The following is a 72,089-nucleotide window of genomic DNA, read 5'->3' as shown; positions in this document are numbered from 1 at the left end:
ATATCGGGTCCTGAAAGTTGTCTTAAGAATATTCGAATTCCGAATTTTGAATCTTCAACTGGTGATACTCTGACCTCAAATCAAACTTGGAGAACACCCTGGCTCCCCGAAGCTGGTCAAATAGATCATCAATACGTGGCAAAGGATACTTGTTCTTGACTGTGACCTTATTCAACTCCCTGTAATCAATGCACATCCTCATAGTACCATCCTTCTTCTTTACAAATAGAACCGGTGTACCCCAAGGTGACACGCTAGGCCGAATAAACCCCTTATCAAGGAGTTCCTGAAGTTGTTCCTTCAACTCCGCCGGTGCCATACGATACGGTGGAATAGAAATGGGCTGAGTGCCCGACACCAAATCAATACCCAAGTCAATGTCCCTATCAGGAGGCATGCCCGGTAGGTCTACACAAAACACATCCGAGAAATCACACTCCATAGGAACAGAATCAATAGCAGGGTCCTCTGCACTAACATCCCTCACAAAAGCCAAATAGGATAGACAACCCTTCTCAATCATCCGCTGAGTCTTCAAGTATGAAATCACTCTACTGGGAACATAGTCTGTAGAACTGCTCCACTCAACTCTCGGCAACCCCGACATCGCTAACATCACGGTCTTAGCGTGATAATCTAAAACAGCATGACATGGAGACAACCAATCCATACCCAATATCATATCAAAATCGACCATACTAAGCAACAAAATATCTACTCTGATCTCCAGACCCCTAATAGTCACCACACATGACCGATATACATGTTCCACAATAATAGTATCGTTCACCGGCATAGACACATGAACATGTGAAACTAGAGACTCACAGGGCATATCCAGAAATGAGCGAAATACGAGGACACATATGAATAAGTGGAACCAGGGTCAAATAATACAGAGGCATCTCTATGGCAAACTAAGACAATACTTATAATCACAGCATCCGAAGCAATGGTATCTGGTATGGCAGGAAGAGCATAGAAACGGGCCTGGTCGCCCCCTGATCGGCCTCCCCCTCTCGGGGCGGCCCCTAGCTGACTGGGCTCCACTCCGATCTGGTTGAGCGGGTGGTAAAGAAACTGGTACTGATGTCATAGACTGGCTCCTCTGCTGAGCTGGAACTCCCACTAGGCGGGGACACTACCTCCTCAAGTGACCAAAATCTCCACACTCATAGCAACTCCCCGGTACTGGTGCTGGGGACTGAAGGGAGCCCCGAGCACCGGGATAACTGGTAGAAGGACCTGATATAGACGAGCCCTGACTCGATGGAGCACGGGACGAACTCAGAGCTAGTAGAGCATTGAGATATGAATGGCCCTATTGATAGATGTGTGAACTATGGCCAGATGATGCACCACGGTGAACTGGGCAAGCCGTCTGAACATGTCTGAAAGGGAGACCTTTACCGTGGTGGAACTGACCCCCAAAAAGAACACCGCTGAATCCACCTTGACCACGAGGCCTCTTGGCCTCCCTCTCGACCTGCTCCTAGTTGCGAACCATCTCAATCTGACAAGCAATGTCGACAACCTCATCAAAAGTAGCACCAGACACTCTCTCTCTAGTCATAAGTAATCGCAACTGAAAAGTGAGGCCATCTATGAAACTCCTGATCCCCTCCCTATCTGTGGGAACCAACCAGATAGCATGACGGGCCAACTCAGAAAAACTCATCTCATACTGCATCACGGACATATCACCCTGACGAAGCTGCTCGAACTACCTATGCAGTTCCTCTTTGCAGGACTGAGGCACGAACTTCTCCAGGAATAGACCGGAGAAGTGCTGCTAGGTAAGGGGTGTTGCGTCGACCGGCCTACGTCTCTCGTAAGCCTCCCACCAACTGAAGAAAGCCCCAAAAAACTAAAAAGTAGTGAACGAGACCCCACTGACCTCTAGAATACCTGTTGTACAGAGTATCCTCTGATACCTGTCTAACAAGCCTGTGCATCCTCTCCCTCGCCACCACTGAAAGATGGAGGCTGGAGTCTCCCAAACCTCTCCAATCGACGTTGCTTATCATCAGGCATGACAGGAACCATATAGTCCTGAGCAGCTGCAACCGGTTGGGCTGGTGGTGCCCCCGGTGTCTGGAATCCTTGTACCACCTGCTCTGATGTGCGGGCGGCGGGAGTCTGAGCACCTCTCCCGGCCTGAGAAGTGGTTGTTGTGGCCGGAACAAAGACCGCCTGAGCAAGACTGGTACACGCAGTCAAGATCTGATCTAAGGCCTCCTGAAGGCCTGGTATCACAATAGGCATAGGTGGTGCCTGAGCTGGTCCTCTAGGCTCGTCCACCACTGGAGTCTACTCCTGAGGTGGGGCAACTGGTGGACCTGCAGGTGCTGGCCTAGCTGCGGTACGAGCTGCACCTCTGCCCCTACTGCGGTCTCTCGCGGCCCTGACTGGTGGTATTAGTGGTTGTCCATCTTGCCCTGTAGTACACATCCTCACCATCTGTGAGAGAATTAGAATAACATAAATTTAGTTACCAGAATCAAAAGATTCGCATGACAAGAATTCAAGAAGGTGAAGTTTTCTAAGGGTTCGGCAGCCTCTCGAAGATAAGTACAAACGTCTCTGTACCGATCCGCAAGACTCTATTAAACTTGCTCATGACTAGCGAGACATATGTAACCTAGGCTATGATACCAACTTGTCACGACCCAAAACCTGACCCGTCGTGATGGTGCCTATCGTGATACTAAGTAAGCCGACATTTTTAAAACACTTTCAACATTTAACAGAAATGAATTAAGACATTTAAAATGATCAGAGTTTTTCATAAAAATAGGGTAAAACCCAATAGCATAAGTGCGGAAAAATAGCCCGACATCGGGGTGTCACTGAGTGCATGAGCATCTATACCAGGAGTAATCTAATACAACATCTAAGGAATAAGAACTGAAATAAGAATAAGATAATGAAGGAGAGCCAAGGCCTGCGAATGCCATGCAGCTACCTCGATAGTTCTCCGGAATCAACTGCTCAAATATTAACACCCGCTACGATCGGGAACACCTGAAGCTGCACACGAAGTGTAGGGTGTAGCGTGAGTACAACCAACTCAGTAAGTAACAAAAATAAATAAGGAACTGAGAAGGTAGTGACGAGCTATACAAATACAGTTCGTTTTCAATAATTCCAGCAAAGAATAGACATGATTTCAAATCCGGCACTTTAAGTCAAATCAGTTTTATACAGTTAAAGTGCAGGTAATCCGGATACAGAATCTTTCAGAAATTTCACAACAATGACAGATAGCAACTAAGTGCATCAACAAATGAAAAACAAGTACAGCCTCTCAAGGCAACAGTCACTCAACTCGTCACAACAGCTCAATCACTTAGCTCTTAGCCCTCAGTACTCACACTTAATAGGTACCTACGCTCACTGAGGGTGTGCAGACTCCGGAGGGACTCCTTTCAGCCCAAGCACTATATCGCTACGACGTGCAGCCCGACCCAATCATATAAGTAGCCATAAGGCTCCTTACGGCGTGCAACCCGATCCATATACCCTCGCATAGCTCACACCTCGGCACTCAGGCCTTATCTCAGTCACTAACCTCTGCGGCCCTCTTGGGCTTTCAGAAATCATACAAATCAGCCAAAAGAGATAATAACAAGTGTCAACAAGTACTAGACCGTTGCGAGTCCCAATCTGGTCTAGAAGCCAAAGGGAACATGTAATTAAAAATAAGCTATTCGACTTTACAGTCTCATGGGACAGACCAAGTCCCAATCCTTCATGGTGCACGCCCACACGTCTGTCACCTAGCATGTGCGTCACCTGCAAAATAATCACATTATACCAACATCCGAGGTTTCATACCCTCACGACTAGATTTAAAACTGTTACTTACCTCAAACCGCGCAAAATTCTACTCCGCAATGCCTTTGCCCCTCGAGTTAATCTCTAAATGCTCCGAATCTAGCCACAAACAATACGAGATAATCAATATAGGCTAAAGGGATCAATTTCACAAGAAAACTACTAAAAAATAACCCAATTCTGAAATCGGCTCAAACCCGGCCCCCGGGCCCATGTCTCGAAATCCAAAAAAAGTCACAAAACCCGAAAGCCCATTCACTCACGAGTCTAACCATACTAAATTCATCAAAATCTGACATCATTTGGTCCTCCAAAATCCCCAAAACCCACTCTCTAGTTCTCAAGCCCTAACCCCCCAAATTTCACTTTAAAATCTCACTAATTAGTTGGGGAAATCAGTGGGGAATCAAGATTTATGATAAAAAAAACGAGTACAAGAAGCTTACCTCAATAATCCCCTCAAAAATCTTCTCCAAAATCGCCTAAGTCCGAGTCTCAAATGGTGAAATGAGACTAAAATCGCGAACCCTTGCTTTTAAACCTTCTGCCCAGACTTTTTGCATCTGCGGACCCACTGTCGCACCTGCGATGCAGCACCTGCGAAAAATCCACCGCAGGTGCGGATTCCACTTAAAATTCCAGATTTCGCTCTTGCGGATACAAGACCGCATCTGCGCCTATCGCAGGTGCGGAAACCCATCGCACCTTCGGCTAAAACTCGCACTTGCGCCCAGCTGCCCGCTTTTGCGACCATCGCAGGTGCGGAAAAATCTTCGCACCTGCGGCTTGTGCACAACTCATCCTTTGTTGCTTCTGCGGTCCCATCCCCGCTTCTGCGAGGTCGCATCAGCGGTCCCCACTCCGCATGTGCGATTACACCAGCAACAATATCATTTTAGCTGCCCCTTTTAAATCAGAAACCAAGTCCGTTAACTACCCGAAATCAACCCGATGCCCCCAGGACTTCAACCAAACATACCAACTAGTCATATAACCCAATACGAACTTAGTCGAATCTTCAAATAACCAAAAACAACATCAAAACACATATTACACCCGGATTCAAGCCTAAAGAACTTCTAAACTTTCAAATTCCACAAACGACGCCGAAACCTATCAAACCACATCCGATTGACCTCAAAATTTTCACACAAGTCCTAAATGACACCACGAACCTACTCCAATTCACGTAAATCAAATCCGACCGTGATATCAAAATTTCCATTGCAGGCCAAAATCACCAAAATTTCAACTTTCGCCAATTCAAGCCTAATTCTACTACAGACCTCCAAATCACAGTCCAGACACGCTCATAAGTTCAAAATTACCCAACGGAGCTAACAAAACCGTCAGAACTCCATTCCGGAATCGTCTTCACACAATTTCGACTACGGTCAAACTCCTAAGACTTAAGCTTCCGTTTTAGGGACTAAGTGTCCCAAAACACTCTGAAACCAAAAACAAGACCTCCCAACAAGTCACATAAGCAGAAAAAGATACGGGAAAAATACTAAATAGGGAATCGGGGTTAATACACTCAAAATGATCGGCCAAGTCATTATATCCTCCACCTCTTAAAATAATCGTTCGTCCTCGAACGAGCATAAAGACATACCTGAAGTGGTGAAAAGATGAGGATAACGGCTGCGCATATCATGCTCGGCCTCCCAAGTCGCATCCTCGACCGGATGGCCCCTCCACTGAACCTTCACATAAGCAATATTATTTGACCTCAACTTTTGAACCTGCCTATCCAAGATCGCCACCGGCTCCTCAACATAAGATAAATCTTTGTCCAACTGGACTGAGCTGAAATCCAACACGTGAGACGGATCGCCGTGATACTTCCGGAGCATAGAAACATGGAAAACTGGATGAACTCTTTTTAGACTGGGAGGCAAGGCGAGCTCATAAGCAACCTCCCCAACACGTCGCAATACCTCAAATGGACCGATAAACCTCGGGCCCAGCTTGCCCTTCTTTCCGAACCTCATAACACCCTTCATGGGTGACACCCGAGCAAGACCCGCTCTCCAACCATAAATGCAACATCGCGAACCTTCCGATCCGCATAACTTTTCTGTCTGGACTGGGCTGTGCGTAGTCTATCCTGAATCACCTTAACCTTCTCCAGAGCATCCTGAACCAAGTCTGTACCCAATAAATTCATTGACTAAGGTTGTAGTCATATAACCTATGTTAGTTATATCGTTGCGATTCATAGTTATATTGATCGTTTATGTAATAGCCAATATATAATTTCATTCATTAAGGTCATACGTATCGGCCATTAATTATTCATAGTAACAATATAAGTCCATTGACTAAGGTTGTAGTCATATACTACACTAATGTTAATTACATCGTTGCGATTCATAGTTATATTGATCGTTTATGTAATAGCCAATATATAATTTCATTCATTAAGGTCATACGTATCGACCATTAGTTATTCATAGTCCATGTGTAGTGTTCATTTTGACCTCAATTGTTAAATTATTTAATTCAAACCATAATAATAAGTAGATATTAATAGTAACATATAAATCCATTGACTAAGGTTGTAGTCATATAACCTATATTAATTACATCATTGCGATTCATAGTTATATCGATCGCTTATATAATAGCCAATATATAATTTTATTCGTTAATGTCATACGTATCGGCCATTAGTTATTCATAACAACAATATAAGTCCATTGACTAAGGTTGTAGTCATATACTACGATAATGTTAATTACATCGTTGCGATTCATATTTATATTGATATTCGTTGTTGAAGTGCTAGGAACATTTAATGCTTAGCTTTTTCGATTTTTTCATTAAGGTCATGTAGTGACTGTGTTCTACCCTTGTCATTAAAATGTTTGTGGATTAATATGATTTTCTTATAATATTGTCTGTTATTCTTCCTTGTATTATTGTTATACTTATTTTTCCTTGTATTATTGATAAGGAGGAAGTATTGAATCACTATTGATACTACTAAATCTGGTGAATTCAAATTTTCTTCCTCCTACTAAATCGTATATCGTATTTTTTAAAAAAGAAAATACAATAATTTGCTATACACATAAAATACAATGGAAATACAATATGATGTAAAGATTTTTCAGCTTCATCCTTATGTGAACATGAATGATTTCAGGCAGCTCAATGTTGGGAATAGGAAGAGCCTCTCCATATTTAATTTTCTGTTTTGGAGGAAAAATTGTAGGATTAAATAATTAGGAGGTCGTTGATGTAATTTCACCCGTGTGGCCACTGTTGGGCCACATTAGTGTGGTCGTTTAGCACCTCTCATTCTAAAAATAGCCGAAAGGAAGTCAAATTGCAATTTGTTTCTTAGTTGTACTGGTACATGCATGCCATCTCTTCGATAAAGAAATCTAACAATTCTTCACGTGTTGGGAAATGTTTTCTGACTTTTGAGCAATTATACTTTTGAATTTAATCAGTGAAAAAAGGTGGTAGTTGAGAAAATTTTGACTATGTAGAAATTGAATTAGTTGATGCAAAGTGCATTAAATCCAAATCTAATGTGTATAATTTTATTTTTCAATTTATAGGGAATCGGGGAAGGGAAAGAAAAAAAGTATGTGCCGTTAAAATCAAACTTAACCATATTGTGTATAATAAAAACTTATAATGAATAAAATTTTACGTCACCAAATTTGTACTCCATATTTAATATGTGTATATAATTACTTTAAATTCAAATTTAGCATGTGTATTACTTACTTTAAAATCGAGATTGACTACAACTCTAATATGCATCAATATAGTCTTTTATTTCTCTACCTATTATTCATGATCTCTAATTTCACCTAGAAAGAAAAAGAGGAAAATAATTTAAAACTATTTTACTTTATGATTAGTAGTTTATTCTTCACTAGGTGAGATGAACGTTTGATAACCACCAAACTAAACCCTTTTTAATTTAACTTTGCCTATCATATTTCCCTGCCTAGAAGCTGTTAAAATTATATAGTAAACAAAACTCGACAAAAAATAAAAATAAAAATAGTAGCTCGACCTTCTAGATAAAATTCTGACATTTAGTCGTTGACATTTTTTTGCAATGTAATCATATTTCGAGAATCTGTTTAATGTTTAAGTATCTCATTATGGCGTAAAATGCATGTTTTGAGTGTGTTCTTAATTTTTGTGTGAGTTGCGGGATTTCACACAATTTTTGAAGTGAAAATATGCAAATTACGTGTTTCTTATGTGCAGGAACAAACTTATGTGGAAAAGGATCAAATAGCAGAAAAATTAGGGAAAAAGACCGGAAGAGAAAAGTCTCGGACAATGAAGCGAGGTTCACTTCGCCAAACCGAGATCGGAGCAAAAGAAACCGGAAAAGTCCCGGACAGTGAAGCGAGGTTCATTTCGCCAGACCAAGACCGGAGTAGAAAAAATCAGCTTTTCCAATCCGAATTAGGAGAAGGGAAATTCACCCCATACAAACCCTAGTCACTATAAATACATCCTAAAACGTGCTTTTAAGAGAAAACCACTATTTTGGAGAGAGAAGAATTTAGGAGGCAAGAACACACTTGGAGCAAGGAGAAGGATTCAACTTCATGTTTTTCCATCTTTCTTCCTCTATTTTCATTATTAGTTATGAATTCTAGTATTGTAGTTTTGCATACTATTATGAATAGCTAATTTGTTATCTAGAGTTTTGATGTAACCTTTTGTAGGATGAATTCTTGTTATATTTTAATATAATTGAGCTGTTGGATTTCTCTACTTGTTTAACTACGTGTTTGTTGCTGTTGATTTAATGACCATCAATTGAATGTGTCTATTTCGTGTGTACTGCTCGAGAGAGAGAGAGAGAGAGAGAGAGAGAGAGAAAGAGAGAGAGAGTACGCATTTAGATAGTTGTTGAACAACATCACTCCTAAAGTATGTGATAAATCAATACAGAGGGTTTAAAGGCGGGATTAGAGATAACAAAACCTTGGTGCGATCGTAGTGAGCGGTGAACTAGTGCCAGCTAGTGTAGTTCGAGAGAATACATCTAGTAAATTGTAGTAGTTGCTCGAGAGAGAATTACGACAACCAAAGTACTCACGATCGGTAAAGAATACTTAGGCGAAATTGTAGGAGGCATAGCGGGAAGGATTCCGACAATTGGAGAAATCATAACTCTAGGCCTCTTTTATCTTGTCTCCAACTTTATCCTCGTTAGCTGATAATTTTACTACTTTCTAGTATTTGTTAATTAATTAATTTAAAAATAAAAAATTATAATTTTTATAACTAGAAAATTATTTAAACTTGTATTTCTTAGCAATATTGAACAATTGTAGCTAAGCCTTAGTTCTCTGTGGGATTCAACTCCGGACTTTTAGACCGGATTATATTTGCAACAATCAATTATTATTTTAGGACTAGAGTTGGACGTGATTAGTATCTTTCTTGAAATTTACTATAAACATTAAATGTACATTAAAAAGATCATGGTTGAGATCGAATATGTAAATTTAATTACAGAACTCTTTAAGTATTCTCATTTAATTGGCTACTAGACAATAGAAGTTCGGCATTGACATTCACCATTCTGTCATTTCAAACTTAATTCTAATTTGGATAAAGAAGAAAATTGAAAAAAGAAAAGGTTAAAAAATACTCGCCCACACTATATTTTCTTAGGATGAAAGTTTGAGATAAATAGTCTTTAAATAGTATTCCAAATATTCGAAATCTTATTCATGGCCAAAAGGCTTGAGTGTGACACCGGTGGCTCCAGTATTGAGTAATTAATATATTTCGTTGAAAATTATACTGTATATATAAATAAATTATTTTATATATATATATATATATATACAATAAGTTATTTTTTTTAACTTTTTCGTATATTTACTTTTTTATATTTTAGTTACATCTAGCAAATTTTTTGTTTCGCCACTAGATGACACAAACAACTATTTAATCCATGGTTAAAGTTAAATTACTTTTTCCTTGTATATAACTAATTAAGATGCATGACGTGAACGGAGTCTAGCCATTGATAGATAATAATACAGCAACGTTATACATAACAACAACGTAGTTCAGAAAATTAGAACACTTTATTCCTTTGAAAATGACGTAATACCAAATTTATTCAAAAAGAAAATAACACCCATAAATATGTATTAATCTATTTTCTCCCATATGAAAAAAAAAACCTCCAATATTTATTTTTTCCTTTTTTATATTTCCATTAAACTACTACACCCGAACTTTCTTTTACACACAATTTTGAAATTTGTATTAAACCTTTTTATTTTGTGGAGGCGAACCATGCAATTGAATAAAGTTCAACAATTTTATCAGTGAATTGTCACTTAATTCTTAATACTAAATAAGTGTTACATATCCCACCATTAAATGTTTAATAGTAAAAGTTCTATATTTGGACTTTTAAAAGCACTTGTTTTATTACATGTTATTATATTGTTGATCACCAAAAAAGAAAAGAAAACAAGGAACAATTAGAATTAAAAAAATAAAGGGCCATCATTATTTCTGGCAAGAAAACAATATCAGTATTAAAATAATAATAAAAAAGAGCTGACAATTTTGAATGCGGGCACATTATCACTTGCTCTTTGACGAATTGATTGGTTCGAATTGTTAGGAGAATTTTCTGTCATAATTATATTCAGTGCTTCAGTTTTAAGAAACAAGTGGATACCTATTTATTATGAAAATTGTGGTAATCCATTTTTTTGTTAGGTAGCATTTAAGGCCTGTTATGTTTTATAATCAAGTTTTTTTTCTCTTTTTGTGACCATGTTGACCCACTTACCCACATAGTATTCGAACATCCGGAGAGAATAGTGTGTACGCAGATCTTAACCCTACTCATACTTCAAGAAGGTAGAGAGACGGTTTTCGATAAATCATCGGCTAAAAAAATATTTCTTAACAGGTTTAAAAAAGAAAAATAATAGTGAAGAAGGCATGTTAAGAGTAATAAAGACAAAAATAGTGACAATAATAAAACAACAAAGCAATAAGAAAATCGAAGCAAGGAAAACAATATGTAGTAATAAAGCATGAAAAATAAGATTATATGGGAATGATAACGATCATAGTAATATGAAAAATACGTGACAAATATGGTATCTCAAGCTCGACTACCTACTAATATTTTATCCTAATCCTTGCCCTCCATATCTTATATTTAGGGTCATATTTTCGATAAACTGGAAATATATTATCATGTCTAATCACTTATTCTCAATATTTTTTTGGAGTACCTTTTCCTCTGGTATATAAACTTTAATGATATGCATTAATTCTTTTATATGTAACTAAGGTGTTGGAAGGTGTAAGTAAATATTTATCCTTTTCCTCCCCCAATCAAAATAAAAAAGAAAAAAGAAATAAAGAAAAAGATAGTTAAGTGCTTCCTAAGTTATGTTATGAAAGTTAATGATAGCATTATATAATGTCAGAGGAAGTATCACTACTAGGTGATATGTATTACACATGCAAGTGGTTAAGGATATTATTGGTCAATATTTTGGTAATTTTTATCTTCTTTTTTGGTCAATATTTTGGGATTCTTTTATCTTCTTTTGAAGTCAAACTCAATCTCTTTCAGTTAGGTAAAAGTGAAGTGCCACTTTGGATTCTTGTTTCCTTGGGAAATTAACTTTAACATTTAGAAAGTTGTTTGTAATATTCTCAATAATGAGTTAATCTTATATTGATTCAATTTCTTTTAAAGTACTATCATATAAATCAAAATAAGTTTCTTGACCCTGAAAAAATGTTAAAAAGGCAAAAGATTTGTGCAATTGACTCATCATTTAGAAGTTTGAAAAAAGACATATCCAAATTTTAGTTTCTTTTACAACTTTGGAATTTGTAGTTCTATAGTGCAGTGCCTAATACTTTAACAAAAAGGTTTTATGCTTTAATGCAACTTGAAATTCTATTATAGTTGACTCAAACTTTTTCATATTCTAAAAGTAGAATTTTATTCTTTACTTCATAATACCTTAATTAACAACAAAAAGATTTTCATAAAAACTTTGGATTCCCCCCTTAACAACAATTTTTTTTTCACCTTTCCTGAATTAGAAGAATTTTTTATTAATAATTAGAATAAGGGGACCCCTCCACAAAGAATTTTTTTTCCAGTAAATTATTTTTTTTAATCATGTGATATTTCAAAATTCATTGATTTAACTAATTCAAATTTACATTGAGTAAGCTCAATAAGAAGTGAATTTAAAAAAAATATTTTTTTATGTTTCAAACCCGAAAATTATAAGGGTAGAAATATTCTACCATTGCACCAAACCAATAATGTCTCTGTCTCACACTCTCACTGTGAAACACCAAAGACCTTTCCATTTGTTAATTCCTTCTTCACTATTACTACCATTTACCAGTAAAAGGAAGTGGGGTCCACTTCCAGTTAGCCACCAAGGGGGTGGGGGGGGAGGGGGAGGGGGAGGGGGGTGAAAAGGGGGCGGGGAACTAAGAGAGACTGTTGGGAGAGACAGAAGAGAAGACTAATAATAATTGCAGAGACCATATGCAGATATAAGCTTTCTTTAATATTGAAGCCAAAAAAGAAGCTTTCTTTTAAGTTCTTTTACATTAACAACTTCATTTACAGCACAAGAAAGAGTGAATAAAAGGAACCCCCCTCCCCCCCCCCAAAAAAAAACAAAAAAAAAAGGGAAAAGAAAGAGAAGAGCTGCTTTTCTTAGTATTGCTTTTTTTTATTCTCTACAAGATTTGATTTTGGTGAAACAAATTTTCCCTTTTTTGTAATAATCCAAAGTAAAGTTTCAATATTGGTTCAAACTCTGCTATTTCATTCACCCTTTGTTCATTCACAGCTCAAAAGTCTGGTGCTTGTTTAAAGGTACTTAACTTACCCATCTCATATTCATGTTTTGGTCTTTTTTCCATATTCTGTTAATTCATTTTATTTGCTTAGTATGTTAAAAATGGTAGTTTGAAGCTTTAGATATGGTGGGTTTATGATTTTGACTTGGATTAATGAAGTTAAAAAAGTGAACTTTTTTAGCTTGTGAGAAGTGGAATTGGAAAATATATTTCTTGATGGATTTTGTGAAGTTGAGGATGTGGGGTTCCTTTTTTGGTGTGGTGTAGTTTTTGGAATAAAAAGGGTGGATTTGTTTACATTTTTGGTTTTTTCTGATGCATATGGTGAAAGGAGAAGAAGGTAAATTTAAATTTTTAACCATAGGCAAGAGACAATGTAAAAAGACAGAAACTTGGACTTTTGTAGAGTGGTTAACTTGGATTTTGGTGAGTCTGGTTAAATTTTAGGAATTCTTATGGTTGGAAAAGGTGATTTGATTATTTACATGGTCATTTTTATCTACAACCTTTCTTGTTTCATTTGTTGGAGATTTTCTTTTGTTATGGTTCATTACTCACTTTCTGTACTTGAGGAAATGAGGGAGTTATTTAGCAGGTTTGTTATTGCTGCATTTCATGAATTTCTTGTGGTCCCATATCCGATAGACAATCGAGGAACTACTGGCGTTTGGTCTTTATTCAGGAAAGAAAAGGATAGGTCCGTTAACTGTTGAAATTTGTGAATCAATTATTTTAACTGTTGAAATTTGTGAATCAATTATTTTAACTGTTGAAATTTGTGAATTAATTGTTCTTTTGGGATGGTTGGCATTATTGGTAGAGCTGAAGAATTGTTTGAAAGGAAATGACAAGTGTTCAATTGTTCTTTCAACTCTTGATAACTTTACGATTCTTCAATACTGCTACAGTTTGCTCTTAAGGGATTTTCAGTTAAAAGTATGTGTTTTGTAGTGGTTACATGTTATGTACATTATTCTACAAGTTTTGTTGATAGATGGGCATTAATGTAGTGCTGTAACTATGCTTTTTATTTGATTGATCTATATCATTGACTGCTATTTTATTCTTCTCCGTCTAGGGCCGGATATCTTTTTTCCATATTTCTTTATGCTTAGCTGTTGCCCTTGAGGGTATACTAATTTTGCTCTTATTAATCTTTCTAATATATTTTTCAGAACCACCACCTGTTCATATACCAAAGAAGATGGTGTGTTGTGTCACAGTGATGAAAGGCAACAAATTTACTTGATCTATGGAATTGAACCTCATCCGCAATATGGAGCTGTTCTTAGCAGTTTTGACATTATCGTCTCTCTATTCATTTGTCGCACCAGATGCCCAGGGTATACACTTCTTCCTTTTTCTACTTTATCAAATTACCAAAGAGATCGCCCTCTGCTGTATTCTTTTCATTCTGGTACTCTTTTAACCATTCAAATGTATAAGGAAAATTTAGATTATCTTTTCATTCTTTCTGCATTCATAATATCTACATTATGCTTCTTATGATTAAATGTTGTATCTGTTCTGCTAGTAAAGAAGGGTGACATTCTGTTATTTTGTAATCTCTGACCTTGTTTTAGGAGATGCACTGTTTGCATTGAAGAGTTCACTAAATGCTTCGAGGGATCAACTTTCTGATTGGAACCAGAATCAAGTTAACCCATGCACTTGGTCAAAAATCACTTGTGACGACAACAGCAATGTCATCATGGTGTAAGTTTGAAGCTATTCCGAGAGCCATTTTGATCACGTTGTACATTATACGATTATGTCGCAGTTTGCATCCCCAACACTTAAGCTTTTGTCGGTCAACTACCATTCTGAAACGTGATTTTTTATGGTGTCCGAGCTTTGTTTGCAGGTCATTGTCAAACATGGGGTTCGCTGGCACTTTAACTCCAAGATTAGGTGTTCTAAAGAATCTTAATACTCTGTACGTATAGAGAACTTGTTGAATATTGTTCGATTGAATGCTAATGTGTATTTACAATATACTTATATTGGTTTCTTGGAATTTCATTACTCTACACTCCTTTTAGTCTTTGGATTTTGAGTCAAAGGGCACATTTTAATCCTGACGTCTGTATATAAATCACTCTACTTAAAATTATGGTGTTATTTATGGACGAGGTGAAATATTTTGCATCTGGCATTTCACGAGTCTTTGCATCGTCATTTCTTATCAGTTATCACATTATTCTCGTAGTGCCTCTGATGAACACTATAATGTGATAACTCTCAACTTTTGCTGAGAAGATCCTTATAAATAAAGCTTTCTTCCTTGTTAGAGGAAGTTCTACATTAATTAGATTTCTGAACTCATATCACTTTTCATGTCTTTAGTTATGTTGTGTACTGAACTGACTGGGTTGTCAACATCCTGGCAGTTCCTTGCAAGGAAATGGAATAACTGGTAAAATTCCTGAACAGCTAGGAAATTTAACCGGCTTGACCATGTTGGATCTGGAAAATAACCGTTTGTCTGGAGAAATACCTGCTTCCCTGGGCAATCTGAAAAAGCTTCAGTTTCTGTAAGTAATGGAGTATTATTTCATTGATTATTGCTTTTCTATAACTGAGCTTTATTTTGGGTTGTTAGGCTAAGGAGTCAACTTCAATGTTTCTTTGAGCAGGTTTTTGAGTCAAAACAATCTGACTGGGACAATCCCTGAGTCGCTTTCAGGCCTTACCAACTTGATTAATCTGTAAGTGAATCATTTAGTCTGATTTTTGATGTGTTTATAGTCTGTACCATGTTATATTAACCTGATTCAGTGGTTTCTCTTTGACAGTCAGCTTGCTTTAAATGATCTTACTGGCAAAGTTCCCGATAGTTTGTTCCAAGTCCCAAAATACAAGTATGCAGATATCGATTCTTGCAATGCTCAATTGAAAATAATTTGAACATTATTTTATAATAGTTCCAGCCTCCTTCGCATGAGGTGTGACTGTTGATATTAGTTTAACTCAGTTTGCTTATTAGTTTTTCAGATAACCATTTGAATTGTGGCTTAAACTTCAGTCATCGTTGTGTGTCTGACAATGAAGGTAATTCAACGAGCAAATACTACATGTTTGAACTACAATTACTTAATGTGGACGTTAGGGTTTGCTGGAGATGTTTGGTATTAAGATAATTTATTGTCCCTGGCCAATTCTAAAAGTTGAAATCTTGGCAGGTTCTCCAAGTAAATCAAAAACTGGGCTCGTAATTGGTATTGTTGGTGGATTTCTTGGAATTATCCTTCTTGGGGGATTTATGCTATTTTTCTGGCGGGGGAGGAACAAAGGCTACAAACGTGAAATCTTTGTTGATGTTCCAGGTCCGTAACAACTGTTTTTCACAATATTAACTTCAATTTGTGTTGTTTGCTCTCAAAAAAAGAAAAAGGCTAAAGCTGTTATCCGTTGTTACATCTCGTAGTTCCATCTTGTGTTGGAGATGAGTTGTTTAATCAGCATTACTTTAATTGTGTGCACTATAAGATGTTGTAGGTCCATTGAGTATGTTGTGACATTTTCCTGGTGTTTGTTTGGTGTGCTCAGGTGAGGTTGACAGGCGAATTCCATTTGGTCAATTGAGGAGATTTGCATGGAGGGAGTTGCAACTTGCTACTGATAACTTTAGTGAAAAGAATGTTCTTGGACAGGGAGGTTTTGGCAAGGTTTATAAAGGAGTGCTCAATGACAGCACTAAAGTTGCTGTGAAAAGATTAACCGACTATGAGAGTCCTGGGGGAGATGCTGCATTTCAGCGTGAAGTTGAGATGATCAGTGTGGCTGTTCATAGGAATCTTTTGCGGCTTATAGGATTTTGCACCACACCGACTGAACGCTTGCTAGTATACCCATATATGCAGAACCTAAGTGTTGCCTATCGTCTACGAGGTATTTAATTTTTCACAGTAGAGCCTATATCCATGTTTTGAAGTTGGCTTTCTCTTGTATATCTCAATTTCAAATTGTCGAGGATCATCTTTTTTCTAGTGTTACTATTACTCTTTTAAACAAACTCAGCTAAATTTCTACAGAAGTTATATAAACTGAGATGTTGTTGGAGATGTGAAAGATAGTTGGGAGGTGCGAAGGTTTAAGGAAGGGGAACATTCTCTCTTGTGCAGTGTTTTTGAGAGCGAGAAACGCAAAAAAGCGACAGGGGCTCGCCTCGCTTCAAAAGCGAAGCGCGAAACGAAGCGCACGCTTCATTGAATTGAAGCGCAATTCTTAAAGAACATAAAGTAAACCTTGCAAAGAGACAAACATAATGAAATAAACTGAAAATATAACATATATATATATAACTGAAATCAGCAACACCTTAATTAAATTAAATTTAACAACTGAAATCAGTAACATTTCAAATAAAAAGGAAAAAAATTGGATTTTTTTTATAATTATGTTTAAAATACTAAAATCAGCAAAGCAGCAACATTTCAAAATATAATAATTAAGTTTATAAACTGAAATACACACAAAAATTAATAAATAAAGGCTAAATAAGAAGAATAAAAGGGAAAAAAAAGGATCGCTGCCTGCCCTAGCACTTAGCAGCAGTCGACGGGAAGAGTAAGAAAGAAGAGAGAAAAAAAGGAGAAGAAAAAAGGAGAAGAAGAAAGAAGAAAAAAAGAAGAAGAAATTACCTGGAGGCTGGACGGACTTCTAGAACCCTAGCAGCAGAAACGATGCTCGATGGAATAGAAGAAGAGAAGAAATGTCTTCACTTTGGGGTCTATGTTTTGTATAATATAGAAAAGACCCAATCTTTTATTTTAAAAAAAAAATTGACCCCTTTTGACTGAAGCGGTCGCTTTTTCGCTTCTCGCTTCTGCGTCGCTTCTCGCTTCAGGTGTTGAAGCGATCGCTTTTGATGGTCGAGTCGCCTCAGCTTCATAAAAGCGACGAGTTGTCGCTTCGCTTCGCTTCTCGCTTAAAGCGACGAAGCGATCGCTTTTTTAAACATTGCTCTTGTGGCAGCTAAATTTCTACAAAAGTCTGAAATTTTTTATTGTCAAGAGTCTTAAGTGTCCTTTACATATGATACCGAGTAACTTTGACAGATGGGAAGAAATCACGTAGTGTTTGTCTTCCCTGGGATTTGAACCTGGGATATGGTTCTCAATCCACTTAATTAACCACTAGGCCACACCTTTGGGTGCGTGCTTGTAGTGTTAGATTATATGTTGATCATAGGAGGACAGATTTTCACTCAAGTTCCTTTCTCATGTTTTATTTCTTGATTCTTTTTGTTTAGACTTGTGAATAGTCACTAGAAGTTTAAATGGCCTTTGCTAGATAACCATGAGTAAAATTCCGGGTGCTTCCTGCTTTTTCCCAGGGAAAATTAGACTTAGACAAGTTCGAGCAGATAATAAAGGGGTATTGCATAGGTGCTCAATATTCTTAATATTTTGTAGAAGCATTTAGTTCTCTTTAGTCTTCAAGAGCCATATTGAATTATACCTCATCAAAAGGGAACTCTGCAACATGAATTGAGGTCGATTTCTATAATGAGAGGTTAATTGAGTTCATGAATCCATTCTTGTGCATTCATCATTTCCCTGAAAAGCTGAGTTTTTGAAAACCTTGCATGAATTGAAGATAACGCGTGCAGTAGTCAGTCAAGCTTTAAAGTTCAGCATATTTCTCGCAGAATTGATGAGATTGTGGGGGTTTCTTATTTGTAGTATTTTATCAAATGCAGAAATTAAACCTGGAGAGACTGTTTTAGATTGGGCAACCAGGAAGCGTGTGGCACTGGGCACTGCACGTGGACTTGAGTACTTGCACGAACACTGTAATCCAAAAATTATTCACCGTGATGTTAAAGCAGCTAATGTTTTACTAGATGAAGATTTTGAAGCTGTAGTTGGTGATTTTGGCTTGGCAAAGTTAGTTGATGTTAGGAAAACCAATGTGACAACTCAAGTTCGTGGTACAATGGGCCATATAGCTCCTGAATACTTGTCCACAGGGAAATCATCAGAAAAAACTGATGTTTTTGGATATGGAATCATGCTTTTGGAGATTGTAACTGGTCAACGCGCAATAGACTTCTCACGCCTAGAAGAAGAAGATGATGTCTTGTTACTTGACCATGTAAGTGTACCTAACTCAATGACCGATACTAACTCTGATTCAATTGATCTGCATATAGTTCCTAATGGCTATTGCATAACCGATACTAACTCTGATTCAATTGATCTGCATATAGTTCCTAATGGCTATTGCATATTTACTTTTATTGTGACATCTAAAACAATTCAGTTTCTTTTAAGTTTTATTTTATTATCTTACCTTTGCTGATTATACTTCCACTCTTCTTTAAGTTGCATGGTTTTGCGGGCTCATTGTCCATTACAAGACATAAATTGTATAATTCTGTTTTTTTTTTGCTTTCTTGATTTATATAATCTTGATATTCAGCTTGTAGGACCAAAAAGAAGTGTCATTTTCCACATAGCATTATTATGCAAACGCTTTGCATGTCAGACATACGTCTAAATACTTGAGCCTCTTTTATCGGACACCCTTTTTAGGAGTAAGATAAACTAGTGGAAAATTAAAGTGAAATTAACAATGAGAAGACGCTAAATTTTCTTGCAGGCGTGGGCCCTGAACCTAGGTTTTTAATTTGCTTGATAAGCTCTCTGCAATCTTCGCTTTTATAGGACCTTTTTTGTAGTATCGGTTACTGAAATTACTGCATGTGCCATCTTAAAGGTCAAAAAACTGCAAAGGGAGAAAAGGCTAGATGCTATTGTTGACCGCAATCTGCACAAAAACTATAACATGGATGAAGTAGAGATGATGATTCAAGTTGCATTGCTTTGCACTCAAGGATCGCCAGAGGACCGTCCAGCAATGTCAGAGGTAGTACGAATGCTGGAAGGAGAAGGGCTTGCTGAGCGGTGGGAAGAATGGCAGCATGTCGAAGTTACGCGTAGGCAAGAATACGAGAGACTACAACGTCGATTTGATTGGGGCGAAGATTCAATCTATAATCAAGATGCCGTTGAGTTATCTGGTGGAAGATGACAAATCTGTATTTCCAAACAAGTACATAATTTCCTGTAATAGTCTCTTTGATGCATAGAGCTGGCTGCTAAATGGCATGCAATTGATGTTTTAATATTGCTTGTGCCATATCTTGATTGTATCTTTTTTCACGTGCTTCTCTTATTTAATCAATTATTTTTCCTGTATGCTTGGCCTGTGCAGCGACATAACGTATCAACCATTTTCTTTTTGTTTCTTTTGTTTTTTTCCCTTCTTTCTCAAGATCTGCAAATTGTAACATTAATCCTTGTTATAGAGATTCGTTTTGCTCAACCTGAAGGTCTCTAGTCAAGCATTCTTGTTTATTGTACGTTTGCATCAGATGCAATAATCCCAAAAATGGAACTGACCAGTAAAATATTTCTTTGACAGGTCTTTGTTGATATCTGCAGGGAAAAGGTTACATTTTTTGCTATGTTTAAGTGACTATCTAATATGCAATATTTATGTTCCTACTTCACATATTCATTGTTTCTTAATAAGGTAGAGGTAAGTACTGCGTACATACTACCCTCCCCAGATCCCACTTGTGGAAATACACCGGGTATGTTGTTGTTGTTGTTGCTCACATAGTCATTGTGAAGAGGTTATGCTTTCCTGGAATTCACATACTTTGGTAGTGGATTACATCACAAGGAAAGCTAATCCTCTTGTGTAGCTAGGTTACATAAAAGTAATATGTACGATTTTCTTGTCCGAGACTAGATACTGGTTTTACATTTGCAGATACTGTTGCCTCGGCTTGAACATTGTTGTTTGCCTTTCGCCATGCATGTCCTCTTGACCATTGGCTGTGACGGCGATTTCCTCCCTCACTTTCATCAGCAAGAAGATGCTGTGGTGTCCTTTCCGAGTTCCTCTGCTCCATATCTTCTAAGTGAACGTTGCACTTATTGTAATCTGCACCCGCCATTGCAAGAGCCTCAACTGACATGGTTTTCGCTCTTTATTCTCTCTCTGTCAAATTGCAAATGCTTCAAATGAGGTAAGTTTTAGTACATTGGAGAAGTAATATTTATACTTGTTCCGCCCCTACATCCCGTGCTTTACTCTTCTTTCCTTTTTTGATATGAAATTCTGACTTGTGAAGAGTTATAACAGCCTAGACTTTATACAACAGAACATATGAATTTGTTGATATATCCGTGACTCGAGTTGCTTTTTCACTTTTTCCACTAGGAATTAAATGGTTTGTGGACACTTTTTTGCAAGTGGTTATATTAGATTGATGGATTCTTTATGGGGAAATTGACACTATATAGCCACTTTCAAAATAATAGTCGAAAAATTGTATATTTTTTTTTGTATATATATGCACTTTCTGTATGTTATATACAAAAATTATACAAATTTTATACACTTTTTCGGCTAACGAATGTAAATAATTTCTGGCGCGGACAAAAAGTGAAAAAAACCCAGAGGTAAGATATTTACTCATGAGAGAGTTGTGTCCATTGAATGTTTGAAGAGAGCTTGTATCACCAGTTGTTGTAGGGAACTCTGGAAATTTGAACACTTGGTTGAAATTGACATTTGTGATTCAAAGAATAGAGATATGTGGTGAGGAGTAGATGAAGAGATTTACTAAAAGGGAGATCAACATAAATCTTCTACTTATCTGGCTAACTTTTCATTCTTAATTTTTTGTCATTTTTTGGATTGGAAAAAACTTAGCTACCTGTTTGGTTTACAAAAGTTCCAAAACAATTGGAAAACATATATTGGAGGATGATTTCGAAAAATGTTTTCCCTCCTCTCACTAGGGAAGTGGGTCATTTTCCTGAAATTGGAGGACCAAACATTTAAGTTGACCAAATATGGAAAAATTGGAATCCATACCAAACACACCCTAAACCAAAATTTTGAAACTCACTCTCAAAAGCTTAGAAGAGAATTCTATAATATTAAAGCAAATGTATTCCAGAAATTCATTTCTTGCTTAATTTTTGACAAGACGTAATAGAAAATGGGATTGTTACACATATAGCATGTTAGATTCATTGTTTACTTTTTTAGCTGGTATATATGGATTATATACATCTATACACGTATTATACATAAATTATATACCCGTCGGCTATTTTTAGTTTAAGAGATTAGTTGGGCGGCAATTATACATAAATTTTGAGGAACGTGTGTAACCAAATGGGCTTTGTAGACAAGTAAGGGTTGGCAAAAGAAAGAGGACGAAGTGAAGCTTGAAATTGGGCCATTCCCAAAAGTATGACTTGGACTTTAAAGAAGAGTGTAGATGGGGAAATAACATGGGCTAGCCAGTTTTCGGACTGATAATTGAAAAATAGCCACTGTTTTGCTGCAACACGGAAAGTTCCAGCATAATATACTGGAGATTGGTGAACCTGTGCATGAACTTTCAGCATATTATGCTGGAACTCCAGCACACGGAAAGTTCCAGCATAATATACTGGAGATTGGAGCACCTGTGTATGGACTTCCAGCATATTATGCTGGACTAGTATATTATGCTGGAATTCCAGTATATTATGCTGGAAGTTCACATGTAAAAATTTTGAACTCCAATATATTATGCTGGAATATTTTTCGGGTTTTGAACAATGTTTTCGTTCAGATTTATCTTTACATGAAAAATGACTAAATTTCGATTACTTTTGAAATCGTGACTATTTTTTAATTATCACTTATAAATCTGGTTATTTTTTAATTTCACCCGTGTAGATGTCATTTGGCCTAAGTTTGTTGTACTGGTTTAGCTTAAAGACTAAAACGTTTTTACTGTAATAGTGTAACAACATTTCACACAATTTCTATATATTCTAAGTGATCTGAACTTCTGTCTGAGCTCTCCGATGATAACTACAAGTGATAATGTTTAACTTTTATATGTTAACAGTATATATATATATATATATATATATATATATATATATATATATATATATGTCGCACTATCATGTCTCACGCTAGCCTATAGGTAACGCCACGGGCCATAATAAGTAATGTTACTTAGCCGGAAAGTAATAAAAATGGCGTGTGGTAGCCTCTATCTAAGGTGGTGTTTATTTTTTATCCACCAATTTTAATATTGAGCAAAAATAGCCACTACTCTATTAAAATTAATATGAAAAGATATTTTTACCCTTTCTTCTATTTCTTTTCTTCCCAAACCTTACTTTATACGCTTCTCTCGATTTATACCCAATATGAAAAGTTCAGAGCCAAACTTTCGCTCCCTCTCATGAATATCGTTCCTGCATGCAACTCTTTGTGATTTTGTTCCTGCTCAGCCCACGCTATTCTCTGTGTATACTTTGTCCAACTTAATCTCTACTCCTTTGTCATCTTCTCTACATCGAACTTGTATGTTTTCGATTTTGCTTTTATGCATTTTTCTTTTTGTATATCTCTAATCGTGATCAATGCTGTGTTTGTCATCAAGTATGTGTGAAATGTCCAAAATAATGATTATAACTTGATTCGCTGAGAAATAAGGAGTGGATTTTTGTTCTTTTGGCATTGAAATGTGTTTGTGGTTCAATCAATATATTGATTATGTAAGGACATTTCAGAAAAATAGTCCTAATCAATATATTGATTATGTAAGGACATTTCAGAAAAATAGTCCTAAGAATATATAAGCTAATTGTGTTTAGAAATTTTAGTTAACTGTGCTTCTATTAAAGCTGCATCTAATTAGGTCCCGGATTTTAGTTTTTTAGTTTAAATATTAAGGACATTTCAGAAAAATAGTCCTAAGAATTTGTAAGCTAACTGTGTTTAGGAATTTTAGTAAACTGTGCTTCTATTAAAGATGCATCTAATTAGGTCCTGGATTTTAGTTTTTTAGTTTAAATATTAAGGACATTTCAGAAAAATAGTCCTAAGAATTTGTAAGCTATCTGTGTTTAGGAATTTTAGTAAACTGTGCTTCTATTAAAGATGCATCTAATTAGGTTCCAGATTTTAGTTTTTTAGTTTAAATATTAAGGACATTTCAGAAAAATAGTCCTAAGAATTTGTAAGCTAACTGTGTTTAGGAATTTTAGTTAACTGTGCTTCTATTAAAGATGCATCTAATTAGTTCCTGGATTTTAGTTTTTTACTTTAAATATTAAGGACATTTCAGAAAAATAGTTCTAATGTTTACGTTCTATTTCCTTCTTTGTAGTGTGCTAATGGAAAGAGATCGTGTTTTCGAGTTTGATGATTGGCGTAATTCGATGAGCTATTGGAAAAGAGATTTTTAGTATAAGGAAACAATAAAAAGTTTCTTGTCGAACACGTAATGGAAGAAGTTGAGAGATGGTGTTTTCGGAAACTTTTTTCGATTACAAGGTGTGAAGTTCTGTGGTAAACTTATTCATTCTGTGTTGCTTTCAGAAATTGTAAGCAATGACTCGAATTCAATGGCATTCAAGGTTTTTGATCATGAAGTGAAGTTTATACGTGAAGCGTGATAATTACTGGGTTGAAATGTTCTTCTTCAGTGGACTTCAAAGTTTTGAGTGAAAGAGATAATAGGCTTTCGAAAGTCTACTTCCCTGGAAAGGATAGAATCGAGTTAGGCGATTTGTGGTATTTTATTACTAGTCACCCATATAGTACAATTGCATCATTTGTAGGCAGCCATGGCGATGCAGTGAAGTTGGAAACAATTTATTTTGTTGAATCTGTGTTGATGGGGAAGCGCAAGAATCAGAATGTGTCTGAGCGGGTAATGAAAATCGTAGATGACGATGAACACTGCTTTTCTTTCAATTGGGGCTCTTTTTGTTATGAAAAGTTATTCAAATCATTGAAGAGTTGCTTGAAGCCCAAACAAAATACTTCAGACAATGAGAATGAGAATGAGAAAGAGAAAGAGAAAGAGAAAGAGAAAGATAAAGAGATGGTCAATTATACTATACTTGGCTTCCCTTTCGCCTTCTGTGTTTGGATTATGGAAGTATTCCCAGTTTTTCAGGAAAAATCGTTTGTGAACTTCAGAGAATGTGGGTTCCCTCGGATGCTATGTTATTCAGATATGAAATCTCCACATTATGACACCCTATGTAAAAAGTACTTCCATAATGAAAAAAGTAAGTTAATAGGACTACTAGCTATTTTTTTGTTTATGTGTTTTAGTTCTAAATACTTACGTTTTTTTTCTTATATAATAGTTGTTTCAGTTGCTCGAGATGGTACCATTTCTTTCTTCTGAAGAAGATGCAGAGCCCGCTACTGTGCATGTGCCATTATCTCAAGATCAAAGTTCAATGCCTTCAACACAATTTGATGAAGTCTTGCTTAAGGAAATTGTTAACGTAGGTTTTCTGTCTTTGAATACCATTAGTTTTTTATTTGCTTATTTTTGCTTAAGAGACTTTTTTGTTTTTATGGTTTTTGATTCATAGATTATCGAAGAAGTTCAAAAAGGATATGCAGGCAGAAAGTGCTAGAATACATCAAAAAATAGATTTATCAGAAAAAAGGATTCAAAATAACATCAAGGTAACATGTGTTTAATTTCTGAGCTTCTAAATTCAAATTCAGGACTAGATGTCCTTAATTTCTGTGCTTGTAACTCTAAGTTAATGACACCCCGTCCTTAATTTTTGAGCTTGTAACTCTAAGTGTAGGACTTCCCGTCCTTAACTTTTGAACTTGGAACTCTAAGTTCAGGACTACATGTCCTTAATTTCTGTGCTTGTAACTCTAAGTTCAAGACTAAGTGTCCTTAATTTTTGAAGTTGTAACTCTAAGTTCAGGAATACGTGTCCTTAATTTGTGAGCTTGTAACTTTAAGTTTAGGAATACATGTCCTTAACTTTTTAACTTGTAACTCTAAGTTCAGGACTACATGTCCTTAACTTTTTAACTTGTAACTCTAAGTTCAGGACTACATGTCCTTATTTTTTGAACTTGGAACTCTAAGTTCAGGACCACCTGTCCTTAATTTATATGCTTGTAACTCTAAGTTAAGGAACACTTGTCCTTAATTTCTGTGCTTGTACCTCTATGTTAAGGACCAATTGTCCGTAACTTATAAACAACTAACATTCTGATTCTTATTTTAAATACTATCTCACAGACTTTAAAGAAAAACCTAGGATCAAAGATTGATACTTTATTGAAGCTTCTTGACAAACCTCATGAAAGGAACAAAGAGAGATAACCCAGTGTTCAAATTAGCAAAGATGCAATTGATGATCAATGTGATGATACAGATGTGCATGTAGAAGATCATTATGAAAGCGATTATAGAGATGCGCATCTAGAAGAAAAGAAAAAAAAACAAAGAGCACGTAAGCGCAAAGAATCTTTGAAAATTCAGGACATCTTTTATATAACCATCCGCTAATGTTTACTTGCTCAAATAAAAACAATCTAAATGAATCCAATTTATAGCAAAAACTTAAAAGAGTAGATAAACATAAGTGGATATATCTATTATTATCTATGCTTCCTTGAAAATGGATGGACTGCCGGAGAATATATACAAGATGTTCTATTATGACCAATTTTTCTGTAACGACAACATTTGAATGTTATTTTTAATGATTCGGTAGCTGGAATATGCCCTTTCTTCTGCCTTCTACCTGGTGGGACTTTGAAATCTAGAGGTTTAATAATTTGTGACTTAACACTCTCTGGTACAATCCAAGAATTCATATGTCCTACAGGATGTATTTGTCTTTCATATGTTTTCTGCCAAGATTCCTTTAAGTACCAGTCCGAGCAGAAATTGGACTTCTTGATGTTTCTCTTCTCGATGGCTGCAATTACATGTATATATGGTAATTTATCAAATTGAAACTGAAAATAATCACATGTTCTTTTGTTTAAGTTCACCAATAAAGTAATTCCTTCTTCCTCAACTCTAGAACGCTATGAATCAACAGGGAAGACCTTCAAAGTTGAAAAACTATAAGTTAGTACATTATGTTAAATTATCATTAAAATGATAAGCTAAAGTAAGAACATAATACTTACATTTAAAGTAAAAGCTAAGTCTATCTTTTTCTTCAATTCCTCTTCTACCCAACAAGAAACGTCATAAAAAGTTCCTTATGCTTCATTTCTTCTTTCATAAAACCAACGTTGTAGCTTCACTTGGATGAAATCCATCATTCTTAATATAGGCATCTCCCTTGCTTCTAATAACATAGAATGCATTGACTAAACTATGTTTGTTGTGAGCATGTCATATCTTCGTCATGGACTACAAGAACGTGCCCACCTTTCCGGTGGTTCTTCCATCAAGTAGTCAAAAGTCTTCTTATCAATTTTTGCTATATCCGACATATATAGATCAAATTCTTTGAGCCTGTATACTCTTGAAGCACTTTGGAAAAGTTTTATGACATCACTTTTCACTTTCCTTCGCTTTAGGTTCTGCTCCAAATGATAAATACAAATCCCATGGTGGCTTTCAGGATATACCTTTGCGATGCCATATGTAATAGATTGATGCCTGTCTGATAAAAAAAGTTAAATTGTCACGACTCCCAATTTCATTGCGAAGCTCACTAAAGTACCACTCATAGGAGTTGTTATTTTCAGATTCTGCAATTCCAAAGGCTAGTGGGAATATTTGGTTATTTGCATCCTTTGAAACTGAAATCATTAAAACACCACGATATTTTGACTTCAAAAAAGTTGCATCAACAACAATCACTGGTCTACAATGATTTCAACTAGCTATTGATGATCCATATGCATAAAACATATAAAGAAACCTAAAAATACAGTTTAACAGAAGGTTAAAAATACAGGCCACCAAATCTTTAACATTTACACTTCACACATCAAAGTTAAGGACAACATATCCTTAACATTTTCACTGCACACATCAAAGTTAAGGATACCATGTCCTTAACATTTACACTGCACACATCAAAGTTAAGGACACCATGTCCTTAATATTTTCACTGCACACATCAAAGTTAAGCACACCATGTCCTTAACTTTTACAATGCACATATCAAAGTTAAGGACACCACGTCCTTAACTTTTACACTACACATATCAAAGTTAAGGACATCATGTACTTAACTTTTACAATGCACACATCAAAGTTAAGGATACCACGTCCTTAACTTTTACACTGCACATATCAAAGTTAAGGACATCATGTCCTTAACTTTTACAATGAACATATCAAAGTTAAAGACAACATGTCCTAGAGTTTAAAACAGACTAATAAACTCTTTTTGATTGTTTACCTGTTGTTGTCATCTATATTTATGTTAGTGTATGTTCCCGGGTTTTTACTTTTCATCATATACAAGTATGACACCATGTCCTTAACTTTTACTATGCACACATCAAAGTTAAGGACACCATATCCTTAACATTTACACTGCACACATCAAAGTTAAGGACATCATGTTCTTAACATTTTCACCGCACACATCAAAGTTAAGGACACCATGTCCATAATTTTTACACTACACATATCAAAGTTAAGGACACCATGTCCTTAACTTTTATAATGAACACATCAAAGTTAAGGACAACATGTCCTAAAGTTTAAAACAGACTAATAAACTCTTTTTGATTGTTTACCTGTTGTTGTCGTCTATCTTTATGTTAGTGTATGTTCCTGAGTTTTTACTTTTCATCATATACAAGTATGACACCATATCCTTAACTTTTACAATGCACACATCAAAGTTAAGGACACCATGTCTTTAACTTTTACACTGCACATATCAAAGCTAAGGACACCATGTCCTTAACTTTTACAATGAACACATCAAAGTTAAGGACAACATGTCCTAAAGTTTAAAACAGACTAATAAACTCTTTTTGATTGTTTACCTGTTGTTGTCGTCTATCTTTATGTTAGTGTATGTTCCCGGGTTTTTACTTTTCATCATATACAAGTATGAAGACAATAATTCATAATTCTCTTCAGGAGTTCCTCTTATTAAAGCTGAAGCACGTTGAATAGCACGCCGCGTCTTGTGATAACCAATGTCTAGTCCATGCAATTTTTGCATTTCTGCCATGACAAAGGCTGGTGTAACTTCAAACCTTGGGTCTCGAATATTGTCAATAATGTAACCACTAATCAACTTTAAAGTTGCATGCCTTTGATCAGCTTTCATAGTATTAACTGAGCAGTCATGATTTTTCTCAATCTTTACTATCTTGAATAGTGTTGAATCTTTAATTCTGAAAGCACGCACACACCACCTACACCTATCATCATTGAATTTTAACGAATATCTTGTTGAGCTTGATCTAACAACCTTGAATTCAAAATGTCCTTTAATTGCTATGTTCGAAAAATAGTTAATTATACTCTTCTTTTTGTTAAATATTGATCCCACTTGTATTTCATCCAACGAAGCATTTTCTCTTAATATCGTAGTTGGAGATTCTTTTTGTTTCGAATTTGAGGTTCGTCTAGTTAGTTGAGTAGAGATTTTTTCAGCAACTTCTTCTATTACTGGTGCACTCTCTAAGACTTGAATACCCAAAGCTTGTTTGTTGTCAATCTCTATAATGCTTTGTCCTTCCACTTGAATAGAATCAAATATTTGAAGCACCTCTTTAGTTATTGGTTGAGGTTTAACCACATCTATTTCCATTGTCTGTTGGCATTTGTCTTGATTGTCTTGTTGAGTTTCTATATTGACATGTTCAAAGGTGCTTGTAGAGCCAAAAACTCTTTCTGAAACATCAGCAATGAAACGAAAACCCTTGAAGAGTGAATGACTTTTTAGTAACTCTATACATGCGTGAAGATCTAAATCTTTGGATACAAGCATTCCCTTGCTTGTTCCCAGGTTGATATCAAACCATATTATTGCTTCAAACTTGTTTCTATCCAATTCAATAACTTCAAAGACCTGGTTGATGAAATCTTCAAATCGAATTGCCTCAGGTACTAGAACAAACTTTGTTTGATGATCAAGATACTTATAGTCTGCAGTCCATCTACCATTAAAAGCAACTATAATACATATTGTATCCATCATGCAAGTCAAGAAAATGGGAAATTTAGGACACTTTGTCCTTAATATTTATACAACAGTCGTGAAGTTAGGACACGATATCCTAAACTTTATCAATACAAGTTTCAAAATGCAGGACACTATGTCTTTAATATTTTAGAACAACAGTCATGAAGTTAAGGATCTCATGTCCTAAACTTTATCAATACAAGTTGCAAATACAGGAAACTATGTCCTTAATATTTAGAACAACAATCATGAAGTTAAGGATATCATTTCCTAAAATTTATCAATACAAGTTGCAAATACAGGACACTATGTCCTTAATATTTATACAGTAGTCATGAAGTTAAGGACATCGTGTCCTAAACTTTATCAATACAAGTTGCAAATACAGGACACTGTGTCCTTAATATTTACACAGTAGTCATGAAGTTAAGGACATCGTGTCCTAAACTTTATCAATACAAGTTGCAAATACAGGACACGATGTCCTTAATATTTACACAGTAGTCATGAAGTTAAGGACACCGTGTCCTAAATTTTATCAATACAAGTTGCAAATACAAGACACGATGTCCTTAATATTTATACAGTAGTCATAAAGTTAAGGACATCATGTCCTAAACTTTATCAATACAAGTTGCAAAACACAAGACACTTTGTCCTTAAATATTTTTTAGAACAACAGTTATGGACACTATGTCCTCAATATTTACACAACAATCATAGAGTTAAGGACGCGATGTCCTTAACGTTATCAATCCAGAAAAGGAAAAAAAATCAAATCCCTTGCACCTTATTCTTCAGTAACAAAATAAAAATCCACACAAACACACAAAAGCATATAGAGATATCTGAAATTTTAGAACTTACTGTAATTTTATGGTGAATTTTGGACGAGAAAGTTGAATTCTCTAGTTTGAAATCGGAAGATAATAGCTTCTGCAATTTTGGACGTTAAGGATCAGCAATTCTCTGCACGTAAGTTTGCACGTAAGTTTGAGCTGCTGCTGATCGTAAATAAGGAGTGTAGGTATCTTCGAAATTATTATAGCAGAAGGGTATTTTTGTCCGGGCGGGTAAAAGTTTATTAAAGCAGTGGCTAAAGACTAAAGACATTTTAAACAGTGACTTAAAAGTAAATACATGTGTTATTACTGGCTATCAGTGCACATAGCCCCCGGAAAGTAAGGTAGGGCAAAAGGGCAGCCCAATGCACAAGTTATTTTGCGTTCACACAGGGTACGAAAAAGGGTCACACCTTAAGGGGTATGATGTAGTCCTTATAACATGATTTTTAAGTCATATTATAATAAGTTTAAACTACATTGACACTGTCAATGTACATATTAAGTAACTTAAATCCTGTGTGACAGTGTTGAAACTAAGGGTGTACATAGGTCAGGGTGATTCAGATTTTTTAATTATCAAACCAAACCAATGGTGTCGGGTTTTTAAATTTATAAATCAAGCCAAACCAACAAAGTCGGGTTTTTCAATCTTAGTTTTTTCGGGTTTTATTTTTTCCGTTAAAATCTTCATAACATAAAATATGTAACTTGTACTCCAAATATTTCTTAAGTCCTAGTAAAATACAACTATATAATGTGTTTTCCAAGAAACTAATACAATAATATGAGATAAGTCATAGCATTACACTAAAATATTCAATAACAAAGATAAAATAATAAAATAAAAAATTAAATAAATATTGCTAATTAATAAGCCATAATAAAAATTAACATAATCTAAAAATACTATATAGGTCGGGCTAAAATAATTATAGCTAATAAGTACTAATATTAATTTACATAACTAAGCACTAAAGAAAAAGATAAACTAATTATGCATTTTCATTATAAACCAATGTAAAACTAAAATAATTATCCAACACTATCGTCATTCCTAGTATTGAATTGAATTTCTTTTCTTAGCATTGCTATTGATTTGAACTTTGTTTGAGTTATTACATTTATGGGCTATAAAGTTTATTTACCATTCAAGAATGTTAAGTCTAAAGTTGAAATAATACGTTAAAAGATAAAACTGTGAAAAAGTTTAAGAAATATTTATAAATTACGTTACAATAAATATTTATATGTATAAAATATTTTTAAAAATTATATAAATGTACTATCGGGTTGGTTTGATTTCGGTTTGACTTTTTCTAGTTAAAACCAAACCAAACCAATTATGGTCGGGTTTTATTTTCCAATACCAAATCAAATCAAACCAAACCACATCGGGTTTGTTTTTCCTTTTTTGACTCAGATTATCGATTTGGTGCAGTTTATCGATTTTCTTTATACACCCTAATTGAAACACTTCACTTTACACACAATCCTGTGTTTCATTTGCCCTCCAAGCACGTTGTGCTGGACTTCTATATTATGCAAAAGACCAATCTATTTCTCGTGCTCAAACTTCATTTAAATATTTCTTCTTGTCACGACCCCAAATTCCCTCCGTAGGATGTCGTGATGGAACCTAGTCTCTAAGACTAGTTAAGCCTATCAATGCGGAATAAAAAATAGAAATCTAAAACTTTACATAATTACAACTCGCAAAACCTGGTAGAAATAAGTCACAAGCTTCTAAGAATTTTATCCTCAATGTCTCTATATATCAAGGTCTAAAGAAAAATAAGGAAGCAACATAATAAGATAGAAAGGGACTCCGGAGTCTGCAGACGCTGGCAGATATACCTCAAAGTCTCCTCATACAGCTAGTTTACTGATGCCTGATTTGATAAAATGTACCTGAATCTGCACAAAAAGATGTGAAGAAGCGTAGTATGAGTACACCACAGCGGTACCCAGTAAGTGCCAAGCCTAACCTCAGTAGAGTAGTGACGAGGTCAGGTCACGCCCTACTGAAAAATATTAATAAATGGCATGGTAAAATGTTTCACAATATAATAAAATAAAGTGACAATAGAAATTGAATCAAGTAGTATGTCACATTTAATTACACTAAATAATGGCAATCAATATCTCGTGAAAACAAAACAAAATTTCCTTTCAACTTCAATAAAATCACAACAAATAATTAAGGCAACTACGGCCATAAATCAATATCAACAAGGGCACTCCCGAGGTACCGCCTCGTAGTCCCAAGTCATAAATAAATTCACAATATCTCATTTTCTTATCTCACCGCGGAAGCCTTCACAATTTATTTGAAAGAAAATATTTTTTTTTCCGAAATAGCATCCCGCGTTTTAGCCATCCTTATCACACCGCATGACTTTTAGTAGTTCCCCCTACTAGCCACGCGTATCAAGCCACCCTTATCTCACCGCATGCGTTTCAATACCCAGACCTTATACCACCGCATGCGTATAAATATCACAATATACCACAATTTGCACCTCAAGTGCTCAAATAATTTAACTTGCCAAAATAATTCAACAATAATATTTTTTCACAATAAAGAGCTCACGGCTCATGCCAAAATAAATCATCAATAATATTTTTCCACAATAAAGAGCCCACAGCTCCATCACAATGAGTACGAAAATCTTACAAAAATATTCAGGAATAAATAATTCAGGAAAATAATATTTAAAAATCTTTAATACGTTACTTAAATATCAAATTTAAAAATGTCAAATACTTCCTATTAATAATATTTAATTTAAAGAAAATCAACCTTCAAATAATGCACAGAATAAAAGAAACCAAGTTTCAACTAAACATGTAAAACAATTAGCATGAAAAGGTCAAACAAATTTAAGGTATATAATTCAGATCAATGATGAAGAATATAACAAGATAAAATAATTTAATAAATGCGCAACAGTGATCTACACAATTTAAAAATACAATCTTTCACATTTAGCCCGTGTACACACTCATCACCTCGTGTACACGCCTTTCAACATATTTCAATAATCACATCAATACCAATCCTAGGGGAAATTTCCCCCACACAAGGTTAGACAAGTCACTTACCTCGACTTGCTCCAATTTAACCAAGTAGTATGCCTTTTCCTAATTTTTCCGACTCCGATCGACTCGTATCTAGTCATAATTAATTCGATACAGTCAACAAAAATTATAGAATCAATTCCATAAGAAAATACTATATTTTTCAATAAAAATCCAAAATTAGCTCAAAAATCGCCTGTGGGGCCCACATCTCGGAAACCGGAGAAACTTATAAAATCCGATAACCCATTCAATCATGAGTCTAACCATGTTAGTTTCACTCAAATCCGACTCCGAATCGACACAGAAATCTCAAAAATTCGTTTTATGAGATTTCTAAAAGTTTTCCAAAATTTCATCTCAATACACTAATTAAATGGTGAAAATAATGATATATTCGTGTAAATAGATCAAATCTGAGTTAAAATCACTTGCCCAAATATTTTTCCTTGAAAATCTGTCAAAAATCGCTTCTGCTCAAGCTCAAATTCGTCAAAAATGGTGAATGGGACGAAGCCCCCCCTGTTTTTATCACTTACATATATGTCTAGGATGACCTCGATCATGGAGTCCGATCATGGAGTTCGATCATGGGGAGTCCGATCATGGGAGTCCGATCATGGAGTCCGATCATGGGAGTCTGATCATGGAGTCCGATCATGGACTGCCTCGATCTTGGGCTGCCTCAATCTTGGGCTACCTCGATCTTGGGCTGCCTCGATCTTGGGCCTCGATCACAGCCCAGAATTTCCAGCAGTAGAGAAACATTGAAGCAACTGTTTTAAGTCCAACTTTTGATTCGTTAACCATCCGAAACTCACCTGAGGCACTCGGGAGCTCAACCAAATATACCAACAAGTCCTAAAACATCATACGAACTTATTTGAAACCTCAAATCACATACAACGACGTAAAACCATGAATTATGCTCCAATTCAAGCTTAATGAAACTTAAAATTTTCAACTTCTACATTCGATGTCGAAACCTATCAAATCAAGTCCGATTGACCTCAAATTTTGCACGCAAGTCATAAATGACATAACGGAGCTATGAAAATTTTCGGAACTGGATTCCGACCCCGATATCAAAAAGTCAACTCCCCGGTCAAACTTCCAAAATTTAAATTCCTATTTTAGCCATTTCAAGCTTAATTTCACTACGGACTTCCAAATAAAATTCCTATCACGCTCCTAAGTCCAAAATTACCATACAGAGCTGTTAGAATCATCAAGATTCTATTCCGGGATTGTTTGCACAAAATTCGACATCTGGTCACTATTTGAACTTAAACTTTTAATTTTTCATCAAAATTCCATATCTCGGGCTAGGAACCTCGAAATTTGATTTCGGACATACGCCCAAGTCCCAAACCATGATACAGACCTACCGGAACTGGCAAAGTACTGATCCGAGTCCGTTTGCTCAAAATGTTGACCAAAGTCGACGTAGTTGAGGTTTAAAGCTCTAATTCACATTTTAATCCATTTTTCAAATAAAAACTTTTCGGAAAATTTTACGGATTGCGCACGCAAGTCGAGTAATGATAAATAGTGCTTTTCGAGGTCTTAGAATACAGAATTAATTATTAACTTTAAAGATGACATTTTGGGTCTTCACATTCTCCACCTCTAAAACAAACGTTCGTTCTCGAACGAGGTTAGAAAAAGTACTTGAGCTGGTGAATAAGTGGGGATAACAACTGCACATATCATGCTCGGTCTCCCGATTCGCCTCCTCGATCAGATGACCCCTCCACTGAACCTTCATGGAAGCAATGTTTTTTGACCTCAGCTTTCGAACCTGCCTATCTAAAATAGCCACTGGTTCCTCAACATAAGATAGATCCTTGTCCAACTGAACCGAACTGAAACCTAATACATGAGACGGATCGCCGTGATATTTCTGAAGCATAGAAACATGGAATACCGGATGAACTGCAGAGAGACTAGATGGTAGTGCAAGTCTGTAAGCCACCTCTCCAACTCTTTCAAGAATCTCAAAAGGGCCAATATACCTAGGGCTCAACTTGCCCTTCTTCCCGAACCTCATCACACCCTTTATTGGTGAAACCCGGAGAAAGACCCGCTCACCAACCATAAATGCAACATCACGAACTTTTCGATCCGCATAACTCTTCTGTCTAGATTGGGCTGTACGGAGTCGATCCTAAATCAATTTAACCTTTTCCAAGGCATCCTGAACCAAGTCTGTACCCAATAGCCTAGCCTCGTCCGGTTCGAACCAACCCACTGGAGACCGGCACCGTCTACCATACAAAGCTTCATACAGAGCCATCTTAATGCTTGACTGGTAACTGTTGTTGTAAGCAAACTCCGCAAGTGGTAAGAACTGATCCCAAGCACCCCCAAAATCTAACACACACGCTCGAAGCATATCCTCCAGTATTTGAATAGTGCGTTCGGACTGTCCATCCATCTGAGGGTGAAATGATATACTCAACACCACACGAGTACACAACTCTCGTTGTACAGCCCTCCAAAACCGTGAGGTAAACTGTGCACCCCGGTCAGAGATGACAGATACTGGTACACCGTAAAGTCTGACAATCTCGCGAATATATACCTGAGCCAATTGCTCTGAAGAGTAAGTAGTAATCACATGAATGAAATGAGCTGACTTGGTCAATCTATCCACAATCACCCAAACTGCATCGAACTTCCTCTGAGTCCGTGGGAGCCCAACAACGAAATCCATAGTGATCCGCTCCCATTTCCATTATGGAATCTTTAACTTCTGAAGCAATTCACCTGGTCGTTGATGCTTATATTTTACCTGTTGACAATTTAGACACTGAGCTACATACCCCACTATGTCTTTCTTCATCCGCCTTCACCAATAGTGCTGTCTTAAGTCCTGATACATCTTTGCAGCACCCGGATGAATGGAGTACCGCGAACTGTGAGCCTCCTAGAGAATAAACTCATGCATACCATCTACATTAGGCACACATAGCCTGCCCTGCATCCGTAATACATCGTTATCTCCAATAGTGACTTCCTTGGCATCACCGTGCTGAACTGTATCCTTAAGGACAAACAGATGGGGGTCATCATACTGACGTTCCCTGATACGATCATAAAGAGAGGACTGAGAAACCACACAAGCCAAAACTCGGCTCGGCTCGGCTTGGAAATATCCAGTCTAATAAGCTGGTTGGTCAAGGCCTGAACATCCAAGGCTAAAGGCCTCTCTGCTACCGGTAAATATGCTAAGCTGTCGAAACTCTCCGCCTTACGACTCAAGGCATCGGCCACTACATTGGCCTTCCCAGGATGATAGAGAATGGTGATATCATAATCTTTAAGAAACTCCAACCATCTCCGCTGTCGCAAATTAAGATCCTTCCCTTTAAACAGATGATGTAGACTCCGGTGATCGGTGTAGACCTCACAATGGACACCGTACAAATAATGCCGCCAAAGTTTTAAGACATGAACAATAGCTGCTAACTCAAGGTCGTGTACATGATAATTATTCTCATGCACCTTTAACTGTCTGGACGCGTAGGCAATCACCCTACCGTCTTGTATCAACACTGTGCCGAGACCAATACGTGATGCATCACAATACACAGTATAAGACCCTAAACCTGTAGGTAATACCAATACTGGGGCTGTAGTCAAATCTGTCTTGAGCTTTTGGAAGCTCTCCTCACATTCTTCGGTCCACCTGAACGGAGCGCCCTTCTAGGTCAATTTGGTCATAGATGCAGCAATAGAAGAGAAACCTTTTACAAATCGGTGATAATACTTTGCCAAACCAAGGAAACTCCGGATTTTCGTAAATGAGGACGGTCTAGACCAAATTTGCACTGCTTCAATCTTCTTCAGATCTACCTTGATTCCCTCGCATGAAACTATATGACCCAAAAATCCCACTGAATCAAGCCAGAATTCACACTTTGAAAATTTTGCATATAACTTCTTTTCTCTCAAAGCCTGAAGCACAGTCCTCAAGTGTTGTTCATGATCTTCCCAACTCAGGGAATACACCAGAATGTCATCAATAAACACAATGACGAAAGAATCAAGATAGGGCTGAAATACACTATTCATTAAGTGCATAAATGCCGCTGGGGCATTGGTCAGCCCAAAAGACATCACAAGGAACTCGTAATGACCGTACCGAGTCCTGAAAGCAGTCTTCAGGATATCTGGTTCCCGAATCTTCAACTGATGATAGCCTGAACGTAAGTCGATCTTAGAGTACACTCTGGCACCTTGAAGCTGATCAAATAGATCATCAATACGTGGCAATGGATACTTGTTCTTCACTGTAGCCTTGTTCAGCTGGTGGTAATAAATACACATCCGCATAGAACCATCCTTCTTTTTCATAAATAAGACAGGAGCACCCCAAGGTGATACACTGGGCCGAATGAAACCCTTATCAAGCAACTCCTGTAACTGTTATTTTAATTCTTTCAACTCTGCTGGGGCCATACGATATGGTGGAATAGAAATGGGCTGAGTACCCGGTAATAAATCAATGCCAAAGTCAATATCCCTTTCGGGTGGCATACCCGGAAGATCTGCTGGAAATACATCAGGAAAATCCCTTACTACAGGAACTGACTCCACAGTAGGAGTATAAATACTAACATCTCTCACATAGGCCAGATACACAACACACCCCTTCTCAACCATTCGTTGAGCTTTAAGAAATGAAACAACCTTGCTAGGAATATGATCCGAGGTACCTCTCCACTCTAGCCGCGGTAGACCTGGCATCGCCAACATCACCGTCTTGGCGTAACAATCAAGAATAGCATGATAGGACGATAACCAATCCATGCCCAAAATAATATCGAAATCTACCATACCGAGCAATAATAAATTAGCTATGGTCTCAAAACCACTGATAATAATTAAACACGACCGATACACAAGGTCCACAATAATAGATTCACCCACGGGTGTAGATACATAAACAGAAGAACTCAAGGAATCACGTGATACGCCCAAATACGGGGCAAAATAAGATGACACATAAGAATTAGTGGAGCCTGGATCAAATAAGACTGATGCATCCCTATGACAGACTGGAATAATACATGTGATAACAGAATCAGATGCAACGGCCTTTGTCCTAGCAGGAAGGGCATAATATCTGGCATGGCCTCCCCCTCTAGGGCGACCTCTACCTGTCCGACCTCCACCTCTGGCTGGTTATGCACCTGGAGTGGCAACTGGTGCAATAATCATGGCCTGAGAAGCCTGAGGGCCCTGTGGACCAGGTGGGGCCTGAGAAATCTGTGGAGGTGCACCCCTCATAAATCTGGGACAATCCCTCATGATATGACGAGTGTCACCACACTCAAAACAAGCCCTCAGAGGACGTGGCTGCTGGGACTGGCTCGAGCATGATCGACTAGACTGCCCGCTGAAAGCACCCCGTACAGGAGGTACAGAAGACACTAGCGGTGCATAATATGGAACCTGAGGTCTGGGAGTAGCCGGAATACCACTGGAAGCTGGAAGTGCTGAATGAATAGGAAGACTCACATAACCTCTACCATGAAGGTCTGCAACTAGGGCATGGGAATTATTATATGTGCCAGAATCTCGGGGTCTCTTAGCTTCCCTCTCTTCCCTCTCCTGGATTCGCATACCTTCCAATCTCCTAGCAATTGACACCACCTGTTGGTATGTGATGTCCATCTATAGCTCTCGGGCCATACTGTATCTGATATTAGGGTGGAGACCCTCAATAAATCTGCGAACCCGCTCTTGAACAGTAGCAACTAAGGCTGGTGTATGCCTCGCCAAATCACTGAATTAGACCGCATACTCTGACACAGTCATAGAACCCTGGCGCAGCTGCTCAAACTCTGCGCGCCATGCATCTCTAAGACTCTGAGGAACATACTCCCTTAAGAACATATCTGAAAATTGAGTCCAAGTGAGTGAAGATGCCTCAACGGGACTATCCAACTCATATGCCCGCCACCACTGGTAGGCTGCCCCTCTAAACTGGAATGCCGTGAAAGAAACCCCACTGGAATCCACAATACCCATAGTACGAAAGGATACAGTGACATTCCTCCAGAAAACCCTAAGCATCCTCTGAAGCTAAACCGCTGAAAGTGGGAGGGTGGTACTTCTTGTACCTCTCGAGCCTGAGCTGCTCCCCCTCTGAAACTGCTGTCCTAATCTCAGACTGAACTGGGATAACTGGCTGCACTGGTATAACCACTGGGGCATGGTTAACTTGGGCACGTGGCTCTGGAGTACGGGCGGCGGGAGTCAGTGCTCCTCCCCCGGCCTTAGATGTGGCAGGAGCAAGTGGAATTAACCCTGCCTGAGCTAAAGTGCCAAACATGCTCAAAATCTGGGCAAGAGTCTCCTAAAGTGCAGGAGTAATAACATGCATCTCAGGTGCCTGCTCTCCAACTGGAGCTACTGGTGGCTCTGGTGCAACAGCTCGTGTAGGTGCTCTGGCTGTACCATGTGGTCTTCCTCGGCTTCTGGCTCGGCCTCTACCCCGACCTCTTACGGTTCCAATAGGGGGTGCGAGTGTCTGATCACCGAATCCAGTTGTGCGTGTCCTCACCATCTGTGAGAGAATAGAAAGACAATGATTTAGAAATTTGAAATCAACAAATGCGCACGATAAGGAATCAAAGAAATGAATATTTTTCTAACAATTCCATAGCCTCCCGAAGATAAGTACAGACGTCTCCGTGCCGATCCGCAAGACTCTACTATACCTGCTTGTGACTCATAACACCTATGAACCTAGAGCTCTGATACCAACTTATCACCACTCCAAATTCCCTCCGTAGGATGTTGTGATAGCACCTAGTCTCTAAGACTAGGTAAGCCTATCAATGCAGAATAAAAAATAGAAATCTAAAACTTTACATAATTACAACTCCCAAAACTTGGTAGAAATAAGTCACAAGCTTCTAAGAATTTTATCCTCAATGTCTCTATATATCAAGGTCTAAAGAAAAATAAGGAAGCAATATAATAAGATAGAAAGGGACTCCGGAGTCTGCGGACGCTGGCAGATATACCTTGAAGTCTCCTCGTACAGCTAGTTTACTGATACCTGGTATGATAAAATATACGTGGATCTGTACAAAAAGATATAAAAAAGCGTAGTATGAGTACACCACATCGGTACCCAGTAAGTGCCAAGCCTAACCTCAGTAGAGTAGTGACGAGGTCAGGTCATGCCCTACTGAAAAATATTAATAAATGGCATGGTAAAATATTTCACAATATACTAAAATAAAGTGACAATAGAAATTGAATCAAGTAGTATATCACATTTAATTACACCAAATAATGACAATCAATATCTCGTGGAAACAAAGCAAAATTTCCTTTCAACTTCAAGAAAATCACAACAAATAATCAAGGCAACTGCGGCCATAAATCAATATCAACAAGGGCTCTTATAGATCAAGGCAAAAATCGAGGCACTCCGATCATGGACTGCCTTGATCTTGGGCTACCTCGATCTTGGGCTGCCTCGATCTTGGGATCACAACCCAGAATTTCCAGCAACAAAGAAACATTGCAGCAGCTGTTTTAAGTCCAACTTTTGATCCGTTAACCATCCGAAACTCACTCGAGGCCCTCGGGAGCTCAACCAAATATACCAACAAGTCCTAAAATATCATACGAACTTATTTAAAACCTCAAATCACATACAACGACGTAAAACCACGAATTATGCTCCAATTCAAGCTTAATGAAACTTAAAATTTTCAACTTCTACATTCGATATCGAAGCCTATCAAATCAAGTCCGATGGACCTCAAATTTTGCACGCAAGTCATAAATGACATAACGGAGTTATAAAAATTTTCGGAACTGGATTCCGACCCCGATATCAAAAAGTCAACTCCCCGGTCAAACTTCCAAAATTTAAATTCCTATTTTAGCCATTTCAAACCTAATTTCACTACGGACTTCCAAATAAAATTTCGATCATGCTCCTAAGTCCAAAATTACCATACAGAGCTCTTAGAATTATCACGATTCTATTCTGGGATCGTGTGCACAATATTCGACTTCCGGTCACTATTTGAACTTAAACTTTTAATTTTTTATCAAAATTCCATATCTCGGGCTAGGAACCTCGAAATTTGATTCCGAACATACGCCCAAGTCCCAAACCACGATACAAACCTACCGGAACTGTCAAAGTACTGATCCGAGTCCGTTTGCTCAAAATGTTGACCAAAGTCAACTCAATTGATGTTTAAAGCTCTAATTCACATTTTAATCCATTTTTCACATAAAAACTTTCCGAAAAATTTTACGGGCTGCGCACGCAAGTCGAGTAATGATAAATAGTGCTTTTTGAGGTCTTAGAATACATAATTAATTATTAACTTTAAAGATGACATTTTGGGTTATCACATTTCTCATGTACTTAATCTCTTCCCAAGAGAGAATATATTTGTACATGCCAAAAATAAAAAGCAAGCACGAATCAGAAATAAAACAAAGGGCTGTTTAGTTATATCATTGCAGAGATATTCAGAATTTGAAGTTTATGGATTCTTGTCGCCAGTGGCGAAACTAGGAATTTTACCAAGGGAATTCAGAATATTAAAATGTAAATACACGGGCATGCCCAGGAGATTCAACCTCTACTATTTATACATAAAAAATAATTCTGACTATATATAGTGTAAGTTTTTGGCAAAATAGATTCGAATGAATCCCCTTCCGCCGCCCTAGCTCCGCCCCTACTTATACCTACCTTAAATTAATAGTATATAATAATGACTGGATTTACAGTAAAGTATTTATAGATAGTTAGTAGATTTTTAGTGACCGGGTAAAAGCTACCGAATTCACATGAACCCATAAGTTACACGTAGATCCGCCTTTGTATTGGGAGAAAAAAGAAGTGATAGAGTATCTCAATGTCTTATTTTTTTTTTTGAATAATAAACTAGTGTTATTCTTTTAAACGTCTCACTGGATATAACATGTAAATCAGACCTTACTTGTATATAAAAAAGGAAAGAAAAAGGCATTTGAATTGCATATGCAGTGAAGCTGTCCAGTTCAACTTCCATATGAATGTTCACTATTTATTTTGCTCTTCTTTTTTGTATGTGTTGATCAAGATTCATAGATGATTTGATTGTGATTGTGCTCTTTGATTGCTATATCCAAAAAAAAAGATATGTTACAATGACATTATACAATAATTTTTTTGGTTTCGCACCGGTTTCCGGTACTCGCTTTTTGTATCTGACTAATCCAGGAACACACAGTCCATTAAAGTGGAAAGCGCTCTCTAACCACAATTTTTTTGGCTCCAACCCAATATTATACAATGATTATTCCTACTAGTCTAAATAACTTGCTATATCCTTCTCTTTCAAGATTTCCCAAAAATTGTGGTTCCTATTTAAAAGCTTATTTTGCTTCCCTTCATCATTTCCACTGCACCTATGGAAATCTTGAGAACAAAGAATAAAACAAAAGAATTAGCATAGTTACACCACTATATCTGAATCATTACAGCACTAGTTAAGACATCAGCCATATAAATATGGATTACATAATAAATCACTCAATTACTGCGAGATTATCATTGATAAACATCAACAATTGAGTTTGTATTCACAATGATAAAGAGTACAATAATACTATAAGATTTGATGTAAACAAGGAAAACAAAACTTTAACTAGACATAACTCTTAAGCAAAGATCTCAAAATAAAAGTTTCCTATTCTAAAACATTCCTAGACGATCTGCCTCCCTGCGGAACCGCAACTGCGCAGCCTGAACTGCAACCTCTTCGGTAGGGATACACGTTTCACCAATTGTTAACTTCCTCGTATATATGTCATACGCACAGAGAGATTTCTTGTCCTGCCGCATAAAAAGCAAGATAGACTTGTCAACACAAGTAAAAAATGTGAATAGCTCTTTGTTATCTAGTTTCAAGAATGTCAGCTTGATGATCCGCTCAGCCCATTTCAAGTTTCTGTAATCGTGTAACACCAAGATGAAGAGCTCACCCTTTACTAGTTGAGCGAATGAGAGCCGGCCATTCCAATCCAAGAGATTAATGCTGCACAAGCTCAATTTTGAAAAGCAACCACCTCTAGGGAAAGTAGTATGACCAATATATCTCTCATTAACCATATCCAAAACATCGAACTTCAATATCAACACTATCATCCTCCGTTTCAACGTACCAAATGCAATAAGCAACCTCCCTTCTAAAGAAAACCTCAATTCTCTTCCTATTTCCACTTGGTTCACTATTCTGCTTCTGCAAGTTAGGTGGTGGTGGTACCTTAACGGCTCGCCAGGTATAAGCTGCTTGATAAATCCCAATCCCAAGAGCGAGAATTTCATAACCGAGTGAATATTCATCTTCATGAACAGAAACCAACTTGACAGCTTGGCTAGATTGAACAAACTCCAACGCCATGCAAATACTAGGATTTTGTGGATTCGGGATTGCAAGAATTTGGAGCGACCTAGGGCACCGTACACGGTATCTCAAAGGAGAAGAAGCACTAGAAGTTTCCTCCAGATATAAGCCTTGACTACTCCGACTAATTCTGGTAAAGGGAGCAATACTATCATCCACATCCTCCAAATGCAAACCACATAATTGACGAAAGTAGGAGAAATGAGGATGCAGAAATAAGGTATTCCAAAGCTTACAAACACATTTGAATTTGAACAAAGACAAAGTGGCAAGAAGGTCAATATGTATAATATAATCTCATCTGGAAGCTGCTGCCCTTGTAGTTTCATGACTTTGGCGTTGATACTATTCATTGCTCTAGCCTGATCTGAAATTAATATTGGCGTAAGCTGAACTTTGTATCTAATATAAACTCTATGCTAGAGCTCCTGTATTCCTGAAAGTTATTTACTGTAAACAAATAGATGATTTGCTTCCGAATCAGCAGGGCATCAAACCCATATATTTATATTAGTAGCTTTTCCTATCCCAATCCGATATACCCAAGTAGGATTGGGAATTTTATGCCGTGGCTAATATTTTCAAAAATAATATTACTGTTGGGAATTGGAGTTACTTTTTTGGGCTGGGTTTTGGGAAAATTGGGTAAGAACAGGTTTTGGAAAGATGAAGAAGGGGAAATTAGTCAGTCAAAGAAAAAAGAGACGAACCTCAAATTATTATTTACTGTAAAGGAGAAGATGATTTGCTTCTGAATGGGCATCAAACCCATATATTAATATTAATATTAGTAGCTTTTCCTATCCCAATCCGATATTCACTAGGAAATACAAGTCCAAATATGTATAGGATTGGGAATTTTATGCCGTGGCTATTCTTTAGGACAGTGTCGTGGAGTTTAAAGTGATAAAAACTGAACTTCAACTCAATATTTTGGAGTTCGTAAAAAACAGAAAAATAGTAGAAATTTTATTTTATTTTTATCAAATGGCTAAATGTGGATTAATTTTGAAACTATAGCTTATATCTCTGCTGCTTTTTTAAGTTGGGAAGATTTTATAAAAAGAAGTGGCTAGATTTCGATTAGTTTCGAAGCTTGCTTAGTTTCAAATAGCAATGGTAAAAAAGACTATTTGTTACTTCCGATGTCTCAATTTATGCGGCGGTCTGCGGATTTAGAAAATCAAGTTCGTAATTTTGATATGAATTCAGACACAAGATCTTTAATTTTTTTGAAATAAAGTTTATAGAGTCTGGACAAAAACTACTGAATTCACGTGAACCCATACTTTAATTATTATATCCAAAAAGGAATAGTTACAAAGACATTATACCATAAAATATTTTAGTTTCGCACCCATGTTCGCTCGTTCGGTATTCGCTTTTGGGTTTCGATTAGTCCAGGTACGCAAGCCTCATTAAAGTGGAAAACGTTTCCTAACTGCAATTTGTTTTCGATTTTTTTCATTCCTAGGCCTCTAACCCAATATTATACAATGATTATTTCTACTAGTCTAAAAAACTTGCTATATCCTTCCCTTTCAAGATTTCCCGAAAATTAGGGTTCCTATTTTAAAGCTTCTTCTGTTCCCCGTCATCATTTCAACTGCATCTATGAAACTTTTAGAAAAAAAATAAAAAATAATCGCGTGACGATATTTGGGTAGACCCAAGCTATTTGGAATTAAGACGTAATTATCATTTTTGTTATTGAGAAGAAATTTTCATCACTATCATCTGCAAATAAATAAGATAGTCAGCTCCTGCCGTGGCCAATGCTTCAAGTGAAATCGACATTCCTTTTTGGCTCTTTTTGCCACTAATTAAGTGAATATGAGACTTGAGGACAAGAATAATTAAGATGCTATAATGCAGTAAATTGGGTTCTGAACAAATTAGCTTCTATATATAATGGCTTAATCTAAAATGGATATGATGGAAAATCAAAACTACCACGTTAGATTTGGAGAGAGATGAGGCTTTATTGAGTTGTTTATGCAATAATTTGATATTAAATGCAATATATTATGTAATAAAGAAGGTAAAGTTTAAATAGTCGTGTTGCCCCACCCCATTCACTATATTAAAAAAAAAGAAAACGTGTTGGGCTGCAGCCAGTATCTTATTTAATTTGCTCATGCAATTGCACTTTGGTTTTTAAGAGGAATTAAAATATCTGAATGGTGTTGTAGCATATATATATATATATATCTTCTAATTCGCACCCTAAATTCTTAAGACGTTTAATGCACTACTTAAATTCGCTTTGTGCTCTAGCATTTACTTAAATTTTTATTCGATTTCTTTTTAATGTGTAATCATATTTTTCCGAACACCTGTATGACTGAGTCTATGATTGCCTGAGGTGCATGTATATATGTAAGACATGGCAAAAATAAAAAGGAAAAATACATAAGTTCACACACCTAAACTTGTCGAGAAAATTTAATTACACACTTAAACTTTACATGAGGCCTTTTACTCTTAAACTACCCTAAACGTGTAAGATTAATTCATCTTAAATGTTACTACTTTTCACTCGCGTTTTGAAGGGGTGAAACCATTTTAGCTGCCATGTCATCCTTTAGGGTGGTATTAATATCACTTCGTACAAGAATATGAGGGAAAAAAGCCGTCCGTAAAATTTAAGTGTATAACTGAGTTCTCCCAAATAAAAACGAAAAAAAATGCAAAGTTATAACCAACAAAACTAGCTTCGTACGTCTTATTATTCAAGAACTAGAATGGAGTAAATATGCCGTTGGAGAGGTATTAAATTACAAGAATATAACGAATATATATGCTCTATTTCTCTCCTTATCTAATATATAAGGAAAGTGTTGGATATCACAGAACTGGGCCCGATTTTTATTTTAGGCCCAATTGTAGTAAGCTCAGTTTTATCTGGTATTTGTTGGCTGTTGCCTTGTATATGCAGACCCGACCCACTATTGTAAACAAATACCAGATAAAACTGAGCTGACTACAATTGGGCCTAAAATAAAAATCGGGGCCCAATTCTGTGATATCCAACACCCCCCTCAAGCCGGAGGAGGAAGCACTCCAAGCTTGCACATCAGATTGTGGTGAGCTGGACCTAGAAGAGGCTTTGTCAAAATGTCAGCAAGATTAGTAGAAGAGGAGACATGATGTAAAGAAATCAATCCAGATGCTAAGCAATCACGAACAAAATAGCAATCAACCTCAATATGTTTGGTGTGCTCATGGGAAACACGATTCTTGGCAATATGAAGCGCATCCTGACTATCACAAAATATAGGAACAGGAGAAGACAATATCAGGCCCAAGTCAGCCAACAATCTGATCAACCAAGAAACCTCAGCAACCACCTTCCTTAGAGCCCTATATTCTGCCTCAGCATAAGAAAGGGAAATGGTTGGCTACTTCTTGCTTTTGCAAGAAATAGAGGATCCTCCAAGAGTAATAAAATACCCAGTGATAGATCTTCTAGATTGGGCACATACAACCCAATCAAAATCAGAGAAAGCTACTAAAGACAGGTCAGCATTCTTAGACAACAAAATGCCCTGACCAGGTGCATTCATAAGGTACCTCAGCATATGAATCCCATCCAACATATGGGGAACCTGGGGAATTTAAAGGAACTGACTCATAAGGCCTTATGTGCTGAAAGAAATTCAGTTTTCCTACCAGCCTTCTGAAAGTGCTGGGATTAAACATAGGGGCACCCATATCACTGGTCAATTTAATGGAGGGATCCAAATGAGTAACTACATGAGTAAAATGAGAGCAATTAAATTCAGCCAGTAGCTCAAAAGTGAATTTATGTTGGCACATCAGAAAACCCTCAGGATGAGAAGACACCTCTAGACCTAGAAAATAATGGACCTCACCCAAATTTTTAATCTTAAACTGAGCATCCAAAAATGCCTTCAAACTATCCAATTCTGAGACATCATCAGCAGCCAACAAAATATCATCAACATAGACTACTAATACAGCTAGGGAAGAGCCAACAGACTTGGTAAAAAGAGAATAATCATTCTTGCTTGAAATGTAGCCTCTAGAGGACAATGCTTCAGACACTTTATAAAACCATTGTCTCGAAGCTTGTTTGAGGCCATAAAGTATTTTTTTGAGTTTGCAAACCAAAGGAGAAGAAGAATCAGAAGATGAAGGACCTGATACAGACAAACATGGTGGGACTTTCATATAAACCTCCTCATGGAGATCACCATGGAGGAAAGCATTGTTAACATCAAGTTGTCGCGCCTCGTTTTCTCGCGAAAGCGGGTTTCAACATATGACAACTCTTTCAAATGAGGTACTAAAATAGAAGAGTCGCCACCTAACAATTTTTAAGGTGCGTTAGGGCACCTATTTATAAATAACTCTGTTTGACTAGTTCGTGTCACCAAAGATCGGGTAAGGGCTCAAATTACCTTAAAGAGAAGGTGTTAGGCACTCTTCGAGGTCCACAACTTTGGGTCTCGACCAAACTTTAAACTATGTGGTTTATGTAATTAGGCTAGGTGATCAAATAAATAAAGGGAAATTTAGAAGTCGAAGAGTCTTATTATAATACATGATAATCAGTACAAATCTTAATAACAACAAGGATACAACTATATTGATCTATGTTAAATGACTAAGTGTAGATAATAAGTATATAAAGAAAGAGGATCCTAAGTTTTTTAGCCTAAAGGATCACTCAGTGCAATATAAATAATGCTTCCCAACTCCCTTAAGGTAGGGGTTACTCATATTATTCAGCGGGCACAGACTATCATCTCCTGCTACCCAATTACTATGTTGAAGTTGTTTACCTAAAGCCTTCTAATTCAATTATAAACCGTGCCCTATGCGTGCACTACCCTTCCCATGCCTATGGTCCAGGAGGCTTTGGACCTCTATTCAGGTGGTTCTAGACTTTACTTAGGATGCTCAAAAAATGATAAAACTAGCGCGGATTCAAAACATATAGGACTACATATAAATGCAAGAAATGGTTCAAGTTAACCTCCGCACATAAACAATAAATTGCACGCGGGCAGATTCAGCAATAGACAGTTTTCAGGATCAAGATTTAAAGTCCTATAAGCATGGTTACTAGGTGACTGGATTCCAGTATTATGTAAGCAATGTATAGGCAGATTAAAATATTGCAAGTCCTATAAGCATGATTTCTAATTGTTGGTGAGGCAATAAAGCGATACGAGTTACCAGATTACTAATGCTGATTTTACAAGCATGCACCTTAGGTAGACGTTAATGTCCTATAGGTATGGTTTCTAACAGTTGCATAATTAGGCAGTGAGATAACACTATCATCTGCAAATAAATAAGATAGTCAGCTCCTGCCGTGGCCAATGCTTCAAGTGAAATCGACATTCTTTTTTGGCTCTTTTTGCAACTAATTAAGTGAATATGAGACTTGAGGACAAGAATAATTAAGATGCTATAATGCAGTAAATTGGGTTCTGAACAAATTAGCTCCTATATATAATGGCTTAATCTAAAATGGATATGATGGAAAACCAAAACTACCACGATAGATTTGGAGAGAGATGAGGCTTTATTGAGTTGTTTATGCAATAATTTGATATTAAATGCAATATATTATGTGATAAAGAAGGTAAAGTTTAAATAGTTGTGTTGCCCCACCCCATTCACTATATTAAAAAAAAAAAAACGTGTTGGGCTGCAGCCGGTATCTTATTTAATTTGCTCATGCAATTGCACTTTGGTTTTTAAGAGGAATTAAAATATCTGAATGGTGCTGTAGCATATTTTTGAGAGTACAATCAGAGGCGGACGTACCCTATAGGGATTACCGTCCTCAATAACTTTAGAATATATATATATATGTATATGTCTTCTAATTGGCACCCTAAATTCTTAAGACGTTTAATGCACTACTTGAATTCGCTTTGTACTCTAGCATTTACTTAAATTTTTATTCAATTTCTTTTTGACGTGTAATCATATTTTTCCGAACACCTGTATGACTGAGTCTATGATTGCCTGAGGTGCATGTATATATGTAAGACATGGCAAAAATAAAAAGGAAAAATACATAAGTTCACACACCTAAACTTGTCGAGAAAATTTAATTACACACTTAAACTTTACATGAGGCCTTTTACTCTTAAACTACCCTAAACGTGTAAGATTAATTCATCTTAAATGTTACTACTTTTCACTCGCGTTTTGAAGGGGTGAAACCATTTTAGCTGCCATGTCATCCTTTAGGGTGGTATTAATATCACTTCGTACAAGAATATGAGGGGAAACAGCCGTCCGTAAAATTTAAGTGTATAACTGAGTTCTCCCAAATAAAAACGAAAAAAAATGCAAAGTTATAACCAACAAGACTAGCTTCGTACGTCTTATTATTCAAGAACTAGAATGGAGTAAATATGCCGTTGGAGAGGTATTAAATTACAAGAATATAACGAATATATATGCTCTATTTCTCTCCTTATCTAATATATAAGGAAAGTGTTGGATATCACAGAACTGGGTTCGGTTTTTATTTTAGGCCCAATTGTAGTCAGCTCAGTTCTATCTGGTATTTGTTGGCTGTTGCCTTGTATATGCAGACCCGACCCACTATTGTAAACAAATACCAGATAAAACTGAGCTGACTACAATTGGGCCTAAAATAAAAATCGGGGCCCAATTCTGTGATATCCAACACCCCCCTCAAGCTGGAGGAGGAAGCACTCCAAGCTTGCACATCAGATTGTGGTGAGCTGGACCTAGAAGAGGCTTTGTCAAAATGTCAGCAAGATTAGTAGAAGAGGAGACATGATGTAAAGAAATCAACCCAGATGCTAAGCAATCACGAACAAAATAGCAATCAACTTCAATATGTTTGGTGTGCTCATGGAAAACAGGATTCTTGGCAATATGAAGCGCATCCTAACTATCACAAAATATAGGAACAGGAGAAGACAATATCAGGCTCAAGTCAGCCAACAGTCTAATCAACCAAGAAACCTCAGCAACCACCTTCTTTAGAGCCCTATATTCTGCCTCAGTATAAGAAAGGGAAATGGATGGCTACTTCTTGCTTTTTCAAGAAATAGGGGATCCTCCAAGAGTAATAAAATACCTAGTGATAGATCTTCTAGATTGGGCACATACAACCCAATCAAAATCAGAGAAAGCTACTAAAGACAGATCAGCATTCTTAGACAACAAAATGCCCCGACCAGGTGCATTCATAAGGTACCTCAGCACATGAATCCCATCCAACATATGGGGAACCTGGGGAATTTAAAGGAACTGACTCATAAGGCCTTATGTGCTGAAAGAAATTCAGTTTCCATACCAGCCTTCTGAAAGTGCTGGGATTAGACATAGGGGCACCCATATCACTGGTCAATTTAGTGGAGGGATCCAAATGAGTAACTACATGAGTAAAATGAGAGCAATTAAATTCAGCCAGCAGCTCAAAAGAGAATTTGTATTGGCACATCAGAAAACCCTCAGGATGAGAAGACACCTCTAGACCTAGAAAATAATGGACCTCACCCAAATCTTTAATCTTAAACTGAGCTTCCAAAAAGGCCTTCAAACTATCCAATTCTGAGACATCATTAGCAGCCAACAAAATATCATCAACATAGACTACTAATACAGCTAGGGAAGAGACAACAGACTTGTTAAAAAGAGAATAATCATTCTTGCTTGAAATGTAGCCTCTAGAGGACAATGCCTCAGACACTTTATAAAACCATTGTCTCGAAGCTTGTTTGAGGCCATAAAGTAATTTTTTGAGTTTGCAAACCAAAGGAGAAGAAGAATCAGAAGATGAAGGACCTGATACGGACAAACATAGTGGGACTTTCATATAAACCTCCTCATGGAGATCACCATGGAGGAAAACATTGTTAACATCAAGTTGTCGCACCCCGTTTTCTCGCGAAATCGGGTTTCGACATATGACAACTCTTTCAAATGAGGTATTAAAATAGTAGAGTCGCTACCTAACAATTTTTAAGGTGCGTTAGGGCACCTATTTGCAAATAACTCTGTTTGACTAGTCTGTATCACCAAAGATCGGGTAAGGGCTCAAATTACCTTAAAGAGAAGGTGTTAGGCACTCTTCGAGGTCCACAACTATGGGTCCCGACCAAACTTTAAACTATGTGGATTATGTAATTAGGCTAGGTGATCAAATAAATAACGGGAAATTTAGAAGTCGAAGAGTCTTATTATAACACATGATAATTAGTACAAATCTTAATAACAACAAGGATACAACTATATTGATCTATTTTAAATGACTAAGTGTAGATAATAAGTATATAAAGAAAGAGGATCCTAAGTTTTTTAGCCTAAAGGATCACTCCGTGCAATATAAATAATACTTCCCAACTCCCTTAAGGTAGGGGTTACTCATATTATTCAGCGGGCACAGACTATCATCTCCTACTACCCAATTACTATGTTGAAGTTGTTTACCTAAAGCCCTCTAATTCAATTATAAACTGTGCCCTATGCGTGCACTACCCTTCCCATGCCTATGGTCCAGGAGGCTTTGGACCTCTATTCAGGTGGTTCTAGACTTCACTTAGGATGCTCAAAAAATGATAAAACTAGCGCGGATTCAAAACATATAGGACTACACATAAATGTAAGAAATGGTTCAAGTTAACCTCCGCATATAAACAACAAATTGCATGCGGGCAGATTCAGCAATAGACAGTTTTCAGGATCAAGATTTAAAGTCCTATAAGCATGGTTACTAGGTGACTGGATTCCAGTATTATGTAAGCAATGTATAGACAGATTAAAACATTGCAAGTCCTATAAGCATGATTTCTAATTGTTGGTGAGGCAATAAAGCGATACGAGTTACCAGATTACTAATGCTGATTTTACAAGCATGCACCTTAGGCAGACGTTAATGTCCTATAGGTATGATTTCTAACAGTTGCATAATTAGGCAGTGAGACAACAATATTGATCTCATTGTAACGACCCGGCCGGTCGTTTTGAGAGTTATAGCCCTGATCCCCTATTTACTACTTTCCCCGTATCTTTTTCTGCTTATGTGACTTGTCGGGAGGTTGTTGTTGTGATTTCGGAGTGAATTGGGACACTTAGTCTCTAAACAGAAGCTTAAGTCTTAGGATTTTAACTGTAGTTGAAACTATGTGAAGACGACTCCAGAATAAAGTTTCGTCAATTTCTTTAGCTCCGTTGGGTGATTCTGGATGTAGGAGCATGTCCGGACTGTGAATTGGAGGTCCGTAGCTGATTTAGGCTTGAATTGGAGAAAGTTGAATTTTTGGAGATTTTGATCGGAAGTGGACTTCTTGATATCGGGGTCCTATTCTGATTTCGGAAGTTGTAGTAGATCCATAATGTCGAATATGACTTGTGTACAAAATTTGAGGTCAATCGGACGTGATTTGATAGTTTTCGGCATCCCCTGTAGAAGTTTGAAGTTTCAAAGTTCATTAAGTTTGAATTGGAGGGTAATTCATATTTTTAGTATTGTTTGATATGATTTGAGGGCTCGACTGAGTTCGTATGGTGTTTTAGGACTTGTTTGTATGTTTGGTTGAGGTCCCAGGGGCATCGGGTGTGTTTCAGATGTTTAACGGATTGAGTTTGGACTTATGCAAATTGCTGAAGTTTTCTTGATTTTGGTGTTTTCGCACCTGCGGTGGGGAGACCTCATGTGCGAACTCACACGTGCGGAAGGAGGAGCGTAGATGCGGATTTGGGCATCCCAGACTGGGTTCGCAGGTGTGGCTCTATTTGTGCAGAAGCGGCCTCACTTCTGCGGTGGGATGGTGCGCAGGAGCGGTGAGGGTCGCAGGTGCGGTTCCTTGGTCGCAGGAGCGCATCCGCTGGTGCGGCGCTTCTCTCGCATATGCGGACCCAGGGGACTTAAGTTAAGTCTGCACCTGCAATAAAATTTCCGCAGGTGCGGCATCGCAGGTGCGATTATAGGCTCGCATATGCGAAATCACTAGGCAGAAATGGGCCAAGTTCGAGGGCTTTATCCCATTTTTATTTTTTGGGTTTTTGAGAGCTCGGATTGAGGCGATAATTCAAGAATTTTTCAGAGAGAACTTTGGGGTAATGCTTCTTAACTCATTTATGGTTATATTCCACTAATCTATAGTTATTTTCATCATCTAATTAAGGAATTGGTTGAGAAATTTGGGGGAAAAGGTTGGAAGTTCTTCAACTAAGCTTTGAGTTTTGATTCAGATTTTTGATATCGGATTTGGATAATTTTGGTACGAGTGAACTTGTGGGTGAATGGGTGTTCATATTTTGTTATTTTTACCCGATTCCGAGACGTGGGCCCGAGGGAGGCTTTTTGGGGCGATTTTCTAATTTCTTGCTTTAGCTTTGATTTCATTAATTAGATTAGTTTCTTATAGTTATATTTATGATATGTAATTTATTTTGGCTAGATTTGGGCCATTCATAGCTGGGTATTCGTGGAAAAAGCGTTGTTACCGATTGATTGAGCTTGGTTCGAGGTGAGTGGCTTACCTAACTTTGTGTGGGGGAAATCCCTATAGGATTTGGTACTGTTGTGATATGTGGGCGCTGTGTACGTGAGGTGACGAGTAAGTACACGAGCTATTTGTTGTAAAAACCCGATTTATTTTTGAGTAGTAACCTGTAACCTATTTATTTTTAATTTGCGTTATACCGTTTAAATGAGTATTAGTTTGTTTTCATTCTTAATTGAGTTATTCCAATATATGTAGTTATCCTGTTTAGTCTAATATCGCATGTCTACGTGCTTTAACTGCTTATTTTAACTCTATGAAGCATGCCTAGTTGATTTCCCTGCTTTTCCTTGTTCTTTATCAGTATAACTACTGAAATCTTGTTGTTAACTATCGTATTTATCGATTTGAGTTGTGTGTTTACTTTTGAGACTACGAGGCGGTTCCTCGGAAGTTCTCCCTGTATATTTACTTTTAATACTACGAGGCGGTTCCTCGGGAGTTCTCCCTGCACATTTACTTTTGAGACTACGAGGCAGTACCATGGGAGTTCTCCCTGCATCTTACTTTTGACACTACGAGGCGGTACCTAGGGAGTTCTCCCTACACATTTACTTTTGAGACTATGAGGTGGTACCTCGGGAGATCTCTTTGCTTCTTTACTTCGGGACTATGAGACGGTATCTCTGGAGATCCCCTGCTGTTCACCCCAGTGTTGTACTGCTATTTTTAATGTGTTTTCCTTTTGTTAAATTCCAGTCTCTTAATATACTGTTATATTAACCTGCTTTATTTATTATATACCAGTGGGCCTGACCTGACCTCGTCACTACTCAACCGAGGTTAGACTTGGCACTTACTGGGTTCCGTTGTGGTGTACTCATGCTACTATTCTATACATAGTTTTGTGTACAGATCCAGGTACTACTTATCAGCCCCGCTATTAGCTGATAGTGCTTGCTGCTGTACGGAGACTTCAAGGTACATCTGCCGTGTCCGCAGACCTAGGAGTCCCTCTCTATTCTCCCCTATGTCAAAGACTTCCTGTATTCCTTTTATTAGACTCTGGTGTATAGAGATACTATTTTTCTTCTGTAGCTTGTGACTTACGATGTTCCGGGTTTTGGGAAGACTGTGTATTTATAGAGTATTGGTTATTGTACATGCCTAGCAACATTGTTACTAGTTATTCAGTTATCTACTACTGTTAGTTGCCAAGTTTTACTTTCGTTTTGTTATTTTCCGCAATTTGTTAGGCCTACCTAGTCGTAGAGACTAGGTACCGTCACGACATTATACAGAGCGAGTTAGGGTCGTGACAAGTTGGTATCAGAGCTCTAGGTTCATATGTGTCATGAGTCACAAGCCGGTTTATTAGAGTCTCACGGATCGGTATGGAGACGTCTGTACTTATCTTCAGGAGGCTATGGAACTATTAGGAAAAATTTCACTTCTTTGATTCCTTGTCGTGCGAAATTGTTGACTTCGAAATTCTAAACTTCTGTATTCTATTCTCTCACAGATGGTGAGGACACATACAAGCAGATCTGATGACCAGGCACCCGCACCCCCTGCTAGAGACGCGAGAGGCCGGGGCCGGGGTAGAGGCCTAGGAAGTCCACGTGGTGCAGCCAGAGCACCCGCACGCGCTGCCACAGAGGATCCCCCAGTAGCTCTAGTCGGAGGGCAGACACCTGAGATACCTGTTGCTGCACCAACCCTCCAAGAGACTCTAGCCCAGTTTCTGAGCATGTTCAGCACCTTAGCTCAGGCTGGATTGATTCCACTTGCTCCTAGCCCATCTCGGGCCGGGGGAGGAGCACAGACTCCCGTCATCGGTACCCCAGAGCAGCGAGTTCAGGTAGACCAGGATCCAAAGATCATACCAGTGCAACCAGTAGCTCCAGTTCAGCCCGAGGTTAGGGCAACAATTTTTGAGGTGGATCAACTCAGACTTGAGAGGTAAAAGAAGTACCACCCTCCTACCTTCAGTGGATTGGAGTAAGAGGATGCCCAGGGTTTTCTGGAGGAGTGTCACCGTATTCTCCGTACTATGGGTGTAGCGGAGTCGGGTGGGGTTTCCTTTACTGCATTCCAGCTTATAGGAGCAACCTATTAGTGGTGGCGTGCTTATGAGTTGAGTAGTCCGGCTGAGGCAGATTCACTTACATGGACTCAGTTCTCGGACATGTTTTTGAGAGAGTATGTCCCTCAGAGCCTCAGGGACGCATGGCGCGTGGAGTTTGAGCAGCTGCGCCACAGTGCTATGACTGTGTCAGAGTATGCAGTTTGTTTCAGTGATTTGGCCCGACATGCACCAGCCTTGGGTTCCACAGTTCGAGAGAGGGTTCGTCGGTTTATTGAAGGACTCCACCCCAATATCAGGATTAGTATGGCCCGGGAGTTAGATATGGATATTTCATACCAGCAGGTTGTGAGTATTGCTAGGATATTGGAGGGCATGCTTGTTCGGGATAGAGAGGAGAGGGAAGCTAAGAGGTCCCGAGAGTTTAACACTTATAGTGGTACTCGTGCCCCAGCTGTAGTTCACCATGGTTGGGGCTATGAGAGTCACCCCGTTCATTCAGCTCTTCCAGCCGTCAGTGGTATTCCGGTCCCATCTAGGCCCCAGGAGCCTTATTATGCACCGCCAGTATCTAGTGCACCTCCTGCACGGGGTGCTTTTAGCGGTCAGTCCAGCAGACTTGGCCTGAGCTAGTCACAACAGACACGCCCTCTAAGAGCTTGTTTTGAGTGTGGCGACACTCGCCATATGGTAATGGACTACCCCAGACTTAGGAGGGGTGCACCTTCACAGACTTCTCAGCCACCGCGTGCTCCACTGGGTCCTCAAGCTATGATTCCAACACCAGCTACCGCCCCACCTGCTCAGCCAGCTCGAGATGGAGTTCGGGGAGGTCGAGGTCGCCCTAGAGGGGGAGGACATGCCAAATATTATGCTCTTCCGGTCTGTCATAGATACACGTCGGTCTTATATGACCCAGGCTCTACATATTCCTACTGTCCTCTTATTTTGTCTCGTATTTGGGCTTATCTCGGGATTCCTTGAGTTTCCCTTTTTATGTGTCTACTCATGTAGGAGATTCTCTTGTTGTGGACCGCGTGTATCGGTCGTGTTTGAATGATCTTAGTGGTGTTGAGACCAAAGCCGATTTATTATTGCTCAGCATGGTAGACTTTGATGTTATCTTGGGCATGGACTGGTTGTCTCCCCATTATGATATTCTTGATTGTCATGCTAAGACTGTGACGCTGACTATGCCAGGATTACCGCGATTAGAGTGGAGAGGTACCTTAGAGTATACTCCCAGCAGAGTTATTTCATTTCTTAAAGGTCAACGAATGGTTGAGAAGGGGTGTGACACGTATCTAGCTTATGTGAAAGATGTTAGTATTGATGCCCCTACAGTTGAGTCAGTCCCAGTAGTGAGGGACTTTCCAGATGTGTTTCCAGCTGATCTTCCGGGCATGCCACCCCACAGAGATATTGATTTCGGCATTGATTTGTTGCCGGACACTTAGCCCATCTCTAATCCTCCGTATAGCATGGCTCCTCCTGAGTTGAAGGAGGAGTTACAGGAGTTGCTTAATAAGGGCTTCATTCATCCTAGTGTGTTACCTTGGGGTGCTCTTGTCTTGTTTGTGAAGAAGAAGGATGGTTCTATGCGTATGTGCATTGGTTATCGCTAGCTGAACAAAGTTACAGTGAAGAACATGTATCCATTGCCTCGTATTGATGATTTATTTGATCAGCTATAGGGTGCCAGGGTGTTTTCCAAGATTGTTTTACGTTCTGTCTATCATCAGTTGAAGATTCGGGAGCCATATATCCCGAAGACTGCTTTCAGGACTCGGTATGGTCACTACGAGTTCCTTGTGATGTCCTTTGGGCTGACCAATGCCCCATGAACTTTTATGCACTTGATGCACAATGTGTTTTGGCCTAATCTTGGCTCTTTCATCATTGTGTTTATTGACGACATTCTGGTGTACTTGCGGACTCGGGAGGATCATGAGCATCACATGAGGGCTGTGCTTCAGACCTTGAGAGAAAAGGGGTTATATGCAAAATTTTCAAAGTGTGAGTTTTGGCTAAACTCGATGGCATTCTTGGGTCATGTAGTATCGAGTGATGGGATCAAGGTGGATCCGAAGAAGGTGGAAGTAGAGCAGAGTTGTCCTAGATCGTCATCAGCTACTGGGATCCGGAGTTTTCTTGGTTTGGCGGGGTATTACCACTGTTTTGTAGAGGGATTCTCATCTATTGCAACACCTATGACTAGGCTGACCCAGAAGGGTGCTCCGTTCAGGTGGACAGCAGAGTGTGAGGAGAGCTTTCAGAAGCTCAAGACAGCTTTGACTACAACCCCAGTATTGGTATTACCTACAAGTTCGGGGTCTTATACTGTATATTGTGATGCATCACAGATTGGTCTCGGTGCGGTGTTGATGCAGGACGGTAGGGTGATTGCCTACGCGTCCAAACAACTGAAGGTGCATGATAAGAACTATCCTATCCACGACCTTGAGTTAGCAGCTATTGTTCACGCCTTGAATATTTGGCGGCACTATTTGTACGGTGTCCCCTGTGAGATGTACACCGATCATCGGAGTTTGCAGCATCTGTTCAAGCAAAAGGATCTTAACTTGCGTCAGCGGAGGTGGTTGGAGCTACTTAAGGACTATGATATTACCATTTTGTACCATCCGGGGAAGGCCAGTGTGGTGGCCTATGCCTTGAGTCGCCGAGCAGAAAGTTTGGGGAGTTTAGCATATCTACCAGCAACAGAGAGGCCATTGGCGTTGGATGTTCAGGCCTTAAGCCAGCCAGTTTGTGAGATTGGATATTTCTGAGCCGGTCGAGGAAGCGACTTGGGAGACCGATCATGATATGCGCAACTATTATCCTCTTCTTTTCACCACTTCAGGTATGTCTCTATACTCGTTCGAGGACGAACGATTGTTTTAAGAGGGGGAGGATGTAACGATCCGGCCGGTCATTTTTAGAGTTATAGCCCCGATCCCCTGTTTACTACTTTCCTCGTATCTTTTTTTCTTATGTGACTTGTTGGGAGGTTGTTGTTGTGGTTTCAGAGTGAATTGGGACACCTAGTCCCTAAATAGAAGCTTAAGTCTTAGGATTTTTACTATAGTTGGAACTATGTGAAGACGATTCCGGAATAGAGTTTCATCGGTACCTTTAGCTCCGTTGGGTGATTCTGGACTTAGGAGCGTGTCTGAACTATGAATTGGAGGTCCGTAGCTGATTTAGGCTTGAATTGGCGAAAGTCGAATTTTTGGAGATTTTGACTGGAAGTGGACTTTTTGATATCATTGTCGTATTCCTATTCCGGAAGTTGAAGTAGGTCCGTAATGTCGATATGACTTGTGTGCAAAATTTAAGGTCAATCAGACGTGATCTGATAGGTTTTGGCATCGGTTGTAGAAGTTTGAAGTTTTAAAGTTCATTAAGTTTGAATTGGAGGGTGATTCGTATTTTTAGCGTTGTTTGATATGATGTAAGGGCTCGAGTAAGTTCATATAGTGTTTTAGGACTTGTTGGTACGTTTGGTTGAGGTCCCGGGAGCCTCGGGTGTGTTTCAGATGCTTAGCGGATTGAATTTGGACTTATGTAAATTGCTGAAGTTTTCTGGTTTCTGGTGTTTTTGCACCTGCAGTGGGGAGACCTGATACCAACTTTTCACGACCCAAAATCCCACCACAGGTGTCGTGATGGCACCTAGTCTCTAAGACTAGGTAAGCCGATTACAATTACATTTCAAGCCATTTTTTTTCTTTTAAATTTCAATACAAGTGTCAACACTAACAGCGGAAACAAATATGAATATAACAACCTCCCAAGACTGATAGTACTGAGTCACGAACTCTAACTGAATGCATAGAATGATCAAGAGGACCGAATATACAATACTATTTGATTAAAAATTAGCAGTACAATGAAATTAAAAGAGTCCAAGGGACATCGATGATCAAGTAGCTCTACCTTGAATCGTTACGATCCCACTCTAATTCTATCCGAGTCCGATATCTCCAATAACTGGCTCTACACAAAAAATGTGCAGAAGTATAGTACGAGTACACCACGGTCGGTAACCAGTAAGTATCAAGACTAACCTCGGTGGAGTAGAGATGAGGTACAGTCAAGACACTCACTAGTCTAATAACCTGTGCAATATAATATACAAAATAATAGGAAACAAATAACAATAAGAGCAACACAAATCAACCAATGATATTCCCGGCATAGAAACAAGAACACTATTAATATTGCTCAACAAATAATAAATACAAGTACACCCAAGTAAATCAAGTTCTTCAATTAAATATCTTTCAAATATAATTCTTTTAATAAATTTTTTTCAAATATAATTTCCTCAAATACTACCTTTTGAATAGAAATCCTTCCAAATAATTATTTTGAATATAATTCTTTCCATTAAAAGTCACCATGTGACACCTCATTTCATAATCATAAAAATACGGGTCTCATCTCTTTTCATATTTTTTCACGGACAGTTCACGTGCCAATAATAAAACCATCATATTTTTCCCGGCACTTCGTGCCCACGCTTCATATCTCAACTGCACGGACAATTCACGTGCCAATATCATCATTATTTATTCACGGCATCTCGTGCCCACATTTCTTTCACAATCCGCCTGGCAATAGCCACATGCTCCCAATTTCAACATAAATCAGACTATTATTAATTTACCAACAACAAGACAAATTGCACAAGGTATAAAAATAAACACAAGAAAAATCACAACATGACAAAAAATAACCAATGCAACCACTCCACATCATCACATATCATCCCTGACAATCATCACCCTTATCTCTCCTATAGCCGCCCTTATCATTCCTATAATATCCACACTTATCCCTCCGCCCTGACAATATCAATAGCCACCCTTATCTCTCGTATTGCCACCCTTATCACTCCGCCCAGACAATATTCCAACAACACAACAACAGTGAAATGCCACCCTTATACCTACATAATATCAACAGTGGAATGCCACCCTTATATCCTCAAAATGACAATTCACACAACACAATAATTTACACGGAAAATTATCACGGCAACATAACAAAATTAATTCATATTACAATTTGGCCAATGCCCACAATCAATTCCAAGGATATAATAAAACCAATTAATTTCACAACAAATAACCCAAGGCTCCACACAATGTATATAAAACCTCAAAATCAATGAACAGAGATAGAAATTATTCAGCATAAAGCAAAGCTTTCATTAATCCAAATTTAGATAATTATATTAGCACATCTTCTTACGCTTGCTTAATTAATTATTTGCATAGGAAAATTCATAGTGAAATTAAATTCCAATAATATCAAACCATCAAACTCACAGAATTCACATAATATATTGGTAATAATTACATTAAATTGTCATATAAAAAAAATTCAATAAATGGGATTTGAGGAATGGCAAATAGATGATTAAATATGTGTCAACAATTATCCAATTTACTACACAATATGCCCAACACTTTAACTTAATAAATTTTGCACATATAAGCCTGAGTACATACTCGCCACCTCGGGTACACAGTTTTTCACATTTCACAAATGGCATATAAGACTCGATGCCTAAGGGGTAATTCTCCCACTCGAGGTTAGGCAAGACACTTACCTCGATGAAACTAAGTCAATGCTTTAAATGATCTTCGTGAGTGAAGCCACCTTCGGACGGCTCAAATCTGAAATTCGCCCCTTAATACTACTACGATGGTCCACCACACTAAACAAAATTCAATATACAACAATGCAAAATAATTGCACCAATATTAGTAAACAAGTTTCCAGATTTTTGGTCATTTAGGCATTTTATCAAACACCTAGTAGGCATGAATCTCTACATATCTTAACCATAGAATTAGTTCATCTAACTACTACCATTTACGACCAATTTATCCCACCATCATTCTTAAACAATTCATAACTTCCAACATCACATACATGACCATCCATCCACACCCAACCAATAAAATTCCATCAAATAATCATCTTTCATTCTCTACGATGGTTATGTATTTAAATTGGGAACATATGGCTTCCAATCACTATGCCATAAGTTCTAATACTTAATTCATACTCATATTCCCATAATATATCTATACATGTAAGTTTAAGGGTGTAGGATTACCTTTTGGAAAATATCTTGCAAAACCCTCCTTTGAGTTCTTGAAGAAAGTTCTTGAAGATCTAAGTATTTGATGTGTAGATTTTATCAATACTAATGTAGAAATAATAGAATTTCACATCAAGATAATGGGGATTGCTTACCTTGAAGAAGAGAGGAGTTGGTGGTCTTGAGAGAGTGGAGAAGAGCTCCAAAATTCATCCAAATGAAGTGGGAAAAATAAACCCCAAAATTGTATCTATAGGCCCAGATTTATGGGTTTCGGATACTGCCCCGGATGCTATGGCAGCACTTCACTGCCAGCCCTTCTTTCGGATGTGGCCCCGGATGCTTCGCATCCGCGGTCTCCTCTGCCAGCCTTTGGTAATTTGGTCATAACTTCTTATAGAAATATCCAAATGACAAACGGTTTGAAGCGTTAGAAACTAGACTCGAATATCTTTAATTTAATAGGTTGTACATCACATAAATCCTTATATATTTGTAGATACTCTCGTCCTAAGTTAGGTCTTGTGCCGAAACATAACAAATCGATCCGGAATTACCTCAAATTTTGCACACAAGTCGTAAATGACATAACGAAGCTGTTCAAATTTTCGAAATCGAAGTACAAGTTCAATACATCAAGATCAACTCCCGGTTGACATTTTTCTTAAAATATTTCATTTTCTAACTTTCGCCAAAATGCGTCGAATTGTCCTACAGACTTCCAAATCCAAATTCGGACATACGCCTACATCTGAAATCACCATACGAAGCTATTGACATTATAAAAATCCCATTCCATAGTCGTTTGCTCACAAGTCAAACTCCGGTCAATGCTTTTCAACTTAGGCTTTTAACATAAAATTTATTCTTTCGAACTAATCCTGAAACACCTGAAAATCAAAACCGACGATTCATGCATGTCATAATACGTCATATGAAACTATTCAAGACTTTAAATAGTTGGAAGGAGCGTAAATGTTCAAAATGACAAGTCGGGTCATTACAGTTACAGGGTGCCAGAGTGTTTTCCAAGATTGACTTACGTTCAGGTTATCATCAGTTGAAGATTCGGGAGCCAGATATCCCGAAGACTGCTTTCGGGACCAGATATGGTCACTATGAGTTTCTTTTCATGTCTTTTGGGCTGACCAATGCCCCAACAGCCTTTATGCATTTAATGCACAGTGTGTTATGGCCTTATCTTGATTCCTTCGTCATTGTATTTATTGATGACATCCTGGTATATTTCTGATCTCGGGAAGATCATGAGCAGCACCAGAGGAATATTCTAAGTGTGAATTCTGGCTTGATTCAGTGGCATTCTTGGGCCACATAGTGTCTTGTGATGGGATCAAGGTAGATCCGAAGAAGATTGAAGCAGCGCGAAGTTGGCCCAGGCCGTCCTCAACTATAGAGATCCGGAGTTTTCTTGGTTTGGCGGGGTATTACCGTCGCTTCGTAGAAGGATTCTCATCTATTGCAGCACCTATGACTAGGCTGACCCAGAAGGGTGCTCCGTTCAGGTGGACAAAGGAATGTGAGGAGAGATTTCAGAAGCTCAAGATAGCTTTGACTACAGCCCCAATATTGGTATTACCTACATGTTTGATGTCTTATACTGTATATTGTGATGCATCGCGGATTGGTCTTGGCGCGGTGTTGATGCAGGACGGTAGGGTGATTTCCTACGCATCCAGACAGCTAAAGGTGCACGAAAAGAACTATCTTGTCCACGAACTTGAGTTAGCAGCTATTGTTCATGCCTTGAAGATATGGCGGCATTATTTGCATGGTGTTCCTTGTGAGATTTACACCGATCATCGGAGTTTACAACATCTATTTAAGTAAAAAGATCTTAACTTACGTCAGCGGAGGTGGTTGGAGCTACTTAAGGATTATGATATCACTATTTTGTACCACCCTGGGAAGGCCAATGTGGTGGCCGATGCTTTGAGTCGTCGGGCAGAGAGTTTGGGGAGTTTAGCATATCTACCAGCAACAGAGAGGCCATTGGCGTTGGATGTTCAGGCCTTAGCCAACCAGTTTGTTAGATTGGATATTTCTAAGCCGAATCGAGTATTGGCTTGTGTGGTCTCTCGGTCTTCTCTTTATGATCATATCAGGGAGCGTCAGTATGAGGACCCCCATCTGCTTGTCCTTAAGGACACGGTCCAGCACGGTGATGCTAAGAAGGTTTCTATTGGAGATGATGGTGCATTGAGGATGCAGGGCAGGCTATGTGTGCCCAATGTAGATGGTTTTCGTGAGTTGATTCTTCAGGAGGCTCACAGTTCGCGGTACTCTATTCATCCGGGTGCCGCAGAGATGTATCGGGACTTGAAACAGCATTACTGGTGGAGGAGAATGAAGAAGAACATAGTAGAGTATGTGGCTTGATGTCTAAATTGCCAGCAGGTAAAATATGAGTATCAACGACTAGGTGGATTGTTTCAGAAGTTAGAGATTCCGGAGTGGAAATAGGAGCGGATCACTATGAATTTCGTTGTTGGACTCCCATGGACTCAACGGAGGTTTGATGCAGTTTGGGTGATTATGGATAGGTTGACCAAGTCAGCTCATTTCATTCCTCTGATGACTATCTATTCTTCCGAGTAGCTAGCTCGAATCTACATCCGTGAGATCGTCAGGCTTCTTGGTGTACCGGTATCTATTATCTCTGACTGGGGTACGCAATTTACATCACGGTTCTGGAGAGTTGTACAGCATGAGTTGGGTACTAGAGTTGAGTTGAGCACAACATTTCACCCTTAGACAGACGGGCAGTCCAAGCACACTATTCAGATATTAGAGGATATGCTCCGTGCGTGTGTGATAGATTTTGGGGGTGCTTGGGACCAGTTCTTGCCACTTGTGGAGTTTGCTTACAATAACAGTTATCAGTCCAGCATTCAGATGGCACCGTATGAGGCTCTGTACGGTAGGCGGTGTCGGTCCCCAGTGGGTTAGTTCGGACCCGATGAGGCCATATTATTGGGTATCGACTTGGTTCAAGATGCCTTGGAAAAGGTGAAGGTGATTCAGGATAGACTTCGCACAGCCCAGTCCAGACAGAAGAGTTATGCGGATCGGAAGGTTCACGATGTGACATTCATGGTTGGAGAGCGAGTCTTGCTCCGGGTTTCGGCTATGAAGGGCGTTATGAGGTTTGGAAAAAAGGGCAAGCTGAGCCCAAGGTTCATTGGTCCATTTGAGGTGTTGCGTCGAGTTGGGGAGGTTGCTTATGAGCTTGCCTTGCCTCCCAGTCTAGTAGGAGTTCATCCGGTATTCCATGTTTCTATGCTCCGGAAGTATCACGGCAATCCGTTCCATGTGTTGGATTTCAGCTCAGTTCAATTGGACAAGGATCTATCTTATGTTGAGGAGCTAGTGGCTATTTTAGACAAGAAGGTCAGAAAGCTAAGATCAAAGAACATTGCTTCCGTGAAGTTTCATTGGAGGGGACAACCGGTCGAGGAGGCGACTTGGGAGACCGAGCAGGATATGCGTAACCGTTATGCTCATCTTTTCACCACTTCAGGTATGTCTCTATGCTCGTTCGAGGACGAACGATTGTTTTAAGAGGGGGAGGATGTAACGACCCGACCGGTCATTTTGAGAGTTAGAGCTCCGAACCCCTATTAACTGCTTTCCCCATATCTATTTCTGCTATTGTCACTTGCCGAGATGATTGGTTTTGAGTTTCGGAGTGTTTTGGGACACTTAGTCCCTAAATGAGAGCTTAAGTCTTAAAATTTGGACCGTAGTCGGAACTGTATGAAGACGGATCCGTACCTACAAAGGAAATTCCATAGGTGCGACCCAAGGTCCGCAGATGCGGAATAACTGGGCAGAAAAGGGGCAGATTTAAGGGTTTGAAGTTTACTTCACAAATTTGATTGAGAGCTCGGTAGAAGGCGAAATTTGAAGAGCTTTTCGGAGGAAGTTTTTGGGTAATGATTCTTAACTCCCTTATGGTTATATTCCACTAATCTATGCTTGAATTCATCATTTAAATACGGATTTGGGGTGAAAAATTGAAAAAAGTTCTTAGGCCAATTTTTGGTGTTTTGATCGAGATTTTGGTGTCGGATTTTAGTAAATTTGATATGGTTAGACTCGTGAGTGAATGAGCTTTCGTATTTTATGAATTTGACCCGATTTTGAGAAGTGGGCCCCACGGGCGATTTTGAGTTAATTTCAAAATTTTCGTTAAAATGTTGATTTCGTTAATTAGATGAGTCTATTATTATTGTAATTATGATATGTAATTGCTTTTGGCTAGATTTGGGCCATTCAGAGCCGGATATTCGTGGAAAGGGAATTCTTACGGATTGATTGGCTTGACTCGAGGTAAGTGGCTTGCCTAACTTTGTGTGGGAAAATCCCCTTAAGATTTGGAACTATTGTGATATGTGAGCGCCGTGTACATGAGGCGACGAGTACGTACACGGGCTAGTTGTGGTAAAACCTGATTTTCTTACTGAGCAGCAACATGTTTTCCTATTATTTTGAGTTATACCATTTTAATGAGTACTAATCTATTTTCATTTTTAAGTGAGTTATTCCAATATGTGTAGCTATCATGTTTAGTCTAATATAACATATCTACGTGTCTTAATTATTTATGTGAATTATGTGCAACATGCTTAGTGAATTTTCTGCTTCTTCCCTGACTGGTACTTAGTCTAAATTGTAAGAATTTCGTGATGTAGTTGTATTTCTATCATTCGTGCTGCATATTTACTTTGGGACTACGGAACGGTATTCCGGGAGATCCCCCTGTATTGCATATTTACTTTGGGACTACGGAACAGTATTTCGGGAGATCCCCCTGTCTTGCATATTTACTTTGGGACTACGAAACGGTATTCCGGGAGATCCCCCTGCTCATTTACGTTTGGGACTACGAGACGGTATCTCGGGAGATCCTCTGTTGTGTTTTTATATACTGAGCTGTTACCTTCTATGATTTCATTATTGTTAAATTTCAACCTTTATTTTATTGCGGTATTATACTCTATATTATTTTATTATATATTTACCAGTAGGGCCCTGACCCGACCTCGTCACTACTCGATCGAGGTTTGGCTTGGCACTTACTGGTTACCGATTGTGGTGTACTCATGCTACTCTCTGCACATGTTTTTCGTGTGCAGATCCAGGTGCACTTTATCAGCCGCACTATCAGTGAGCCGAGACAGTTTTGGAGACTTCAAAGTATATCTGCGCGTCCGCAGACCTCGCAGTCCCCTTCTACTCTTTCCCATGTCCATTATCTTATGTATTTTTTCTTGTTAGATTCTGATGTATAGAGACACTAAATCTTTCCTTCTGTAGTTTGTGATTCACGATACTCCGGATTTTGGGATTTGTTGTGTATTTTTGAATAGTTGGTTAAATTTATATTTTTATTTCATTATTCCGCAAAATATTAGGCTTACCTAGTTGTAGAGACTAGGTGCCATCACGACATCACACGGAGAGAAAATTGGGTCGTGACAGTATGGGTGAAAATAGTTATTTTGGAATCAAGGCGGAGAGTGAGGTACATAAGATCCGATAAAATCGACTAAGTTTATGGAAGATCTTTTTTCTATCAAGATTTTGTGAAAATCGGTAGGGAATTTGGGAAAACACAAAACACAAAAGTTATATTCCTTTGAATTACTTTCCAACTATATATTATGGAGCCATAACGGATTTCAGAGTAAAATGTTATGTGCGTTTTACTAGACAATGAGCAGTATGCGCGCCCAGATGGTCCCATGTGCGGCCGCGCACTTGTGGCAATGCTACTGCCCTGCTGCGCATCCAGGTGCGTGGTTGGGACTTCTTTTTTAAAGCCCGGGAGGTCATTTTTAAAGCCCTACTTTATCCCTCACACCCCAAAACACAAAAACTTGCTCTAGGAAGGGAAGCTCTCAACAACCTAATTCCTCAAAGGTTCCTCCACCATCCAAGATAGGTTCTAATGGTGATTCTAAGTTAGTTTCAATTCTCCAACACCTTATTAATATGGGTAAACCCTCCAAATCATTAGATATTTGATCGAGACATCATTGTTGAGAGAAGAAACCCCAGAACTCGAATTCAAGAGGATTGAATGTCAAAAGGTAATATCTTCACCTTCTAATTGATTATAGCATTTGATCAATGATTGTAGACTCTAAGTTTATGAGATATGAGTTGATGAGTTTGAAAGAAAAGTATGAACGGTTATAGATTTAGATTGTTGGTTGTTGATTATTGATTAAGGGTGTTGTTTATCTTATGGGTGATGAAGAATGATATTGATTATAACAATTTGAGATTTTAGAATTTATCTTGGAGCAAGAGAATGGATTGTTGGGTGTAGAAATAATATTAATGAGGGTTATGAGGCTTTATGCCCATAAAGTGTTTGATGAAATGTCTAAGTGACCAAAACATGAATATTATTGCTAATATGGAATCCTTTTTTGACTTGTATTGATTTAGATTAAAGTTGAAAGGGTTGGCAAATATTGTATTATGAAGTCAAGGTATGTGAGGCTAACTCTCTATGTTTGGGAATGATAATGATTCTCCCTACACTACGTTTCTTTTATGACATTACTAATTGCCTCAGAAATATAGACTTGTGTTTAATTCCCACGAGTCTCAGTCTAGATTACCAGCATATGATAAATAGTTGAAGCATAAGTTCTCATAATCAGTTCATGAATACATGTCTCAATCCAGTTCTATTCAACATTCAAGTATCATATAACCCAGTATGGTTCAGTATTTCAGTATAATGTATTACACTACGATTCTCAGTTCCTGTTTTTAAATACCTGAATATTGAACACTTATATTTGGGCCCAAGGCTGCAGTTTTATGCTTTATGTATGTTTGTGCCTGAGGCTGCAGTCTAAACGGTTAACTGTTGTTATTTACTTTAATTCGGGTAGTACAGGATTTTACCCCTTTACACAGAAAGAGCGGGTATCCTCGAAACTTGAATTTTGTGGAAAGCAGAAGCGGTGCAAGACTGTGGGGAAGAGAAAAATGGTGGAAGAAGAAGCAAAGGTTATAGCAGAGGAGATAACAAGGGAGCAAGAAGAAGTGTTGTTGTCTCTCATTGAACAACGTACCAAGAATAATGAAATTTTTCGCAAGCGCGCGCATCTTTTATTACACTTCTCATGTTCTCTTCTTTGCGACCCAACCCAAGCTTTCTTCAATGTCTTTTTCAACTTTAATGACTGAACGTCTGGACAAAGTCTTGAAATTGTCCACTTTGTTCCGGACATTCTTTACATTTTTTCCCTTTTTCCTTTTTTATTTTTTGTTTGAATACTGAAAACCACTGTTGATCCCTAGGAGTTCCTCGGGTTGATGGATGTTGCGACCAAACACACACGCAAGCATACGTAGTCGTCAAGTAATAAAGTAGTAAGTAGAGTATCATTCCCACGGAGACTTATGATTAACTTTTGACTGATTCAAACTCAAACAACTTATCTATTCAAGAGATTTTTCTCAAAATGTGTGGGTAATTAATTAACAACCAAAGAAACTATCAAGCAGTTAAATAAACTAGAGATCCACTAATACACATAGGTAATTACGGATAAAATCAGTAGGAGAGGATATTCCAGGGTCACATGCTAGCTAACAATCTTGTATGCATCTTTGGGCCTGAGGGCGCAGTTATGTGTACATATACTTGGGCACGAGGCCGAAATTTGTGCACACATATATTGGGCCTGAGGCCGCAGTTTATTTATTCAGATAAACATGTTGTTCATCACTTAGAAGAGGGAGTATTCATATCCTTACCTCCTTTGTTCAGTTCAGTTATCAGTTATTATTTCAGTTATCAATTATCAGTTATCAATTATCAATTCTCAGTTATCAACTTAGTATCAGTTTCGGCATTTATAGTTCTTTCTTTCAGTTGCTTTACATACCAGTACAATTCAAATGCAGTGACGTCCCTTTTGCTCGGGGCCTGTATCTCACGATATAAGTAATGATTTATAGGTTGATGATTCAGAGCGCTAGGATTCTTATACCAGCTATTTGGTGATCCCCAGTTCTTTCATGGCATTATCATTACCTTACAGTATTCAGTATTTTCAGACAGTCAGTATTTTCAGTACTTCATTAGAGGCTTCATAGACTAAAGTAACAGTTAGACAGAGTCGCATGCTTTTCATGTTAAGCTATGTTGGCTACAAATATGTTTCAGAATTGTATTAGTATTTTCGCACTTTGATTTATATCATCGAGACTTTCAGTATACCAGCATGTGTTAGTTTATCTTTCGCATTCAGTATGTTATGATATCACATGTTGATTCATCCAACCAACTGGTTCGCTCGGTCGCATGTAGTCAGGCACCAGATGTCGTGTTACGTCCAGGCCCAGGTTCGGGGCATGACATTTATAAATAATAGTCTCGCATTAATTAATTGATTTATTATGTAAACCATATTTATATGGCTGATGTCTTAATTAGTGCTGTAATGATCAGATATAGTGGTGTAACTCTGCTTTTTCTTTTGTTTTATGCCTCTTGAGAGGCTCCTTCTTCAATTTAGGTTCCATTATCTGCTTTCCGCTTATCTACAAAACAAGAACTCTACTGAGTATTATATACTTATGAATCTATCCCAATTTATGTAGCGGTCCGCGGATTTAGAGAGCCAAACTTCTTAATTTTGATATGAATTCAGATATAAAATCTTTAAATTTTTTGAAATAAAATTTACATATTTAAAAATTTTGTAAAAGGTACTACGAATCACCATAATTAACAATTCAAAATAGCTCAGATTGTTATTAGTGGAGTGAAGACAGTGTTGCTTCAGATATATGTGATGGAGTGGATTGTTGTTGAAATAGCTCTGGTGGATGATTTATGTTGTCGTCATCTCCTGCACAGGCAATGTTGATAGTGTTGTCTGAACTTACTTTGAATGTTCCTTGAAGTCTGGCATGCTCTTTTTGATTGAAAGTAGGGAGCTAGCTCCCTTATAAAACCTAGTACTCACTCCATTCACCTTTAATTGTATATATTTGATCAGCATTTTAAAAGGCGTGGGCGTAAGGCGGAGCGTTTTACATATGTCTCAGCGGGGCGTAAGCTCCGAGGCGCGGGGCGTAAGCCCTATAGGTATTTAATTTTTAATATTTTATAAAATAATATAATGACAATTAATATTTATAAGCAGGTAAAATTGTATAAATATTGAAGAAAACTATATATATGTGTGCTCCATCCCCACAAAAAACTAATTAAAACAATCTATTATACGTTACTTACAAGCACAAGTAATTTGAGTCTAAAAGAATAAAGTTTTCTACATGGAGGAACAAA

General features: G+C 38.0%; 2 protein-coding genes across 3 annotated transcripts; one reads left to right on the top strand and one right to left on the bottom strand.

The window, feature by feature from the left end:
• Positions 1 to 12,376: 12,376 nt before the first annotated feature.
• LOC104096233 (probable LRR receptor-like serine/threonine-protein kinase At5g10290) lies at positions 12,377 to 20,043 on the top strand. 2 transcript variants are annotated; one of them, XM_009602575.3, is made up of 13 exons: positions 12,377 to 12,727; positions 13,307 to 13,408; positions 13,887 to 14,054; positions 14,295 to 14,427; positions 14,576 to 14,647; positions 15,102 to 15,245; positions 15,348 to 15,419; positions 15,507 to 15,572; positions 15,698 to 15,762; positions 15,894 to 16,037; positions 16,261 to 16,602; positions 18,416 to 18,810; positions 19,435 to 20,043. In XM_009602575.3, the coding sequence occupies exons 3-13, from the start codon at positions 13,964 to 13,966 to the stop codon at positions 19,747 to 19,749; spliced, it is 1,839 nt and encodes a 612-aa protein (XP_009600870.1). In that variant the 5' UTR covers positions 12,377 to 12,727; positions 13,307 to 13,408; positions 13,887 to 13,963; the 3' UTR covers positions 19,750 to 20,043. The 2 variants fall into 2 exon arrangements, with proteins under 2 accessions (XP_009600870.1, XP_009600869.1); XM_009602574.3 differs by lacking the exon at positions 13,307 to 13,408 and having other exon boundaries at positions 12,378 to 12,727.
• Positions 20,044 to 25,855: 5,812 nt separating this feature from the next.
• Positions 25,856 to 29,714, bottom strand: LOC138893131 (uncharacterized). The gene is made up of 5 exons (XM_070176902.1): positions 28,552 to 29,714; positions 27,267 to 27,410; positions 26,969 to 27,202; positions 26,825 to 26,885; positions 25,856 to 26,002 (listed from the first exon to the last, which is right to left on the bottom strand). Exons 1-5 carry the CDS (start codon positions 29,712 to 29,714, stop codon positions 25,856 to 25,858), a joined length of 1,749 nt encoding a protein of 582 aa, XP_070033003.1.
• Positions 29,715 to 72,089: the final 42,375 nt, after the last annotated feature.

The sequence above is a fragment of the Nicotiana tomentosiformis genome, chromosome 5 (genome assembly GCF_000390325.3).
Source record: "Nicotiana tomentosiformis chromosome 5, ASM39032v3, whole genome shotgun sequence".
Lineage (NCBI taxonomy): Eukaryota > Viridiplantae > Streptophyta > Magnoliopsida > Solanales > Solanaceae > Nicotiana > Nicotiana tomentosiformis.
Note: the sequence above shows the minus strand (reverse complement) of the source record. Positions and strands in the feature narration are given on the sequence as shown.

Excerpts from the sequence above, each read along its gene's own strand:
- LOC138893131 (XM_070176902.1), bottom strand. The coding sequence starts at position 29,714 with ATGGATACAATATGTATTATAGTTGCTTTTAATGGTAGATGGACTGCA. Across the intron at positions 27,411-28,551 it reads AAGATAGACGACAACAACAG|ACCAGTGATTGTTGTTGATG; the intron begins GTAAACAATCAA and ends AAATCATTGTAG. Across the intron at positions 27,203-27,266 it reads AATAACAACTCCTATGAGTG|GCATCAATCTATTACATATG; the intron begins GTACTTTAGTGA and ends TTTATCAGACAG.
- LOC104096233 (XM_009602575.3), top strand. The coding sequence starts at position 13,964 with ATGGAATTGAACCTCATCCGCAATATGGAGCTGTTCTTAGCAGTTTTG. Across the intron at positions 14,055-14,294 it reads TGTCGCACCAGATGCCCAGG|GAGATGCACTGTTTGCATTG; the intron begins GTATACACTTCT and ends ACCTTGTTTTAG. Across the intron at positions 16,038-16,260 it reads AATCTTTGTTGATGTTCCAG|GTGAGGTTGACAGGCGAATT; the intron begins GTCCGTAACAAC and ends TGGTGTGCTCAG.